Raw genomic sequence first — 72,089 nt, 5'->3', positions numbered from 1 at the left:
ATAGGGTGTTAAACTAAAAGCAAAAAAAAGAAAAAAAATTGCAAATATCCTAGTAAAAATGAGTTTTCTAGACTACACAAGTGGCCCCACGTAGGGTAGTCGCTAGCGCTCTCGCCTTCGGTGCGAACGGTTCCGGGTTCGATCCCGGGGGAGAACTCGGTCAAAAAGTATCAAAAGATTTTAAGTCCAGCCATCCTGAATGAGGTTTCCTTGGGTTTTCCTCATTCACAGCAGGCAAATGCCGGAGTGGTACCTAACATATAGGTCCCAGGCCGTTTTCTTCCTTCCCCAATCCTTTCTTCCCTTCCTTTCCCCGGATAGTGTACTCGCCGAGGAAAGTCATCCCTCATATGGGGTAACAAGGCCATTGATGCCGAAAGCCCAGAAATCTAAATCCTAAATCTTCACTACACAAGGAAATTTCCGCGCTGAAAACGGTTTATTAGCAATTATGTTAAGCAGTCCTGTAGTAAATCTGCACCAAGTAATAAATCGTCACATATAAAATGGAATGAATAAACACATAACATTCATTTTGCTACCTTGAAACATAATATGTTTCAAAACATTAATATTCAAAGTTTTTTCAAAATTCAGATTCACCCATTCCATTCTCCTCAATCATTTACAAGTTACAATAGTAAGAATTGTAGTCATAAACTACATTACTTACTTAGTACTATATTAAAGCAAGTTACACTAAAAGAATATATAATTAATGGAATATTTAACTAAAGTAATAGTTAACTATTGTACTTACCCAGGCTTTTGTTTCCTTCCTCTCTTCTGTTCCGTTTGTAAACAACCTCGTTTCGCAAGCAAAAGACGGTAGTTCAATGACGTCAGCCATGGCGAAAGAAAGAGTGTCTATAGGCGGTCTGGATCTTACACACAGATGGACGTATATAACGTATAGCTGAAGTATTTAACATACGTATACGTATGTAAAATACGGAAAATTGTTAGATGTCAGACATCCTGCAGCGACATGATGTAACATCTAAGCGGGTAAAAGGCTGTACCTCTGTAGTATATGGATAAAGTACGCTCCGTACAGATTTCCTTAGTAAACATAACGAATCCTTGTATTTGTACAATATACCGCTGTCCGGATAATGGATTTTTCTCAGTGTAAGTCGAGAATAAGGCAAAAAATAAGAAGCAGAAACGACATACTTTACAATAATAATACTTTTTAGAATTTTAATTTCACCTATTTATTTCGAGACTTTCGAGACGAGACCGAGACGAGACCGAGATTTGGCCCTCGAGACCGAGACCGAGATCGAGACAAGCATTTGTTGACCGAGACGAGACCGAGACCGAGATGGCGATTTTTGACTCGAGACGAGACCGAGACCGAGACAGTTATTTTTAAACCGAGACGAGACCGAGACTGTTCAAAGTCTCGTCTCGTCTCGTCTCGATACCATCCCTACTTGAAGCCATACGTCACAGTTTCACCACCCCTACTCTGCCCACTCCGCCCAATAGGATCGCAATGTTTTGAGCCAACAATCATGGCAGAAATGAAAGTAACCAATCAAACGATGGAGGAAACGAGAGTAGCCAATCAGACGTGCCGATGCTCGGTTGTTTTTTGGCTTCATCGATTTAATAGGATGACGATACATATGGGCAGATCCTCTATTTATAACACCCTTGCCTAATATATAATAGTTGTTAACGCATCTGCCTTCTATTATGTAAACGTTGCTTCAGAACGAAAATAATTGAAAGTGATAAATTCCCATTTTTAAAAAACCATATTCTAGCTTACCTATGTGTGTCAAAGGATACCCGTTGCTGAAGGTACTTTATATGAAATTTTCTTATCTATAAGCTGAAATCAAGTATATACCATTATAAGAATACTTACACGAAGCTTAAACGGGATTTTTTTTTGTTTGTTTACTTATCCCGTATATAAATCCACTCCACTGGCTTGATATACGTCTACTTATGGCATACGGATAGGTAAATGTAGAAAAGAGACCACAGACTCATAAAAATTAGCTGAAATGCTTGTTCTTCGCACCAGAAAATTATGTTTATGGAAAATATTTGAATCCTTTTACCCCTTGTGATATATATTTCAAAGAAAGTATATTGATAAAAATACAGAAGATACTCTGCCGTAATAAATTTCGAAACATCCTATCCCAACAGAATACGCCCTGTAATTAATCTGATATGATTTAAAAATTTAGCTTCAGGCGGGTACTATGTTCCAAAAAGAATTTCAAATGTCTTCAGACGATTTCCCGGCTCCGAAAACTTATGAATTCAACAGGAATATTAATAATATTTGATAACTGGCCTTTTAACTTGTCCCTTTTCCCATCTGAAAATGGACTTAACAGGTTTTGTTAGCTTCACTATTTAATTCAGAAACCCCAAAAGATTTAGATTGCACACTAATCACTAATATTGGTCGACTACTTCTACATGTCACCTTTCTAAATTCCATCCTTTGGGGTGGAAACAATTATAGACTCTACATTAATGATTAGATTATAAACTAGACCGTTTTCGATTATTTTTGCATTTTACCCCCTTCTTACCCTTAGGAGATCCAACTGGAGTTCAATGTGGACTTAATCGGTATCAAAAGTATTACTATTCGTCTCACTGACCTGGACCTCGGAAACCATGAATTCGATAACAATATAGATCATTTTTAATTATTTTTACATCCTAGGGGTTCTAATGAGGGCTGAACTTGGATGTAAATGATATTGAGGGTGTCACTACCCATCTCATCGACCCTGAAAACTATGGATTCGACACTAATATCGATTATTTTAGTCATTTTTATAATTCACCCCTTCTAACCACGCACTAGGTGTGCCAGAGATCTTGTTCCAAACAGACCATTTCCAGGACTGTAAGTGATATGCGTACCAAGTTTGGTTAAAACTATTCCAGGTGTTCGAGAGTTATGCTGGAACCAGTGGTGCTATTCAGCCGGTTCGCACCGGTTCGCTCCAATGGGTTGTTATAATATTTCGAGTTAGCAGAACCGTTTGTTATATCCAGACATAACAGTAAATGTTTACCCAGTTATACCCAGCAACAGTAAATTTTAGTTTAATTATCTTTATTTTTTTTTAGAAATTCTTACAGCTACAGATTAAATAGGCCTACATGATTTCTCAGAACAAGGTATAAGCGTTTATTTGTTAAGCTCAAGTGCTCAGATATCAAGAACGAGAACTTGGACCACATGAGTGTAGTGGTGAGGGTTATTTACATATGGAACGAATATATACCATTAACAACAATTGAGATCCATTGCTGGATTAAGGCCTTCCCAATACTTTTTGACAACCATCTACCTTGGATAATTCTTTTCCAAGATATTCGCAGTGCTATCTAATTTCGTCACACCCTCTTGTATTAAGATGGTGTGTAGGTCTCTACTTGTCACTCGTAGTAACCAATAAAAAATTTGCTTTTGTCTATCTTGTATGTTCCGTTTCCTAAGAGAGTTATATCTATGCATCTCTCTCTCTCTCTCTCTCTCTATATATATATATATATATATATAACCGGTTGTTAAAAAATTAGAATACCACCACTGGCTAGAACTTACACATACTCATCCATTTATATATATCTCGTTGTCTTGTTTTATAATAATGATCAAGAATTTTTTAAATATATTTTCGCCCAGATATTTATATAATCGGTAACTTTTAAGTGTTTTGAGGTTTTGATAATAGCGTGACTGACAGACTTGCTACTATAACAAATATAAGTAAAGAAACTCTATACACTGTATATTGTCCATAAATAATGGATCGTGTTTCCTGTGTGGTAGTGAAACCAAACATTCCTCCTACAATTTCATACAATCCAAATAGTGCTATGCAAATATATATTTGTACAGATGCGTGGCGTTTCAAATATTTACATGTCACCTTTCTAATTTTCATCCCTTGGGGTGGAAATCAATTATAGACTCTACATTAATAATTAGATTATAAATTAGACCGTTTTCGATAATTTTTACATTTTACCCCCTTCTTACCCCTAGGAGATCTAACTGGAGTTAAATGTGGACTTAATCGGCATCAAAAGTATTACTATTCGTCTCACTGACCTGGACCTCGAAAACCATGTATTCTATAACAATATAGATCATTTTGAATTATTTTTACATCCTAGGGGTTCTAATGAGGGCTGAACTTGGATGTAAATGATATTAAGAGTGTCACTATTCACCTCATCGACCCCAAAAACTATAGATTCGACACTAATATAGATTATTTTGGTCATTTTTATAAGTACTAGGTGTGCCAGAGGTCTTGTTCCAAACAGACCATTTCCAGGACTGTGATATGCGTACCAAGTTTGGTTAAAACTATTCCAGGTGTTCGAGAGTTATGCTGGAACCAGTGGTGCTATTACCACTGGCTGGAACCAGTGGCGATATGACTGTCCTGAAAATTGCACAGGAGTAATAACAATTGCAGAAGAATGACTACGAACTGTTAGTAATTTAAAGGATATGAATGGAGTAAACTGCACAGTAGATTTCTATTACTGAAGGTTTTAGTTGAGAGACTAGAGTGAAGATTTTTGGGCCGCTTAATTTATTGCAATAACATATTTTATCTATCTCTACAGCGATCAACTTTAAAATTCTTTATCTATAGAATCTTTACGCTACAGTAATCAAGGAAGGCACGGTGCCTCAGTAGTAGAGCGTTCACCTCTGGTGCATAGAATCTTTGGTTCTATCCCAGCTCGCGCCAAGTGAACTTTGTGGTGGACAAACATCATATTTCCTCTCACTTTTCTTCATTTCACCATTTCATTCATTTCTCATCGTCATTGTCTCTTTGAGCCTAGCCGGCATAAACGTGGGACGTAAAACTTAAAGATTTCATTTTCATTTTTTCCAAATTCCTTAAAAACATTTAATTTGTAAATTTTCGTTTTCCAAGTATAAGTATATATACTACTCTTTTCGTCATACAAAAAATTTCTGCCCTAAATGATTCTTTTTTCTCCGCTTGGCACTTTACAAGAAATAAAAGATGGTGCAGTCACTGTTAAGAATCCTTCTTTAAATTCATGTATCAATTTCTTCTGAACTTAAAGTAATTTTCACTGAATGCTTTACAGGTTAAGAAATAATTATAATTATTGTAACTCAATGAAGCAGTCTATACAAGATACTTCAGTAGTGTTGACTATGACTACGTATGTTTTTATATAATTGATCTTAAAACACCTGGCAAAATTCAGTACATCGTAATGTAAAATGCGTTAATACGAAGGGCGCCCTGTAAATATCCTCACATAGACTAGACGTTATCAATATGAATTGAAGCAACCTGCACTATTTCACGACGCAGTCTCTATCCCTATATGCTTTTGTCATTTGGCTATGAGCTTCTTACTTTAGCATAGTGGAATTGTGTTTACCCGTGTCTTTACTATTAGAAAACTATCTAAATCACTTTGTTATCCATAATAGGACTAATGATGCTTAAGGCTCGTAAATAGAGTCTGTTTTGTATTTTTATATGCTATTCATTCATTTTGCATTTTCTTACAATTCATCAAGAACACTAGGCACTTCTTGCTTCTTAAGCTTTTGAACACTAAGATCCTCCCCTTTTGCTACCTCCATAGACCCTTCTTTCTTACAAACAAGAAAGACATAAAATGTAGATCCACGGACAATCTGTACGCGATCCTGGAAAGACGCTCTCCACCAGTTGAGGATAAATGACCTGAAAAACGTAATTACCATTTCGGGACGAAGAAATCTACGAATTTCATACTTTGAGTGTCGGTACTTCTCTGTAGTATATTGATTTATCACACGCGGTATTTACTTGATCGATACACATAGTATTTAATTGATCGATACCGAAACTTCTAGTTCTTCATCCAAAGTGGGGGCACAGTAGTTCATAGAGCGCTCATTTCTGATGCAAGGGGTCCTTCGTTTGATTTCTGACCACCATGAGAGTTTGTGGTGGACAACCACGTGTCGAGTTTTCTTAGGGATTTCTTGTTTTATCCTATACTTTCATTTCAATAATTACTTTACAATATTTAGCTTTCATTAATCATTCATGTAAATTAGCCTAAACGACATAATGATAAGAGTCTTCGTTTCATTTCAATTTTACCTTAATATCCCAAAGGCATGTCCATTAGGCTAAATGAGACGGATAATTAAAGAAAGTGAATGATTGTTAAATTAATGTTTTTTGTTGTTCTACCAGGATTCGAATCATGTAGTGACCTACACTACAATTCAACATGTCTGGAGGGGAGAAGTCGTCAGTGAATGCCCCATCCTGTGCCATCTTCTACAGTTGCCAGTGATTCTTAACTTTTCATAATTCAGGGCACTGCGAGAGTAACGTGCCTATTAAACTAGAACCAGGAAAGCTTCAATAGTAAGAGAAGAAATGACATTGAGTTAATAGTGAAGGAAGAAATGGCTGGTTCCAGTGAATAACCGTCTAAGTCGACTTTTAAAAAAAAATTGAAATTTTACAAGTATTAGCTTCTTTTGGTGAGTTCTACATTGTTTAGAAGCGGCTAAGACGAATTCATAAAATTGAGGAAGTTACAGCATTTGGTTGTCAAAATTAGCCTGGTAACTATTGTAAAATTTACCTTTAAACTGCTCTCCTGTAAAATTTGATTTTCCCGACTTAGCCAGTTATTTACTGCAACCAGCCAAATGTCTTGTAATAGGAAATTCAATAGCGTAATAGTTCAGAAATGTAAACACCCCAAGGATATATTCTACATTACATATTTCAATATTTTTCGTAAATGATATTCATTCCAGGCTTTCCAATGCTAATGAAAAGTATATATATAGAAAAAATGAAATGAAATCTTTAAGTTTTACGTCCCACGATTATGCCGGTTAGGCTAAAGGAGACGGTGATGATGAGAGATGAGTGAAATGGTGGAATGAAGAAAGTCGGAGGAAGCGGGAGAATCCCGAGAAAACCCACGAGCACGATGTTTGTTCACCACAAAGTCTACACGGCGCGAGCTGGGATCGAACCAGGGACCCCAAGCACCGGAGGTGAACGCTCTACTACTGAGCCTGGGCTACTTATGTAATTCTTTTCTGAAATCAAATAATAAATTTCTTCCGTAGATTTTACAAATTTATGGGACCTTAACTGTGATAGCACCTAATTTACTATTTGATAAAGACCCTACTAGTTTGTAAGCTTTTATTTTAAAAAATAAAAGTATTGTTGATTTTAAATAAATAGAATTAAAAATATTAATAGAATCAAAATTAATAGAATCAAAAATAGTCTTCTGAGAACCTGAAATTGGTAGTTTCTGGAGATGATTGCAACAACAAAGATTTCATTATACCTGCCATGAAAAGAGTTAATTATTAACTTATGGCTTGGAATCAAGACTGTAATTTTCAACCAACAATTCCATCTCCAATTGAACATGGATGAACTACAGAAAATAAGAAAATAATTCCAGTTACATGTGAAATGTCATACGCTCCAGATTACATTCTTCAATTGGTGGAATGTTCTTGCTGAAGAAACAAATGCGCCCCATCATGCTCCTCATGTAGATTGCTCTGTACTGAAATGTGTGAGTGTGGAATCAGTGAGGAATTTTGTGAAAAGCTGCCGCATAATAATCCAATGGAACAGGAGCTTGACTCAGAAATTGATGATGATACAGACTAGAGATGACGTGCAAGGAAGTAATCAATCTCATTAATGTAACTACTCATGTCAATTTTTCTTATCTATCATATTATAACGTAAAACCTATAGTTAAATTCGCTTTTGTCTAAAGAAGTATGATTCTTTCATTTTCCATTTGTATAATATATAGGTCTATACATGTGCTGTTTCTTCCAGTAACTCATTTTACAAATAATATTCTAACTTCACTCCAAAATAACTATTCATTTTTCAAAAAAAAAAAAAAAAAAACAGTATGGAACTATTCATAGGAAATTTATTAAACTTGCAAATAAGGTATTAAGAAAAAAGATTAAGCTGATAAACAACAAAGATAATGTTTATTTGGCTATCACTGTCACTATCAGTGACCGAGTTTCCATCATACAAACACATTACACATCATATCTCAGGTATTTCTCTGCGATTTCCTTTTGATATAACTCATAACATATTTAATAAATAATTGCTCTGTAATTCATCAAATTATTCAATAACTCCAGTACTTTAATTTTAGAGGAAATACTTACATATAGTATTACTCAGAATTTAATGATAAAATGAGCTGTGAAAATGAGCTATGAAATGAGCTATGAAAAATAAAAATCCATCCATAAACAACGGAGATATTGCTTATACGAGTTGTCCATCATTTTGATTACGTTATCATGTCTACACGTCACGCACCAGTGAGTGACACCATCGAAATTATTCATCAGAATGCTTCTCTAAATCAAAAAATAACTTTCCCGTCTTATCTTCACGAAAGCTGCCACGGGATGACATACACTATGTGATCAAAAATATCCGGACACCTGTCTAGAAATGACTTACAAATTCGTGGCGCCCTCCATCGGTACTGTTGGAATTCAATATGGTGTTAGCCCACCCTTAGTCTTGATGACAGCTTCCACTCTCGCAGGCATATTTTCAATCACATGCTAGAAGGTTTCTTGGGGAATTGCAGCCCATTCTTCACGGAGTGCTAAACTGAGGAGAGGTATCGATGTAGGTCGGTGAGGCCTGGCACGAAGTCGGCGTTCTAAATTATCCCATAGGTGTTCTATAGGATTCGACTCTGTGGATGTCAGTCCATTACAGGGATGTTATGATCGCGTAACCACTCCTTCACAGGCCGTGCAGTATGAACAGGTACTCAATCGTGTTGAAAGATGTAATCGCCATCCCCGAATTGCTCTTCAACAGTGGGAAGCAAGAAGGTGTTTAAAACATCAATGTAGGCTTGCGTAGTGAGAATGACACGCAAAACAACAAGGGGTGCAAGCCCCCTCCAAGAAAACATGACCACACTATAACACCACCACCTCCGAATTTTACTGTTGGCACTACACACGCTGACAGATGACGTTCACCGGGCATTCGCCATACCCACACCCTACTATCGGATCGCCACATTATGTACCGTGATTCGTCACTCCACACAACGTTTTTCCACTGTTCAATCGTCCAATGTTTACACTCCTTACATCAAGCGAGGAGTCGTTTGGCATTTACCTGCGTGATGTGTGGCTTATGAGCAGCCGCTCGACCATGAAATCCAAGTTTTCTCACCTCACGACTGTCATAGTACTTGGAGTGGATCCTGATGCAGTTTGGAATTCCTGTGTGATGGTTTGCATAGATGTCTGCCTATTATACTTTACAACTCTCTTCAACTGTCGGTGGTCTCTGTCAGTCAACAGACGATGTCTGCCTGTACGCTTTTGCACTGAGAAAAATCCATTATCCGGACAGCGGTATATTGTACAAATACAAGGATTCGTTATGTTTACTAAGGAAATCTGTACGGAGCGTACTTTATCCATATGCTACACAGCTACTGCCTTTAACGCGCTTGGATGTTATATCATGTCGCTGCAGGATGTCTGACATCTAACAATCTTCCGTATTTTATATACGTATACGTATGTTAAATACTTCAGCTATATGTTATATACGTCCATCTGTGTGTGAGGTCCTGACCGCCTATAGACACCTCTTTCTTGCACCATAGATGACGTCATGAAACAACTGTCGTATGCTTGCGAGCTGGTTTATAAACGAGGTTATTTACAAACGGAAAAGAAGAGCGGAAGGAAACAAAAGCCTGGGTAAGTGCAATAGTAAATTATCACTTTAGTTAAATATTCCATTAATTATATATTCCTTTAGTATAACTTGCTTTAATATAGTACTAAACAAGTAATGTGATTTATGACTACAATTCTTACTATTGTAACTCGTTAATGGTTGAGGAGAAAGAAATGGGTTAATCTGAATTTTGAGAAATCTTTGAATATTAATGTTTTGTAACTTTTTACATTTCAAGGTACGCAAAATGAATGTTATGTGTTTATTCTTTCCTTTTTATATGTGACGGTTTATTACTTGATGGAGATTTACTACAGGACTGCTTAACATAATTGCTAAGAAACCGTTTTCAGCGCGAACATTTTCTTGTGTAGTGAAGATTTAGGAATTAGATTTCTGGGCTTTCGGCATCAATGACCTTGTTAGCCCGTCACATGTGAGTTATGACGTCCCTCGGTGAGCACACTATCCGGGGAAAGGGAAGGAAGCAAACGGCCTGGGACCTATATGTTGGGTACCACCCGGCATTTGCCTGGTGTGAAATGAGGAAAACCCAAGAAAGCCTCATTCAGGATGTCTGGGCTTTCGATACTTTTTCGACCGAGTGCCCCTACCGGAATCGAACCTGGGTCCGCTCGTACCGAAGGCGAGAGCGTTAGCAACTACGCGGAGCCACTTGTGTCTAGGAAACCTATTTTTACTAGGATATTTGCAACAAAATTTATTTCCTTTCTTTCTTTATTTTTCTTTTTCTTTTTGTTTTTTAACAATAAAACAAAACATATTTTACAGCCTCACTGAAATTTAAAAACAGCAGTCAGGGAGAGCTCACGTTTAAGGTTCTTTTTGTTTTGTTTTGTTTTGTTTTGTTTTGTTTTGTTTTGCTTGTTATGTTCTCTAGTTAACTAATGTTTGAGTTTCTGAGAATTACATTATTATTATTATTGTTTCATAATTTTCGAACCAAAAATTAGATGTTTTTCTTTTTTTCCTTGTGTTGACGTCATTGTGGCAAGTTGGGGTGTTTGTATCGTACCTTGGCACTAATTTGGTTACTAGCACATAGTTTCAAGGTCATAAGTTGTAGGCCGCTTGAAACAGCTATTACACAGTATGAAGAGTTAGGAGTGTCAGGCGTTTGACTTGCAGCTTTCGTTACAGCGTCTAAATTGCAGTATTGGATTGCGTCCAGCTTCTATGGCTGGTAAAGAAGTTATATCGCTTTCGTAATATGGTAAGAAATACAATGTAACAGTTAGGTATAGTATATATGACTAGTTTAATTAGTCGGAAATTACTCTGTTTCCTTGTCTTATTCTTTCGATTATGTTTAAGTACTGTGTCTTCATAGTATTGTTTCACTATTTCTAGAAGGAATTAAGTATTAACGAAGTAAAGAATAAGCAGAAGCCCACTTTGATTGACGTTTACTATTTCTCATACTTCATTGAGAATGTTTTGATCCCCAATTGCGCAAACTTCTAGTATGTGTGTGTGTTTCTTTTTGTTGTTGTTGCTTACACTGCTTTAGATATGAGCTCCTTCACCGCTAAGCGGTTAGCATACGCGCCTTTGGTGTGGGTGACCCGCGTTCGATTCCCGGCGGGAGTGGTTCGGAGTCCATGTTAATCAGTAAGTCCCCGTCTCATACAGCCTCGTTGCAGAAAAGGATATTAAAATCAACTCAGCACTGCTTTACAGATGGAGTTGTTTGATTCAGGGTTCGAATGAAGCTTTTTACGGGAAGCAGGCACGCAGCCCCCCAGTCCAGACCCCCCCCCGCTTCGGAACCAGAAATGAAAAATATTAAGGAAAGATGAAACAGAAAGAAACAGATGAATCAGCCTCAAAAATATAAAGCTACAATAAGCGTTTTGGTTACTCTTTCTTACGAGGAGCTTTGTGTGGAGGAAACGGGAGCGGATCAAGTTGAAATTGGATATTATTGTAACGGAACATTCCGAATTCCATCTAGCTCCATGTTAACCGTATGCAGCGGCGCAAATCTGTCTTCAACATTGGGAGGGACGGGTAAGACAGTTCTCATAATTTTTTTAAGGATGTTCAAAATATTTATGAAGTTGAAAAACAATGCTGCGGAGGATCAGGGGAGCAGAGTTGTCTTCAAAATTGTGAGGCGGGCAGATTTAAGGCTTATTCTGGGGTGGGGACATCAATTTCATCTTACTTTCCTTTGTGGCAATCGGACACAAATCATCACATTTCTCTCCAAAAAACGCATTTCAAATCGGATTATTGAGGGGAAAGTCCCCCCAGTTCTAAGATTGGAGGGGACATGTCCTCATCCCCCCGGGATTTGCGCCAGTAACCCTATGGACTACAAATGACGATCGATAAACCGGTTCTTTCAGATAGCCTGTCAAAACTTAAGCAATGCCCAGAATTACCAATAATATGAACCATTTTGAATTTCGCGGCAACACTAATCCATTTTATAGGATGTCTTTACTCCCGAAAGAGATCTCGTTGCTATCCTTGACGGCATTGAACTAAGATAAGAGAAATAGAAAGAACACGAGAAGAACCGAGTTCGAATGACCTCGGAAGACTATGTCTTTGTCAATACTTTTTTCTATTCTTTTACGCAAGATTTCTTCATAATTCTTTAATTAAAATACTTACTAACATATCCTCATTTTATTGTCCTAACAAATCAATATGGATATGTTGTCAGTAAAATAGTTTAGATTGATCGAACCCCTGGTGTGATAACCACAGTATTTCGTCACGGACCTCCCGTATTGCGAAATCGTGGCTACGTGCCTGCAGGGAGGGGGCGACTTTTCAGATATACAATCCAAGCATTTTATTTCTCAGTGATGCAAGATATAATATATAGTATATAATATGTAAAATATGAAATGAGGGAAAATATTTTCCCGGCAAGGGAGAAATTCTTTGGCGAGTTGGGGAAATTACTTGACGAGAGGGAAAATCTTCATCCTCCCGTTGATTCAAATCTTGATTGAAGATCATGCGAGTAGGATTCCATATTATGCTGTAGGTGTAGGTAGTACACAGTCTTGGCGCTGAATAGGACGCTAAGCTTCAAGCCAACCACATGTCTGTAATAACCTATTGCGATTGAATGGTAATGTAACGTAATGTGCGATATGTGCATTTTCTAGATGCCATAAAATTATAATTTTAATTAAACATTCCACGATTATGTACTTCAGGTTAAAGGAGTTTGATGATTAATTGAAGTGAATAATCGAGGCAGTGATTCTCAATCTTCTTGACTTACAACACACTTTACTAAACCCCAGTGACATCGATATATTTGTTTATATTTTGGATTGCTTTCCAACAAGTCGAGCTGCGCCAAAGCTGTGTAGGCTTACTAAGTTAAGTGAACTAATCCTAATCTAAATCCATTGTTTTCGGGGGCGCAGAAATGGACAGTGACACTTCCGATACTATTTAAATCAAAATTCAGCCAAGCAACTTGGGGAGGGAAAGAGGGGAGACGGATCTTACAAATGATCGAAAATAACCGATATGAGAGAGCGTTTCGTAATAGTAAAAAAAGTGACTGACTAACGTAACATATTACTGATTTTCTTATTTTCACCCAACAAAGCAGGTAATTAACGCTAGTACTAGGTATGTGTAGACTAAATGAGGTGATTTGCTTCGTGACCCTTCGAACAATGTACGAAGCGGATGCAAGCAGTTAGTACATGGAGTTAGCTTACCTAAATTTAGATTTCGCTTTCCGAAATCTTAATGGATGTGTTAAGTGATTTCGTTACTTACATTCTCAATCTCTAAATACAAGGATTCAAAACACATTTTCGATTCCAAACTATGACTCTGCTAGACAAAGAAAGCATAGGCCAGTGTATGTTTTACTTCATTTTCATATACGTGCTCGTAGGTGTTCTCGGGGACTTGGTTTCCTCCCACTTTCTCATTTCACCAAATATTCCATAATCATTAACTTGCTTTAATCACCGACTCCCTTAGCCTAACAGCATAATCGTGGGACATTAAACTCAAAGACTTTATTTTTATTTTCAAGTAATTACTTTTCTCTCCCTTATTTATTTTGAATTTAATTTCTCTTTCAATTTCCCTCTTTTAGGAACATGAACATAATTTGCAATTCTTTCTCATTATAATAACACTATTAAAAGTCCCATATGCAGCTCACCACGTTGGAACCCAGCGGAAACAGATGAACAACGAATATTGTCGAAAATATGTATTGCTTACAGCGGCGTAGCGAGCATTACAAGATTGGGAGGGGGATGAAACTTGAAATTGCCAAGTCTTGATTTTTTTCTTAAAAAAATGTCAAGTCTTGATAAAAAAAATTGCCAAGTGTTTCGAAAATCTTACAAACCCTATGAAAAACTATTATAGCAACCTTATTTTCATATTCGTTCCATTCCATGCCTCGTCTGAGACACGAATAAGATCAGCCCTTGTTCCGCTCTCGAGTCCAATTTAACATCTAACCTCAGGATCATTATCATCACCCACGAAGCACAACTGTTAATTTGATGGCTCATGGCTATGTTAGGTAACCTCCGCCAGCTAATCTTCACGAGAACCTTTAAAGTTACAATCAGTTGTAGAAATGCATTTAAAAACGTAGAATAAGGTAGGTTATATTTACTGTTTGTGATGTAGAAGTGCCTAATTTACATATTAAACATTCAATTGAGGGGTTCAGTGAGAGACCAGGCTAACTTACACCCAGGTCAAGATTGAGATTTTGACGGAACAGCATACTAATGTCATTAATTGACTTTTGCCTCAACCACTTGTCTGTGTGGCTTGTCCTGAGACAAGGGCGGATCCAGGGAGGGTCTATCTCCCCCAAGAAGAGGAAACTTTGTGTATTTTAATATAAAATAAAACCCACCCAGAGTTGAATCTCTTAAAAGTAGCTCTATCTTGTAAGTAGTGGCATTACAACCCACCGCCCCCCAGTAGTCCATCCTGAATCCACCCCTGTTGTATACTAAGCCAAACTATGAATATCAGTCGTATCCTTTGTAACGTGCTGTTTTCATTTGTTTCCTTTTCTTTCAGAAAGTTAAAATTGTCAGTTAGCCTAGTCTCTCGCTAAACTGTCAATTGTGACAAAACACACCAATAATTGTTGATGCCAACTAAAACATACATATCCAAAGCCTACAAAATATATCACATTATTTAAGTTTTTTTCTTTCTTTTTTTTTCAAAATTGCTTGCAATGTTTTTCTTCGTGCCAAGCATCCGAATGTCATCTTGAATTCTGACCTTCTCATTTCACTACAATTCTTTGAAGTGTAAGACTGCGCAGCTTTTTTTTTTCCTCTCTCTCGCTCTCTTCAGTCCTTCAGTCTCCCCCACTTTGATTTCATGATTTCGCACTGTGATGAAAAGTATTAAACACCAAAATGGAAAAGTACTAATATATAACCTCTCTTTTAGTAGCCCCTCCAACCACACGCCCGGGGCACGTGCCTTGCTTGCTCGCCCATAGCTCTGTGAGCTATATAAGTAAAATACAATGCACGCGCATATGTAAACTTGGTGCCAGCTTTGATTCTCGCTGAGAGAGTATACATATAATGTTGGTTCGAATTCCATCAAAACCATAGGCTCATTTTTGTGTAACCTTGGTACTGAAGAAGACAGTAGACTTCAACAAATATTTCTGTCGGGCCTCGATGGCTCAGTGGTAGAGCGTTCACCTCTGGTGTTTGGGGTCTTTGGTTTGATCCCAGCTCGCGCCAAGTAAACTTTTGGTGGACAAACACCGCGTGAGTGGGTTTTCTCGGGGTTCTCCCGTTTCCTCCCACTTTCTTCATTCCACCATTTCATTCATTATATCATCATCAGCGTCTCCTTTAGCCTAGCCGGTATACCCGTCATTATTGATACAACTATTATATACAGGATGCATCAGAAGTCCCTTGTCATCCTTTCTGAAAACTACAGGGATGTAGTTTCATTGATTGCGAGATAAGAGATACACATTAGGCCCAGAGGGATACTTTCGGATTACATCACGCGGACGGTCGCCATCTTAGATTCGAAATTGTAATACGGACGATAAGTGGGTAGTGTGATACATGGTCATGCACTAAAATGTTCTGATGATGTCAAATATGCAATCAGATATCATGTAACTTATTCTGGTGAAATGTTATTGGCAGTGAACCAAGTGAGACTATATGTAGTGGTATGTCATACCCTTCTGTTTTTTTCCAGTGATAGAGACATACCGTTTCTGCTTTTTAGTGATCAAGATATACCTTCACGGAAGAATAAATGCTAAATACCATTAATAAATCCATTTTTTATACGTATTGACGAATAGCTTTGCACATAAAAAGATTTTATTTCTTATGTAGATTCTAAGTTGACAATACTGACATTTTTACCTTTTTCTACCTTTTGTTTGTAAAATGAGGTGTTTTCAAAGAAGTTCATCTAGTTTATATTTTGATGTGCCGTATTGAATTGTTTCTTTCGTATGTATGTATGTGTCGTCTTGTCTGAATTCTTATAAGCGTCGTGTTTTGAGCATGGGCGGACTTAGGGGATTGCTGTGGGGGCAGATCTTACGGGAGTTTGAAATACCCCTCATTCGAGTGTGTGGTCCAGGAGTTTTCCCGCTGGAAATTGTTAATATTAAAAGTCGGTTTTTGAGCACTTTCGTGTATAATTCTCTGATACAAGGTAAGGGCTATTTTTGTTTATTTTTTTCCAGAAAGTTGTTCACGATGGATGGATCAGTCTCTCCGTTTTTTCTCCGTAACTAAAAGAAGCTTTCCAGTGGTTTTCAGACAGTATGTAAATAGAAATGCAATCTTGTAGGTTTCACACCTCACTGCATTTGAACATTTAGATAGCCGATATGTCGAGTCAAAATCGTAATAAAACACACCGCCTCTGATTTTTCCCACTTCGAACACATTTCCCTGTTATAGTCAGGGGTAAAAGCGAGGGGGAACGCGGGGGACGCAGTTCCCCACCTCGAAAAATATGTAGGGCGTCCCCCAGATCCTAAAATGGTACAATGGGCAGAGATAGGCAGGAGGAACGGCGTGGAGTGATGCCGCTACCTACCGTCCCCCCACCTTTTCAAGTCCACTTTTACCCCTGGTTATAGTATATGTTCCACATGTTCCTACTGAGCAATAAACATTTGCAGAAGCTTCTTCCAATTGCTGTGGACACAAAGTAGGATATAGGGTCAAATTTGTGCACAGACGATGGCGATACTTTGTTCTAGATGATAAAAATTATGAATATTTACTGCACAAACCATAGCCTTAACTTTTCCACTTAGCTAGAAATTGAACAGCGTTAGGTCCGGTGATCGAGCAGCCATTCAACTGCCTCTCGTCGATCAACCCATGTTCTAGAGAATTGTTCAAGTAGTGACGCAATACGAATCCATAATGAAGAAAGCGCCATGGTGTTGAAAAACTGCGAGAATGTACCATCCTCGGGCATCGCAGCTCGCAATATCTATCCCTGTACGAGCGTGAGGTATTATTCCGCAGTTATTTTTATGGAATGAAAAAGTGACTGATTAGACGTATTCCTCATTTGTCTGCCAACACCATAATTAATTTTCTTTGCGCTGGTCATGTTGGAGGGGTCTTGCACGCGGGGTTGTCAGGTGACCAATTGTGCATGTTCTGCCTATTAACCTTCCCATTTACGTAGAGGTCAGCTTCATCTGAAAAGAGTATTTGCATAAAAATGTTAACCATAATTATTCACTGCACTTGGCGATCAACATCGTCCTTGTGGAGATGTTGCTTCATTTGCACCTTGTACGGATGCACTTATACACGCGCAGACCCTATGACTCAACCCACATTGCATTAATAAATGACGTGTGCTCCTCTGGGGCCACATCGAGAAAGAAGTCAGCACTGCCGTAGGCGTTGCTTCATCTGTAGCTGTCTACGATCGTCCGCTACGACGTATGTCCACGAATGTGCCCGTCTCCTCAAATTTAGTTAATTACTGTGACACTGCAACATGTAACACAGTCACATTGTGGATGATTCTGTTTGCAATCGGTAACCACTGCACAGGCACTCCTCCCGCTCCACAGTTTGAATATTTCGATGCATTCCTCACGTGCTAACGGTATGGTTCTACATCTAGAAGAAAGAGGTAAATACAACGTTCAATTGGCAATAACTTTTCACCAAATTAAGCTCCATGGAATCTGATTGCATATTTGACATACTGAGAAAATTCTAGCCCGTGGCCATATATATATCACATTACCCACCAGTTTATAACAAACAAATTTAATCCAAAATGGCGGCCGTCTGTGAGAGTATTCCCAAACGGCTTAATGTGTATTACCCATCTCACATTCAATTAAACTACACCCGTGTAGAATTTAGAAAGGAACTTCGTATGATGTATACAGGGTGTTTCGAAAGTCCTCTGACAGTTAGAGTTACAACAAAACGTAAGAGGAAAAACCATTTCTAAATATGTTGTTTTCAATCTAAAGTGAACACAATTTAAAAATCGGAGGAGCCGTCTGGACTGTACTCTTTATGCACCCAATGTGGAATGAAAATGCAATGTTACCATTTACCTGGACCCACAACATATGTGAATGAAGTTACTGTTTGAAATGGGGGCTAGCCATCGACATGATAGCGTAAAAATCAGTAACTTCATTCACTTATGTTGTGGGTCCAGGTAAATGGCAACGTTGCATTTTCATTTAACATTGGACGCATAAAGAGTATACAGCCAAACGGCTCATCCGATTTTGAAAATTCCTTCAACTTACATTGGAAACATCATATTTGGAGACGGTTTCCCAATTACATTTTGTTGTAACTCTGATAATAATCGAGTCAGGGGACTTTTGAGACACCCTATATATCTTATGGAATATATGTTTGATGTCCCTATAACTGTAGTATAATTTAGTTTGTTTAAATTTACAAGTTATTACAAGTAGATTCTGACTTACATGCGTAAGAATTTGTATGTAACTAACTAATGAATTCTATTTCATGAAATTTACATTGAAATATTTAACACAAAATCTTTTATATTCATGCTTAACTTAGTGACTTTGCTTTGGACTGCAACTGATTATTGTACCCCATTATAGCTTGAGAAGAAAACCGATGTCCGAATCTTCATTTGGAGAAACCAAAGAACTATTGGAATGCTGAGGATTGCAATCATTAATTTCTACACTTCAAGGTGCGTAAATTATATCTAGGTATATTCTGTGTTTATTGTTATAATTACTATTACTATTATTGGGTTTAGAATCAATCAAGTACTTCATGATATTTTAGAGGGATCAAGATGGCTGCCAGATAGATAAATATTTGAGCGTCAGGCCCTTATTTCTTTTCAATTTTATATTTAATCAATGTCTATCCCCCCCCCCTCAATATTCCACCAAATCGTATTCCAAGATCATCAATTTTCAATACTCATTTGTGACTGTCAGCATACATAGCATAACCGTAGGACGTAAAACAAAGATTTCTTTTTATTTTTCGTTTTCATGTCTTTTCTCCATAGCTGTGAAAAATAACGCCTTCAACATCATAAATTTGTATGCTACTTGCCTGCTTTCGAGCACAGTAATCAACTATTTGGACATTACGAAGCAAAGCAGGTCTACGTTGCAGTTAGCATAGTTTTGAAAGGATGTGACATAATGATATTGGTGTTGCGATGTTGAGCCTAAACAGTGCAAGTAAATAAATCTGTAACAATTGTATTGGTGTTTAGCTTACATGTCCTCCAGACGGGCTTTTTTTTTTTTTTTACATCTTGTTACTTCTACTCTATATGAGGGGTCGCGGTGGCTCAGTGGTGGAGCGTTCACCTCTCCTGCGTGGAGTTCCTGGATCGATCCCAGCACGTGCCAAATGGGCTTTGTGTTGGACGAACACTGTGTGTGGTTTCCTCGGGGTTTTCCCGTTTTCTCTCACAGTTTTCATTCTACTATTTCATTCATTCTCATGATTATAGTCTCCTTTACCATACCCGGCAAAAGCGTGGAACGTAAAACTCAAAGATTTCATTTCATATAAACTTTGGTGCAAAGTAACCCCATAGATGAAGATATTTTGCACCACATACAAAAAAGTATGTTCAACATACTAACATAATGTTTGTTTGCAATGTTTTCTCTCCTGTATTTATACATTTCACTTTTTACACAAAACTGCATGTGTAACGAATTTTTGTTACGAAATTCGAGACGAGACATAGCTCTTCCAATAGAAACAGATACAGTTTTCGAGACGAGACAACTTTCGCGACACCTTTGCGAGAGGTGACAGTCTCAAATCATTTCTCGTGCGTCCCCTAGCCCATATCGTGCGTTATCAAAAAGCATGTTAATGAGAAATAACAACATGTAAATACAATATAGGTAGTTAAAAACATTTTTGTTTTCATTCTTCAGTAATGCATTATTATTAACCTCAGTATTTTATAGTCCATTCTTAATCTTAAGGTGATATATAATTAAGTTTTGAATTCGGTTAACTTATTTTGTTTCTCAAATTGTATTAAAAATGTATGTACAAACATGTTTATTTTCATTCTTGAGTGCTTAAAGTCACTATAGTTATTAAACATAGTAATTAATATTGTACTCTTAACGTTAAAATAATATACAGTTAACTTTTGTATTCAGTTAACATTTTTCTTACTGAAATTGCTTTAAAAAGTATGTAAAAACTTTTTTATTTTCTTTCTTGAGTGCCAAAAGTGATGCACAGTTATTAAGATTAGTACTTTATACTCTATTCTTAATTTTAAACTGATAAACAGTGCGTTTCTGAATAAATTATGTCAAGTTATTTGAGTGACGAACACTGGTACAAAACCCTAACTACCACTGGAACATTTCGATTTTGAGATGACTACTACCGGTGCAATACAAGGGATTTTAAAATATTGTTTTTCCTTCAACGGCTATTCGATTTTGAATTCTGACTACATGGTCATATATAGGAAGGATCAGTGTCTCTTTCCAACTATGGTACAGCTCCGACCGATTCACGGTGCTCACAGAAGAGACAAAAGAGTATGTTTTCAACCTTAAAGTAACGACCACTGGTGTTTTTGCCCTGGTATGCAAAAGTAAGTGGGTACCCCAATGGGGTAGAGGGGTACTATGCGGTACCTAATTTCTGCATTTTAGATATATGGAAATACATGTGTCTAAAATGTAAAGAACTGATATTTGTTTACCGAAAACTGCAACTCGGTAAGCCTTACGGATACCGAGATATGGGAAAATAAAGAGCGACACGATATGTATGTGGGGCTTGCATACTTGAAGGTACAATTTGGAAAATGAATTCAAATATGACTAACGGCTATCAAGATATTGTCAAATAAAGAGAGGACCAATACAGGTATGGGATTTTCGTATTAGATGATAAAATTTCCGAAACCGGTCATGGAAAGTTAATAAACACCAGTAGCAATTCCATCTTCAAGTAATTAGATATTTCCATGGGGTGTTAGAACATCTTACAGTCTACCAAGATTAAATTTTAAAAGCTTTTGAAAATATAACTTGACATTTGTAAAGAGTATTAGAAATATGTATTTACCTAAAACTTGCAGCTAGTACATCTAACATATAGAGAAACACCGTGAAATAAAAGAGTATGACATGTTGAAACTTCGGAAAAATTATTGGTCCCAACAAAATTAAATAAGATGGTATTTCTATGGGTTAAGTGAGTACCTCAGTACAATTTCGATGGAAAGATTAGTTCTAGGTTTTCTTCAGGCAGTTCCAAAGGTTCATCGAGCTGTGTAAAAGAGTGAAAATTCCCTGTGAATATCTAATATAGTAACCAAAATATAACGAGTCATTTATTTTATGACGTAAAAATAGAGATCTTTAAGGATTTGTACTTCTGGGTCTTTGCTATAAGAAAGAAATTCAAAAACCTACTCTATATACCTTAATAGACAATTAAATCAGTGAGGACACAGTAACTTAGTGGTGGGGTGTGTACCTAGTATGTTTTGCAGAAACTACACTGGAGTATTCTCTTAATCCACAGAGATACGATCACACTTAACTGCCCATTTAATTTTAAAATGAAATTAAGGCAAGTGAATGTTGATGATAGAATTGATGGAGTGTAAAGGTGGGAGGAAACGGGAGTACCCCGAGAATACCCACGAATACAATGTCGACTACAAACTGACTTGGACACGGATCAAACCAGGGACCCAATACACCAAAGGTACGCACTCTACCACTAAGCCACCGTGCCTCCACCCATTTAATTGTCTATTAAGGTATATACGGTAGTTTTCTGAAATTTCTTCTTCTTACAGCAAAGACTCAACAGTACAAATCCATGTGGGTCTAAATTTTTACGACGTCGTAAAATACATAATTACTTATATCTCGGTCGCTATATTAGATATTGACAAAGAATTTTCATTCTTTTTGTACGCTAGGAATTATCACGCTTGGATTTACCCGAAGAAAACTTCGAGCTGAATTAATCTTTCGATCGGAATTGCCCTGACGAGTGTGAGGTACTCACTTCACCCATATAAGTACCATCTTATTTAACTTTTATTAAGATCAAAAGTTGTTTTATGAAATTTCAAGATCTAAAACTCTTTTATTTCACGGTCTCTCTCTAGCTGTAAGATGTACTGGCTGGAAGTTTTGGGTAACTCTATTCTCTTTTCTAATACTCTTTACAAATGTCAAATTATATTTTCCAAAGCTTTTAAAACTTAATCTTTTTAGACCCATGATGTTCTAAAACCCCATGAAAATACCCAGTTACTTTAGGATGAAATTGCTACTGGTGCTTATTCAGATTTCATGATCGGTTTCGGAAATTTTACCACCTAACACGAAAGCCCCATAACTGTGTGGGTCCTCCCTTTATTTGACAATATCTTGATAGCCATTAGTCATATTTTCATTAATTTTCTAAACTACTGTCAAGTATGGAAGCCCCACATACCTATGGTGTTCCTATTTATTTCACCATATTTCGGTAACTGTTAAACGTACCGACTTGCGGTTTCGGTAAACACACACCTGTAACGTTCTTTAAAAGTTTATTAAGATATATTTTAGAATGTTTAGAAATGGGAGGTCTGCGAATGCCATAGTACCCGAAAACCCCCATAAGGACGTGTGTGTAGTGTATTGAATTGAAACTACTTTTGAGGTTGTTGTTAGCCCTCAGTAATTACGTTTTCGAAACTGCACAATCTAGTACGCAAAACTCACACTTCTATGGTGTTATCCTTTATTTTCCCATACCTCGGTATCCATAAGGCTTACCGAGTTGCGGTTTTCTGTACTAAACAGATATCAGTTCTTTACATTTTAGAGACATATATTTCCACATATCTAAAAATGCAGACATATTAGGTACCCCATGGTACCTCGAACGCCAGTGGGTACCCACTTACTTTTGCATAGTAATACATTTCGAGTTGTTCAGCATCAACAAACACTTTTTTTTTAAATTCATCATTTTTCTACCAGAAACCCAAAAGTCCATACCTGACCGAACAGATTTTGTCCATTTAATCTAAAAAATGTTAAATATTTTAAAATGTAACATTTTAAATATTTTTGGATTTTTGTTTCAGGTATTTCATGCATCAAAACAAAACCAGGATTCTGCATGAAAGACAGCGAAAAGAAGCAGTGTAATTTGTGGCTAAAAGCACGTCCTTTCTGAAGACAGACCCGATTGTATTTACATTCTTTTGTACAAATATGTAACCTTAATAAATATACTGCTCCGCAAATTATTTCTTTCTTCCATAAATTAGAATAAATGTATGTCTGTTTAAAGAAATTGTTTGTTAGCGTTAAGTCCTTTCAACTCTTTTTCTCTGTAAATAAGAACATTATACCTTGCAACATTTTTTTTTATCATTGTGCAATTCCGATTGGATAAAGTAAATCTGCACGAAGCACTATTATTTCAGTCATACATTAATAACTAATGTATTGTTCTGTGAATAAGGCAATGGTATAGTGAATATGTTTTAACATAAAATCTGTAACTCAGCTTTTCAGTAGTCAACTTTATTGAGAATCTGAAGAAAGAAAGAAAAAATGTTGGACTTAACGAATTTCAAAATTATTTTTGCTCGAATTCTGTACTAATCCAAATTATCCAGAGAAATCATTTATGTTGCTCTCTACAGATGTATCCTTTCTCCAAATCGTATGAAAAGGAGACTTCATACATCGCTATATTTTGTATGTACTATGTTTCGTATTTATTTAATCACTTTGTACCTTTCTCTAGTGTTGACAAGGCCACAAGTGTCAATCGAATAATTTAGTGTTTCACTCATGTAACCTTGTGACTAACGTACGTCCTGTCGGTATATATGTTACTGGGTTCGATTAGCGACAAACAATTTTTAGTGTTAAACAAATACAAAAATCTACACGCAATGAGATACGATGATCTTTGCCTCATAGACAATACCAAGCAACTAACGGTACTGAGTGTGGTTGAGTTTACTAGTGGTATTATCTGGCTAAAATCAATGTTCCGAGAGCTATACTTCTTTTTGTGCTCTGAATGCAAACTTTGATATAACCGTTTTAAATTATTGTACACCTATCTATCTATCTATATATGTATATAATTGTAAACTAGAAACTTCCGAGTAATTCTGAGAATCATCGCTCTTTCTTTAAATAATGTTTGAGACTATTACACTGCTCGTTACTTAAAATGTTGAACTAAGAAGGATACATCCAGGAAAGTCCAAATTTGCAGAATGTGTAGAGCAGGGAAGGATAAATATGTTTGGTCGATGGCTGCACAGCTTCTTATACCTGTGAACTCCGCCAGCTACAGTTGATGAGCTGTGGCATTGGATCGTAAGACGCATGGCTTACCATACCAGAAGAGAACATCCTCTCGATGTCTCGCTGTGTTACAGTCGTTCTGGTTGTCAATGTTGGGTCAGTTCTGCTCTGCTATCACCACGTTGTCACACAGCGAATACAGCGGTAAGTTTAACCCTTAACGTACCAAGCCTAAGTCGTCAAAGTTGTTTACCAAGCTGGAGTCTTCTGGGGACCCCAAGTATTATTTTAATTTCTCAACATAGTATTGCAGAGGGTACTCCAACTATTATTTTTTGGGTGTCTAGAAGCATACTTAAGTTAAATGAACATTGTTGACGTCAAATATAATGTATATTTGAACACTATTCAGTTCTTCATACAATTTCATACTTTTGTGTTCGTAAATCTGAAACACAGGTTTAACAATGGAGTTTTTACATTTTGAAGTGTGTTTTTATTTTTTGTATTTTTTAAAGAAACGCATCGTTGATCTAATCATGTAATTGATATCTCAAAGGGTTGCAGAATACATATAAAAATCGAGAATAAATTGATTCTTATAATTGCGGCAGTATCACCAAATATTACTCTCTGGGGTCCCTAGAGTACCCCGCTTGGTATGTTAAGGGTTAAGCATATTCGACACTTACTATTAGATATCGGCTTGGGAACTTTGGCGTAGCTACCCTGTCTCCTTGAAGTTGCATTTTTAATGGCGAGTACTGTTTAGGAATCATCTTGTGAGGGAAAACTTTTTCAGCTGACACCATGTTTTTAATTATAGCGTCATTTAAAAAATAACTTATCTGTTAATTAAAATGTGCAGAGAAGTTATTTCTGGAAAATCCTATTCACGCCTCTTGTGGTAACAACTTCTGCATTTTGGAAGAAGATATTATTAAGGAAAAGAATGAGGTAAAGTCGTCTTTATATAGTACACACGGAAAAGAAAGTATTTGACAGTTGACAAATTTTCTTTTGCCAATAGCTCGGCAACAAATTAATTAATTTGGATCTTTTTGTTGTTATTCTTCGAATAGTTATAACTTGACAACCTGCCAAAGTCGGTACTCTGATAGGTTAATTTATTGTTGAGTTTTTAGGAAAACAAATTTTGTCAACTGAAGAATATTTTCTTTCGTGACTGTACAAGCAATGGATGATAACGGCTTAATAAATGACTGTACGTAAGTCTTTTTTGAGTTTGAACATAGGATTGTACATGGTTGTGCATTTTGCATTATTATTGAAGTGCTGCAACTAAGTTATTGCAAAAGGTATGATAAATTCTTACAGTAATATTGTCACATATTGATTTACTCTGTATGAAAACTAAAATAGTTTTACATGTGGTTACCCTCCTTTGTGCCAATAATTTTAAAATTAACTCTTGTGCCACTTCTCAACACTTGGCTTTGCAGTAGCTTTCCAAAGAATTAGCAGGAAGTCCAAACTTACACCCTGCAGATAAATACATTTCTCTGGACAGTTTCACTGCTCCAAACTAAGATTGAAAAGTGTAGTATTTTTAATTTTATTATTATTGGCACAAAGGAGATCAACCATATTTTAAGCTATTTTTGTTTCCATACAGAGAAAAACAATATGTGGCAACATTACAGTAAGAATGTATCATGCATTTCTCAGTATGTTGCAGCACTTCAATAATGGTGCACTATACGTACAATGTAGATCCTGAATATGTCCAATTCATATATTACAACAAGGCAATACGTATGCGATACAGGTAAAATCCGTATATTTCATATGGACAATCTATAAGCTACATACATCCAATCCATACATTACATATGGCCAGCCTGTACGCGACATACGTGTAATCTATATGCCGCATGCAGCCAGTCTGTAAGCTGCATATGTGCACTCTGTATGGTGCATACGGATATTCTGTATGCTGTATCGGGACAAGCTGTGTGCGACATAAGGAAAATCTGTATAATACATAGGTACAATACGTACACTGTATCTAGTCGTACGTACGGGGCACAAGTACAATATAGATGCTGTCTCGGGGTTGAACGCAAGAAACACACGTACAGAACGTATATTGCATACTTCTTGAAATTATGCTCCGTCCTGATAGTCAGTGAGTGTCGTCATTATTAACCCACATGCTACATACGATCCTGACGTCACAAAGCTAGATATTACCTCCGTATATACTTGTTACTGTAGATGACGTCACGCGAATGACGTCACGCGAATGACGTCACGCGAATGACGTCATTGCACTTATGTAGACAGTACGTATAATACATACTTTTTCAGCTATACGTTTGCTGCAGGATGCTATATACGGTTGTACGTTAAGTCCAGAAACTACAGGAATTACGAATGTAACCTACGTTTTTAAGTATGCCACCTACATTTTTTTTTTCTCAGTGTGTGCTGTACGTGTCCCTTCACGTTTCCACTTCACTATCACATCAGACACAGTGGACCTAGGGATGTTTAGAAGTGTGGAAATCTCGCGTACAGACCTCTGACACAAGTGACACCCAATCACTTGACCACGTTCGAAGTCCGCGAGTTCCGCGGAGCGCCCCTTCTGCTTTCTCACGATATCTAATGACTACTGAGGTCGCTGATAATGAATACCTGGCAGTAGGTGGCAGCACAATGCACCTAATATGAAAAACATCGAATTCTTTTGATCACATAGTGTATGCTCCCATACTAATAATACTTTTATTTTTTACAATTTTAAACTTCTCATTTAAAAAAAGCAATTGTAATTAGTATTACATGGGAAATTCAAGAGCATAATGGGAATTTCTGCCTCTAGAAGGAGATTGTGTAACAATTCAGGTGGGCATCACTGTTTTGTAAGTAAAATCAAATTCTGTGAAAAATTACAGATGTGACCAAGTCCAAACATTTTCACTGTTCATATTCACAATCAAAGCAGTGTTTCTTTGAGAAAATAAATGTTCTAGGGGGCACACTTAGTATTCGAAGGGTCAAATATTATTTTCACACGGTACTATTCTATATATTATTACGTTATAGACGTATTATTTTGGTCTCGTCCTGGGGCCAGTGCCTCCAAAACATGTCTGGAGGAAACATTGAATCAAAGTTCTCCAAAATAATGAAATTATGAATGTAGTTTCCTTGTGCACACTCTCTGTTCTAAAGTTTTTCATTCAACGTTAGTTTAGAAGATATTTCATTTAAGAAACAAATAGACGAAATCTGATTTAAGAACTATGAAATGATTAGCCCTAATCTTAGGGTTCTAAATTATGCTAGATGTATGTTCAGTCATATAAAACATCCATTTCCGTCTGTCTGTGAGGGGAAATTATGTAATGAAACCTAATCGTTTCTAAATAAGAATATCCCTAACATTTCTCTTTACTTTAAATTTAAATTGCAAACTATAAGTCTGTAAACGTATTTAAAGAGAAAAATAAAAGTAAAAATTCAATTGCAGAAATCGTTGCGCAATTGCCATAGCATGAATCACTGCTTTTTTAAGATAAAATAAACTGCTTGAATTGAATAAATGTAAAATTACTAGATAGTATGTCCAATCAAAGTTTTAAAAAATCGCGTAAAAATGTAAAAATAACTCCATTAATTGGTAGTCAAATGCAAAATAACAGTGTAAAGTAATTGAATTTATTAAAATGTCAAACGTACAATACAAAACTACTTTTAAACTAGAAAAAAAACTTTTGAACTAGAAAAAAGTCTATGGATATAATGTGGAGACTTGTGTGTTTTACAAAAGATAGTAGCAATAAGAAAATAAATACAGAGATACGATAGTGAAGCAAGAAGACGTGCGCTTTTTCGCTCTCGCGTTCCGTGTGATACTTAGTGGAAATAAAGACAATCTTTCCCAGGATTTATTACAAACACTTCCATAAACACTCAAAGTCACTCTGTGAACTCTCTATAGTGTTGCTATGCTGTGATTTAGCTGTGCTGTGATTTAGCTAGCTATTTTGTAGAGTAGTGTGTGCACGTGCATGCTTGGTCGAACAAAGCACTGCACACACTCCTGCCGCTAAAGACACGCCAGAAAACTAGTCGTTCAGAAGCGCGGACCGGGTAGAAAGCACCCGCGAGTGATTGGCCGAATCCGCTTGGAGACCTCGCTTCTGATTGGCTGTTTTAAACAAGCTATCTGCCAGCCCTTAAAAGGCAGAACCCAGGAGCTCCACGTTGGAAATTAGCTTGCGTATGGGCTAATTGTTAATTTGTTTTCTCCGGTTTTTGGAATTATCGTCATTTAACTTGGACTATCGGCTTTGCCGGCCTTTCTTAAGGCCAGACATCGACTGACTAGAATTCCTAGGTGAATTCGGCTCTTATTAGGGCCAGAGCTAAATTAATTTCCTCCCTCCCCGACTGTATTGACGAGTGACACACCGGCCGGAGTGGTTAAGATCATACGTTTTCCTGGCCCTCTAGAGCTCCTGAGCATAGAGTAAGGACTTTAGATTGTACAGGCTTTGCCGACAGCCGGGGAACGATTGGCCTTAATCAATCCCAACGGGACTGTTGTGATAGGGACAATAATTCATTTACATTTACACCTTTTTCATACGATACAACACAGGGACCTGGCTACCCTGCGGTGTTAACTAAAGGTTTGCTAATACACCAACACTCTTAATACACAATCACACACTACACGTTCTACATATTCCCACTTGGCCCTTTTTAGTCCCAGAGTCCTACTTTTTTCTTTCGGCCCTTTTAGTCCCATTCTCTAATCCACCCTAGCTATTCTTACACCTACTAATCTGTGGTGTTCTTTAGTATATCAGCCAGAAAACATCATCAAGAAGACCTCAGAAAGGAAACCCAAGGACTACACCGCTCCTCGGAAACCTGTGCAAATTCCATCTGAGAAGAAAGAAGCAGAAACAGAACAGGCTACCACCACTCGCCAACTACGAAGTGATTCTCTACGTAACCGTGACTACATCTGGGGTTCATCAGAGGAAACTCCACAAATTTCTGCCATGCACTCATCATCCTCGCCATTTCTATCCAGAGATAGCCCATTCAAGGAATCCGACTTTCCGGACACCATCACTAAAACAAGAAGTGAAAACTATCAAGACAACTACAGTCGCACCAGCAGTTGCACCAGATCTTCTGATCCTGACTCTCCTCCACCAAGACCCTTACATCAGGGCGACTTCAGCAAACACGCTACATTCGAGACAGAAAGCATCAATTCACAAGAAGCCGAAAATGATGATAGCAATTCCATCGATCCCCATCAAGAGGACACTGAAGAGGTTCCTGCTGTAACCAAAAAGAGTCAAACAGCGCCATCTACAGTTCAACCTACTAATGCATCCACCATCCAAGGATCAGACGATCTCTGCGTAACCATTAGTAACCTCCGTTCAGAACTACAGGAGAAGAAGACACTGAATAAAAGAATCACCGAGAGACAGCCAAATATCAAATACACCATATATTATGTTAAGAATATTAGTGGGATCCGCATCAAGTTCAACACCATGGATGAGAAACGACGATTCCTGGAACTTCACCCACCTTCTGAGTTCTCTTACGACAAGACATGGCACTCCAATGAAGGACGCAAACGAAATACTCAACCACCAAAAGCTACGTTCACCTGCGTCATCACTGGTGTTGACCTCAATTATTCTCTGGATGAAATAAGGGACGAACTTAAACAACAATCCATCGACTTTTATAACATCATTAGAATTAAATCTGATAGAGGACCACTACCACTCCTAAGACTTTTCTCTTATAGCCCAGAACAAATAAGTAACTTAATCACAAATGGAATAGTCATTGACAACTACTACCATCGGGTGGAAGCTTCCAAGAGTCAAGGTAGACCACTCCCTTGCTCTAAATGTTTCCAGTATGGACATCTTGCAGCAACCTGTACTGCTATGCAACACTGTTATAAATGTGGAGTACATCGCACCTCTAACCATAAATGCCGCATCACTGGTAACACACAATTCTGTGCCACCTGCAAAATAAACGGCCACAAAACTGGGGGTAGTAATTGCCCGAAACGACCCACTACAGCCAGCAATGAAGACTCCACCATACCACTCAAGATATATCCTATCAACAAACCGAAGGTTGCAACACAGAAGATTTCTGAAGAAACTCCCTCATCTAACGAACAGCCACCATTACAAGAAGAAACTTCAGCTACCCAACAAACAACTTCTCTTCCGGCTCCTCCAATTAACGAAGCTATTAAAGCAGCAATTGAAGAAATAACACACAACATTATACAATGGGTCACCGCCGTGCTAACTCTTGCAACAAAACCATCCGAGACTCAGTCATTGAATAGCTCCATTAAAAAAGCCACTGCTGCTACCTTCAATGAGAAAATTAACATCTTAAATTCTACACAAGGATATGCCTATATAAACATACCCAAACAATACTCAAGAAAACAAGATGTGTAAGACAGGGCTTCGTGTGGGAAAGGTTGCATCTCCATCTACTACAACTAAAATTCTATATATTAATATACAAGGACTACGCAGTAAAATGGCAGAACTCCTTACATACCTCGAAGACAACTCCATAGACATCGCCATCATCAACGAGACTCATTTCACAAAATCCTTCAGAACCACATCACAAGGCTACCATATTATCAGACATGACCGGATAACAGCATCAGGAGGCACGGCAATCCTACTTCGAAAAGGCATAAAATATTCGACCACCCCCATTCCTACAAACCTCTATGATCAAACAACCACACCTCTACTCATCAAAGTCGAACTTCAATCCTTCATCCACATAGCTACGTTTTATAACAATCCTAGTACTGACATCGCAAACTCCTTTCCATTATTAGATCACCTTGCAACCTTCCCAAACCTTCTCATTGCCCTTGACATGAACTCACAACATGAGTTATTAGGCGATCCCACTACAAATAACAATGGCAAGAAATTATTACAATATACAATAGATAGCTCGCTAATGCAGCTGAAAATTCCTGGACCAACACGTCTCGCACAACGGCCTGAGGAAATAGATACCAAACCTGACAAAATTCTTTGCACCACTGGATTGTTGAAGTTCAAACCCGACATTCATACTGAACAAGATCTTCCATCAGATCACCTGGCTACGCACCTCACCTTACAAAATCCAAAATCTCCATACAGTTAAGGACTTCAAAAATGCAGACTGGGACAGCTATAAAGCAAGCCTAGAAGCAAACCTACAGAAGATCAACATCACCCATACGCCACAATCCATTGAAGATGCTGCAACCGAAATAACTAACTTCATTCAAGATGCAGACAAATCATTCATACCTACTATTAAGATCATCCCAGGAATGGATCGCCTGCCACCAGAAATAGTCAATAACATTCGTCATAAACGCTATCTCCAAAAAATGTATAATAAACATCGCTCACCAATCACTAAAATGGAACTTAACAATATTAACCACATCATCAAGATCATGATCAAAGCACACAGGGAAGAAAAATTTCATACATTTTGCTTGAAACTCAATGCACTACAAAAGGATGAAAACTCCAAATTTTTGCAAGAAATTAGAAAACTTCATAAAACCACAACCAAATTGCAACTGCTAGATACTATTGATAATATCCATCGACCCACAGACCGAGAAAAACTTCATCATTTAGCTGACGTCTTCACAGCCAAGTTCCAAGATCCACCAGCAAGCACACCAGAACAGCACCAAATTGAAGAAATTGCACTCACAATCAAGACAATAATAGCCAACTTCGAAGACCTCACAGACGCAGATCTAGCTGATCAACATCCACCATCTATTACAGCAGTCCTGGAACCTATCCATCCACTAGAAATCGATGATGCCATAAAACGAAGGAAGAACTCCGCGCCAGGCCCGGATAAGATAACCACTCAGCATTTGAAAGCTGCTCCACCTATACTTCATACGAAACTTGCAGAACTGTATACAGCCAGTCTCTACATTGGGTATGTTCCGACAGCTTGGAAAACATCTCACACCATTCTTCTTCATAAACCAGGTAAACCAGCAAACCTATCAAGTAATCTTCGACCTATAGCACTAACAAACATTTTCTCCAAACTCATGGAGAAAATTTTGGTTATCACACTGCACCAATATCTCCTTGACATCAATCTACTCATTCCACAGCAAGCCGGATTTCGACCTCAGCACAGCACCATCGACCAATAGTAAGAATTTGCCACGACATTCAAAAAGCTTTTGCAAAAGGACACAACACAGGTGCTGCAATCCTGGATCTCACAGGCGCGTTTGATTCAGTATGGCATGATGGTCTCCTATGCAAGCTCACCAACTATAATATGCCCACAACAATCATACGATGGATCCATAATTTCCTCACAGGAAGAACTACCAAGATCAAAATAAATAATCAATACTCCAATGATATTGACATCCAACGAGGCGTAGCACAAGGCTTAACCATAGCACCTTTAATATACCTACTATATGTCAATGACACTCCCGTTAATCACAAATTTAAAACACAACTTGGTTTATTTGCTGACGACACAGCCTATTGGACTTCCACCCTGCTTACGCACAATATACTTAACCGACTACATAAACAAATTGCAGAATTTGCGTTCTGGTGTCAAAAATGGAAACTGCAGCTTAATCCTAAAAATACGCAACCGATCCTCTTTATTCCACCACGCAGACGCCGACATTCCATAAAGGACACCCGTAACAATATCACCATCCAAAACCAAAAGATTGCTGTGACCACTACAGCGAAATATTTAGGAGTGTTACTCGATAAGAGACTCAATCTCAACGCCCATATTCAAGATTGCAGAATACGTGCTATCCGCACCATCATAGCGCTTAGCGGTATATGTATGAACCCCTCATTGAGTATCAAAAATAAAACATATCTGTACAAAATGGCAATTCGCCCTATACTCCTTTATGGTCATCCACTATTCAATAGATACAACATCGCAGACATCTCTCGCGCAGAGCGCTATTGGCTACGGAGAATAACGAAAAACTACCAAGACGACATCAGACCATACTACGACCGATTCAAGCTACAACCCATTAAAGATGTGATCATAAAACTAAACAGAAGATACAAAGAAAGAATCCTAGACAGAAGGTTTTTCAACGAAAACTTCACTCACGAAGATAGAACTCCCACAGACCCCCCTTTAACCACTTTGCATTCCCTCCTTGCAATGTAAAAAAAAAGCTACAATCCACTTAAAATCCCTACCTAGGCACGTTCCCCACCCCAAAATCAAGCCTACTACTAAACATTAAGCACCAATACAAAAATCATAATGACTTCAATAACAACAGCAAAACCACACACAAACAACGACAAACATATTCAAACTTGAGCCACAACAGAGCCACAGACCAAGCAAAATACCATCATTTCGGCAACACACAATTTCGGCATTACACACTAATACACACTAAAACACTATCACCATCACAGCGACTTGTTGGGAAACCCATGCCATTCAATCTTTCATTGCTCTGGGTAAAATAGCATCCTGCTAGAAGCCCATCTCTGCCAACCGCAGAGTAAAGTTATTAATTCGTTTCGTTTCGCTCCACTTCATTCCGCCACAGTGAGTGGAGGGAACAGCACCTAGAGACCAAATATCCCAGAATATACAGTGCACCAGTAAAACTCTGTACAAGTGTATACTCCTATATGAATAAACTCTCATCCTACTAAGAACAATATCAAGTGTAACAAGTAGTAATACATTGATAGGCAAAAAGAAAAATTGGCCGGTCGGGAGCACGCCCAAAAAGCTTCCGGCGCTTTCGCCACCCCCCCCAGGAAGCGAATAGTAGTGATTTCACGGCAAAGCGGCCCTTCCAAGAGCCACTCCCGTAATAGCACTGTTAGGTAATACCATGAACCAGGGGAACACTCCAGCCCCCGCCCCTCGCAAGAGCAAGACATCATCCGCAAAGGGCCCCCGCCCCCGGAAAGCCCCCCAGCAATCTTAATTCCGTTACGAAGCAACTCCAGGGCCTAAAGTTCACTGCCTTAGGCCCAGTCAGGAAACGCAGGGTTAGAATCAAAACCAAGAAGCCAGCTAGAAACCTACAAGAGCCCCCCCGGTGAAAATGCAGGAGGATCCAGCACCAGCCCCAGAGTCACCGGAGCACTTCCCCCCACTGGAGCAGAATGAAGAAAAGCCTCCAACTCAGACAGAAATTGAAAGAGCAACAGCACTCCCGCCCCCACGGAAGACGAAACTAACTCCGATGAAGGATTTCTTCAACCCCCCAGGAAGTCACTGAAACGGACTCCGTCCGGGCCAGTCAGCTCCCTGGTGGAATTCCGCACTGAATGCCGAAACAGATTCACCGCCCTAACCCAAGGGGACCAGCACCAGACAACCCCCCTCCAGATGGACCAACAATGACTGAAGTGGATATGGGAGAAGAGGAAGAGGCGCCCAGAGCCCCCCCTGACCTTCGCCCCAAACAAGTTCCCCCCATATTCATATATGGAGTGAAAAAGCAAAACACACTTATGAAGACACTAGCGGCCACGCTGGATGTTCCCCCCAAAGTGCTGTTCAATTCGGACTACATTAAAATCCATTGCACCAACATGAGAGATCACGCAAAAGTGGAAACGTTCTGTAAACAACAGAATTACCCCCTACTCGACAGAGCTACCGAAGACCTCCCGCCCCATCAAGGTGGTAGTACGGAAACTCCTCATCGACACGGAGCCGGAGGACATTAGGACTGAACTACAATCTCTGGGATTTCCTGTCCAAACAGTGCACCAGATGCGTGGCAGACCGGACGCTCAGGGCGCACGGCCCCTCTTCCCTCTCTACCTTGTTTCTCTTGAACGTGCCACAGGCATGAAAAACATATATGAACTAGAAAGACTTTTCTGGTATAAAGCGGTCGTTGAACCATATAAAGGTAATGACATCCTGCAGTGTCATCGCTGCCAACGCGTTGGCCACTCGCAGCTAACCTGCCATGCCGTAGCCGTGTGCGTGAAGTGTGGGGAACAACACGTGACTCAGGAGTGCCCCAAGAAGAGTCGCGACAAGCCTGCGAAGTGTGCAAATTGTCAAGGAGCACACCCTGCCAACTATCAGGGATGATCCTACATCCAGGCAGAGAAGAAGAAGAGGACGAGCAACAAGCAGCAGTACCCAGCTCCCGCTGCCGACCCGCCCAACCCTGCCCCAAGGAACGCTCAAAGCAAGACTCCACACCAAGCAGGACCATCCAAGAGCAAGGAGCCCAGAAAACCCACAACGCCAGAAGTTCAGCCTCCCGAGCCTACTGCCCCACCCGCCACAGAGCAGCCTCCAGCAGCAGCACCAGCAACAAGACCAGAAACTAGGCAACCACGGACCCAGAATGCGCAGGAGCCCCAACCTGCAACTGACGCCGCAGCACCAATCACGGACCCAGCAGTGACAGCCACAGACTCCACACCTCCAGCCACTAACGCCCCACCATCAACCGCCGACACACCAGCGTAAGCCACAGACACACCAGCGTCGGACTCCAGCCTGGCATCCTCCATCCAGGAAATCCTCAGCCTGCTGTCCGGCCTGAATGTCAAGAGTTTCCTCCAGAAGTTCAAGGAGGGCATCCGGAAGATCGCAGCAGCCAAGGATCCAATCACGAAGATGACCACGCTCCTCGACGTCGCCGCTTCGCTCATCGATGATGGCACACAGTAGGATAGTTGTACACCGAACGGTTCGCATGGTCTGCTGGAACGCGGAAGGTATCAGCGGAGTTCAAGGACTTCCTGGTCCGAGAAGACGTCGACGTAGCCCTGCTATCAGAGACTTATCTGAAACCTCATCTGTCCCTCAGGGTTCGCAACTACACCACTTACAGGAACGACCGTCAGGGCAGAAAAGGAGGCACGGCAGTCCTGATCAAGTCACAAATACCGCATGATCACCTTCCACTTCCGGCCATGCAGTCCATCGAAGCGACCGGAGTCACGCTGCACTCACCAGATGGGCCCCTGCACATCGTCTCAGTGTACAGAGCTCCAGACAACAGACTACACCCTCCAGACCTTCACATGCTTCGTCGTCTGGGCCACCGAGTGTTGCTTGCGGGAGATTTCAACTGCAAGCACCCGGCGTGGCACTCGAGAGTGTCCAACGAGAACGGCAGAGCGCTTCACCGCGCACTCAGGCAAATTGACCTCATCCCATCGGTACCGAGGGAACCCACCCACTTCCCACGGAACGGAGGACAACCCGATGTGCTGGACATCACCCTTTCGTCAAACACCGCAATCCTAGACGGACCAGTTGTGTTGCATGACCTACAGTCGGACCACGTACCTGTGTTCTTCACGGTCGCAGTGCATCATCATCTCCCAGCGTACAGCCTGCCGAAGCAAACATCCACCGATTGGGACGAATATACCCGTCAGCTGACGCACATGATCGACACACGACTTCCAGTGAACACCCCGGAAGATATCGATACCGCTGTTCAAACACTGACCACAGCCATCCGGTCAGCGTACAGACTGTCGTCAACTACGCAGCAGCAACAAGACCATCAAAAACCAGAAGACCTCCGCACAACAGCGTTGATCGCGATCAAACGATGGTCCAGACGCCGTTGGCAGAAGACCCGCCACCCTCAATACAAAGCATTGTGGAATGCGATGACGAAACGGGTGAAGAACCGCCTCCAGCGACAGTCATACGCCGCCTGGAATGAGAAACTTCGAGCCATTGAGCCGTCGCGGGATTTTTGGCAACTCCTCAGGACAGTGTCACGCCCACCGGGACCTCCACGCACCCAACCACTCAGAGGTCAGCACGGACTTGTATACAGCCCAGCGGATCAAGCAACCGTTCTTGCCGACCACCTGCAAGAAACGTTCCGGCTAAACCCCACTCCTCCTGACCCCCCACGGAAGCAGCAGTACAGGAAAGCCTCCGAACCCTGCAACAAGACTACGAGTTTCCGCCAGCAGCTCTGACGACTCCGAGGGAACTGACACACATCATCAAACGGCTTCACAGCAACAAGGCAGCAGGATCTGACGCCATACCAACACTCGCCCTGAAACGTGCACCTAGAAAGGCAGTGGTACTCCTGACACGAATCACCAACGGGATCATGACGACTGGCCACTTCCCGCCATCATGGAAGGAAGCTCGTGTCATCATGATTCCCAAGGCCACGGGTCACAGGACAGAGCCGAAGAACTACAGACCCATCAGTCTCCTCTCCCACCTGGGGAAGATAGTAGAAAGAGTCGTCCACAGGAGAATGTTGGACCATGCAGAGCAGAACAACCTCATCTCGAAACATCAGTTCGGATTCAGGCCGGGCCACAGCACCACCCACCAGCTGGTCCGTGTTGTGGACAAGATGAAATTACAGTATAATGAAGGAGGTCACACCCTGGGTCTTTTTCTGGACATTGAGAAACCTTTTGACAGGGTGTGGCACGACGGACTTGTCCACAAACTGCTCCAGACGGGACTCCCTCAATACCAGGTGAAACTCATCCAGAGCTACCTCCACAATCGTAGCTTCAAGGTTTTCCGAGAAGGGCATCTCACGGACAGCAGACCGATCCAGGCAGGAGTACCACAGAGATCTTGCCTTTCTCCACTCCTGTATTCACTCTACACGGCTGACATCCCGACGGGCCATGGCACCTTTCTTGCTACCTACGCGGACGACACAGCTGTCTTCGCGCAGAACCGCAACGTCAGATATGTCGAAATGGCAATGCAACGCCACATCACGAAACTGGAAGAGTGGACACAAGTGGAAAATCAAAATCAATCCAAAAAAAACACACTTGTCGACTTCACTTGGGCACACAGGGTCAGAGCCTACAACCTGATGATGCACGGCAACATCCTCCAAGTCTCCAACGAAGCTAAGTACCTCGGAGTCATCCTGGACCACCGGCTGACCTTCCGACGCCACCTGTCAGACACAGCAACCAAGGCAACAAGAGGACTCGGCGCACTGATGGCAATCCTGTTTAGTGCCAGCTTCTCACATGAAGCAAGGATGAACATCTACACCACGTGCCTACGACCAATCCTACTATACGCACACCCGGCCTGGGAGCACGCTGCACCTTCCCATCACAGACAACTACAGATCGTCCAGAACAAAGCGGCAATAGCTATCACTCGACACGAAATCGGCACAACAACCGCCCAAACACACGAGGACCTGGAACTTCCATTCCTCCAAGAAGTCAGGGAACAGCTATCCGCCAGATTCTGGGCAACAGTCCACAATCACGTCAACGACGACATTGCAACCATAGGAACAATCGCTCCCCGAAGAGCAACATTTCGAATGCCACGACCTCCGTAGGAATGTGTTAGCCTACAACGCCACCAAGGAGGGCTCGCGACAGTCGCAGCCCCAAAAACACAAATAGGAAGAAAAACACAAGCCAGAAGAACACTTAACATGGAAGGCAAGAGCAAAAGCTCGAAACTTAGAAAACTAAAACCCACCAAGACAAACGAACGAAAGAAAATAAAGAAGAGTATTTTAATTGTCTACACTTCTATGTATCAACTTCAGTCTTTTCTTTATTTCGATATTGAAATTATATTTTTCGTTTAATTCAAGACAATTATTAAAGGTCTGTTAAAAATATGGACATTCGAACGATATATCTTTATTAACGAATACATTGTTTGGATACCAACTTCTGAAAAACGGACTAATACCTTTATTCACTTCTATGCATGAGTAACTTTTTAAAATTATTTTGTAAACAGAAAATTATAAAATCGGAAACTCCATAACTATTTTTTGATTGTCAGGATAACAGAAATATGAATTGCTCATGCCATTTGAACTTCAAATTTCACCACTGCTATATTTCATTTTTAGAGTCAGGACACTTGATATCTAAGTGGCATAAATGTTGCTGTAAAGATTATTTCAACCATTATTCATACCTTTATTCATGAGGCGAGGTTCAGCCGTAAGCTGCATTATCAGCATTATAAAATTTTTTTTTCCTTTCAAAATTCTGTTTTTAGTTCTTAAAAAAGAAATTAAATGAATTATCTATTGATTTTTAGCTATTCTACCATAGATATGCCTAATAATAATTTCATGCCCACGTTGATCTTTATAAGTGCATAATCTTAATAAAAATTGACAAACTTGTTATGTGAGCATGTGTTAAAATATTTCTACTTCCATTGCATAGCATATGTGGAATTTTTAGTACAATGTGTCTGTAAACTTGCGCAACCCAAAGTTTGATTGCGAATATCTTTTGAACCAAGAACGATAAAGACCTGAGACTTGAAACAAATGTAAGCGTGTGCTATGTAGGTACTTTCGAGATCATGACCAATGTTGAAATTTGTAACGTTCTTGTGTAGTAACGAAAGTGTATTATAAAAAATGTACAAAATGAAGAAAATCAATATTCAGTCGCAGAAAACTAATTTCCTGCGGATGATTCCCTGTGTATATGTGAAGTATGCCATTGGTGCGAAAATATGACAATGTTAATGCAGTGTCCATGTGAAGAGACTGTTTAATGCAAGTCCATAAAATAGGTGTTTTTTGACAGACACGCGGCCCCTGACGACACTGTTGTCGTAGAATTCCTGGAACAGGCCGGTTTTACGTTAATTAATGATAAACAATGAGAATTTGCACAAAAAATCAATCACCTACAGCTGACAACGCTGGAATCCCCGTGGAAAGAAACAGGCGCTGGTGATAGATTGAAAGTGTTGCTGGTGATTTATTGAATTTCTGTTTTAATGTTCGTCTTCAGTTCCTTAATTGTCCTGGGGTTATTCTTGTACACCACATTTTTCAGGTAATCCTATAAGAAAAAGTCAGGTGGTTTTAAGTCCGGAGAACGGGAGGGCCACAAATTTTTGAAGATGATGTGGTCATCAAAAAATTCCCATAACATTTCTAATGTTTCGTTGGAAGTGTTGCCAGGGTTGCCAGCTATAGGTGAGTAAATTTTCTCACTTTACGGACATACTGTATAACTTGTTAATCACATTCAGATATCAAGTTTCATTTTCAAAAATTACTTTTAACGATGTAATTGAATTATATATAGGCCAACATTAAAAATTAAATATTACGTCACGGAAGATTACTATCTGAGGAGATATTGGTGGATGTCTCATACCTCTGAACCAAGTAAAAAGGGAGAATTAAAAATTATATAAAATACACTTCCATACAATTCTTTATAAGGGAAATGTTAAATATTGAAAGGAAATCTTGACCAAACATCTACGAACTATTTTACTGACTGTCTTCTAAAAATCTACAAACATTTTCCTATAAAATATAACTTCTGCGACTCCAACACAAATAATTTTATACAAAGGTGTTAGAAAAGTTATGAGACTGGAAACAGTGTGCATGAATCAACAACGCTTCTACCTTCTCCGTTATAGAGCAGTTAACCCTTGTCATTGACACAGTTCAAGTTTATACATGTTCCTGTTGCTACATGATTTTTGAGAGCGTCTGAAGTTGGAACAATAAATTATTCCATTGCATATAGAAGTGTTACGTTTTCATATATACAGTTTATTTACTTTTAACACACAAATATATTAACTAGAATAGGTTCACGTAACACCATTAAACTACCTGGTTCAATATGTAATAAGACAAGTCACTATAATTATTTGCTTTTATATCATTTAATTATTAAAACTTACGAATAATTTTATTCGTTGACTGATTCATTACACAACATGTCGGATATTATCACTTATTACATTACACATCACCATAACAACGGTATAAAAAAATGACAATCGAAAAAAAGATTAACACATATTTCTTTCAATTACAAATAACTGCTCACACAGTTCGCCTCTGATCCATATTCATAATAGCTGGTGCAGGTATATTTTAAGGTATATTTTAAGCACATTTACAAATAAATTATAAATTAATTACAATTGCAACGTTATCGTTGTAAATGGTGCTCGAAGGCGGAATTCCGTAGTAGTATAACTACGTAGTAAAGAACCCTGGATATAAAATCAAAGTTGACTTACTTTTCGAATAGCCCTTAAATATTTGACATCACATCAATATAAATATTTTATATTATATTACATTATAACAACACATTTTATTTTCCATATTTTCACATCATATTAATATAATAAAAGTGTCAATTTAACATTAATATTAATGTGGCTATTCAGATTTTAAAATTATATAACAATTTTCTTCAGGGTACTAAGAAACCTTTTGTAAGCACCACTAAGTATAAATCAAGATCTTTATAACTAACATAAGTAGGATATAGAAGCAATGAAATATATTTTATTTCTTTTTTTTGACAAGAAATATAAATTAACAAATTCTTAATTAACATTATAAAAAGAAACTTACAGCAAATCTGATAATAATAAATTCTCGAATTATTGAAGTAACCAAATGGAAATCTTAAAGACAAAATAACACAGAGTCACATTCAATGAATTACATTATATATCAACAAAATACGACATTCTTCCTTTTTGTTTTTGAGGAAGGAATTCTCATTGTTAGAAAGTCTCTACATTAGCTTGAGTCATAATCTTTGAGGGAACTAAAGTTCGGACTAAATCCAACCACCGTTTTCTAGTACCTTCCGTGGGTTTCCATAACTTGATTTCATCGATATTTCGTAGTCCTAAAATTTTGCCTGTTTTTATATCCATAAGTCCGAATACTTTAGCATTAATTTGCTTGGTACATAGAAATACTTTCTTTTTATGTTTTCCCGTATAATCTACTAGTAACAAGTTATCTATTTTCTGTAATCTGGGATTTGAATAATCTTTAGTGATTTCTCGCCAAAAAGTATAAGATAAAAATGACACTGTAGCTCCTGTATTTATTAAAGCGGAAATACTAACATCATTAACTGTTATATTAATTCTCGCTGTACAGAATGATTTTAAAAAGACAAAATCTTTTTAATCTGGGTTTAATTCCCATCATCGTCAAATCTCCATGAGCTATTGGCCACGGGTATGTATTGGTAAGAGACATTTTTATCAAAAAACTTTAAACCAGTTTCATAATCTGAAAGTTGATGAGAAGTACACGATGCTGATATGGTTTCAACCCCTCCCATATCAGCATATCCTAGTTTAAATTATGTTGTCTTATATCTTCGTTTAAATCACATTGTATCCCGCAATCTGTAGTACTACCTTGCCGAATAGGCATAGTTACATTATTTGGATTTCTGCTTACAAAACTCCTGCCATATACAAAGCGATTAGGTGAAAATCTACAATAATTATTATTTCTGTTGAAATTCCGGTTGCCATTCCTCAAATTTCTAAGGATTCCAGCTTGATTTCTGTAATTAGATTGAGTCTGATTACCGGTACTATTACAACCATTTCTCCTTTTATTGAAACTACGTACATTAACATTATTATCAGGTTGCACACTGATATTACGAACTGCTGCATACTGAATTGGATTACGTCGAGAATTGTTCTGCCCTCTATTTTGAATTCTATTGTTACAATTATGCATTACAGATTGACTTTCGTAATTTTGAACTAGCATGATCAGATGGTTGAAATTGATACATTGTGCTGACATCAACAGTTGCTGTAATCTAAAAGGAAGCAAAATCCTAATAGAAGCTATTATACGTGATTAGGGATAAGTTGGGTTTAAGGATCTTAATTCATTATAAGTAGAAACTACAAATTCAGTAATGCTACCATGAATTTTTGGAGAATAATTTTTCGTTCTTAAAACGGCATCTCTATTTGCAATCATAAAATCATTCTCATATTTCGACAAGAGAGCATTTTTAGTCAGAATAAGTACTTAAATTACCCCTAATAGCTTTGACCCAAATTGAACAAGGCGGTAACAACTCATGAGGCAGTAATTTTAAATATTGTGACTTATCTACACCAATAAGTTCACATTCATCTTCGAATTTTTCGAGAAATGATCTTGCAGGAATATCTTCAGGCACACCACTAAATTTACTAAGGGACTTAACCTCACGGAATGTTATAAATTTATCCTGTGACTGTTTTCGCCTGCCTATTGAAATTACGTGTAGATGGCGGTCTCACTCTTCTCTCAAAATCAGTTCTATCCTCTTCACCACTGGTAGAGTTGTTGTTTTCCAACACTTGGCGACGCTGGTGATTAGGATGACGATTATTAGACACCGGGTGTATTATATGACTAGGTCCATCTTCTTGGGACGTGCTTTCTGGAACGCATTTCTCTTTGATAATGTTGACTTCTTCTTGTAGTCGCTTGATGTGAGTTTCATTCACGCATACCATAGATTCTAATCCATTTATGGAATCTTGAAATTCATCGATCTTATGTTCAACTTCTTCCAGTTTTTCATCATATTTTTCAAATTTAGTCACAATACTCTGATTCATACGCACAAATTCTTGTTGAATTAGCTTTCAGTTTATTTTCATGACAATGTTGTAACTGTTCAAACTTCTCTTCAAAGTCTAAAGTTTGCTGATTTAACCTATTTTTAAGGTCTTCCTTGAGATCGCTAATTTGTTGAGTTTGATCGTTCTTAAGATCATTGATTTGTTGCGTTTGACTTTGCTGAAAATGTTCAAACTTCTGTGTTTGATCTTGCTTAAGATCATTGATTTGTTGTGTTAATTGCTTAAACATTTGCAAAATTTGATTATTATCCACAGATTGAGACATGGATTCTTGAGTATTGTCTGACAGTACTTGATCATTATTTTGTTCACTTGCCATATTTACTTTACGTTCGATTTTTCGACCACTGCGTAAATATGTAAACTGAAGATTCATACGTCTTATTACAAATTTTCAATACCCCGTATTTACTTAACTTCAAGACATACACAAGGTCCCGCGGTTGAAAGGCACCATTATTTATGGAACAATAAATTATTCCATTGCATATAGAAGTGTTACGTTTTCATATATACAGTTTATTTACTTTTAACACACTAATATATTAACTAGAATAGGTTCACGTAACACCATTAAACTACCTGGTTCAATATGTAATAAGACAAGTCACTATAATTATTTGCTTTTATATTATTTAATTATTAAAACTTACGAATAATTCTATTCGTTGACTGATTCATTACACAACATGTCGGATATTACCACTTATTACATTACACATCACCATAGCAACGGTATAAAAAATGACAAGCGAAAAAAAGATTAACACATATTTCTTTCAATTAGAAATAACTGCTCACACAGTTCGCCTCTGATCCATATTCATAATAGCTTGTGCAGGTATATTTTAAGCACATTTACAAATAAATTATAAATTAATTACAATTGCAACGTTATCGTTGTAAAGTGAAGTTGCCTTTGAAAGATGTGGTACGAAAATGGACTAGCAATGGCGTTTGAGAAATGTTCTGCCAAATTTTGTATAAAACTTGACGAATCCGCTACTGTAACTTACGAAAAGTTACGAAGAAATTATGGAAAGCATTACCTATCCAGGTGGAAGTGTGCAGATGGTAGAAATCTTTTTTAGAATGGCGAAAACACGGATAAGGCGAATCTCTTGCGGAAAGGTCTTCAACATGAATAACGGATGACAATATAGAAAGAGTAAAGTCTCTTGTGAGATCTTATCGTTGATTAACGGTACTTTGGACAATATCCGGAAGAGCATAACGGACAAGCTGAAAAATAATCCAAAAGAAGCCTTCCAGCACCGCTACAAAGAACAGAAATAACGTCTCCATCGTTGTGCAGCTGCCCAAATGGACTATTTTGAAGGTGAGATCCTTGATTTGTAAAACCAATAAAATTATCGTTTAAAGAAAATCAATCTCATTATTTTATACTACACTTATATATCAAAATAGTCAGCAAAACTCCTACAATCTGTAACAAGTAAATCATTCCATGTGCTTCCTTTAGTAAGCATCATTTGCACCAAAAAGATAACAAGAGAATAGTAAACTAGAATGCGTTCTCCACAACATTACAGTTTCAGCCGAAAATATGTTATGTCCATTTCCTAATGATTTCGTTTCTTTAAAAAAAGATAAAGAAAGAAAGAACACTTTCCTTTCTATTAAGCAAGCAATTTCTGGCATTTCATCTGTGCCCTCGGCACCTCTCCGAGCTTCACCGTCGACTTCGTAGTTCATCATCGACCTCATAGTCGTTCTTCTCGGAAACCGACGACCCCAATCGAACCTTTCTTCGAATTCCTTAACCAAAAGTGGCATCCTTGCTGCTCTTCTCTGCTACCATCAGCTTTTCTGTTGATCCCCTTTTGATAGTCTCGGCCACCATCGGCTCCTCAGTTGATCCCCTTTTGGTAGTCTCGGCCACCATCGGCTTCTCTGTTGATCCCCTTTTGGTAGTCCCTGCCACCATCGGCTCCTCTGTTGATCACCTTTTGGTAGTCTCGGCCACCATCGGCTTCTCTGTAGATCCCCTTTCGGTAGTCTCGGCCACCATCGGCTCCTCTGTTGATCCCCTTTTGGTAGTCTCGGCGACCATCGGCTTCTCTGAAAGTCCCCTTTTGATATCCTCAGCCACCATCGGCTTCTTTGCTGACGTGCTTGTGCTCTAGACTTCCAAGTCTCCCACACTCATTATTTTGGAAAGATGACAATTTCTGTTTCAGAAATGAGGAACAGAGACAAATGGTTTAAGAGCACGGCTCATATTCGCCACGATTTAGTTGAGAAAGTCCTAGATTTACATTACTTGTTCTCCCATAAATTCTTCAAAACTCCAAATGTCCCAGTTTTTTTTTTTTTTTCAAAATATGAGTTGATATTATTGGTGTTATGTTTTAAAAATGCTGCTTTCGTTATTCACCGGTACTCAACTAATAGGAACCTACTCTCTGTCACTCTCTCATGTTGAGTATTGACCTACTATTTAATTAATTTTTATCTTTCAACAAAAACCATGTGCATAACTGTGACTATGTAAGTTAATTGCTAATAATGTCCCAGTTTTTAGTGTAAATTTTCGTGGATGTCAAGATTTTTATTCTAAACATTCTTGAGTCCTATTTAACGGTAAACAGATAGTGCAATATAATGGTAAATTATGGAATACGCATGGATCCAGAAATAATGTAAGAGGTGAAATAATGGAACAACTCAAGTTCAATCATACGGTAATATGTTTTCATATAGTAAGTTTAGCAGAATACATTTCCTTACTCATTTTGGGAGGTTATGGTTAAATTGTCTGACACCGAACTGCTCAAAAGAGAAATAGTTAAATTTGTTTAACAAATAATGGTTAATCAGTTGTTATAAAATAAGTGTATATATAATCAGCAATATTTTATATCAATATGATGTAACGTGGGTTCCTGTCACCACAACATGGCCCGTCCTCAGGTTGCAGATAGAGGAGGAGGCCTCCAGATTTAGAAGTTAGTTGCGAATATATTGAATAAATAGTCGCGGACAAACGACAAAGTGTGGTTCTCCAGCTTGGGGATTTCACTTGAGGCTAACAATATCATCCTGGAAAAAGAAAGATTCTTGTTCAAAAATATTCTCAGAATCCTCGGTCCAAGATTGATAAATTGACACGTCCTCTGCATAATAAAATTGATTTGAAATTTGGAACATTCAGTATAAGAAGATTTTCTAGGCCAGGCGCATTAAAATCCCTAACAAGTGAATTAGGGAAATATATGATGCACCTGGTACGAGTATAGGAGGGTAGATGGAAAGGAAAGGGAGAAATGCGAACACTAAATTTTACGTTTTATTCAATGTGAAAGGAAAAAGTATCACAACTAGAAACAGTGTTTTTTGTTCATGAACGAATAGTATCAGCAATTAGATATGTTGGATTTATTAGTGATATGCTATTTTCTTATTCTTCAGATTCAGTGATGCGATATTATTATTCTAAATTTATATGCCCAAATAGAAGATAAGGATGACGTTATATAGGACCATTTTTACGAGGAAGTAGAACATGTATTTGACCGACTACCGCGTTATCATTTGAAAATTCTTTTAGGAGAACTCAATGCGAAGGTAGATCGAGAGAATATTTTCAAACCGATCGTAGGGAATGAAAATATTAATAGCTAAAATAATTACAACGGTGTTAGACTCGTGAACTTTGCCACATCCAGAAACCTTATGATAAAGAATACAATATTATAACGTAACTCGTTATACAAGGTCCTCAGTCATATTTTTATCTATATTATATCACTAAACTTTCTCAAAACAGTTTATGTTGCGTTTGGGTTTCCTAGCTTTTATGGTGGCACACAATTATTGAAATAAAATACACTTTCATTTACGCATACATACTTTATATGATAGTTCGTGAACTATTATATCATTTGATTCTATTTCTTTTTTTTCGTATCTTCTTCTTCTTCTAACTAGTTAGTGCATAATTTAAAATCACACATTGCCCAGAAGTATAATAAAAGATATTTAGAATTACACTAAAAATACAAAGATATCGTTACAGTATTCACACATCGTGATATTTATACTTGGACCTCATCAGATGGAAAAACACATAATCAAATTGATGACGATAAAAAAAAGATAAAAGAAGACAGTTCAGTGGAAAGATAAAAGAAGACGGCCTAACATAATTGATGTCCGGTCATTTAGAGAAACTGACTGTGACACTGCCCACTAGCTGGTAGCAGCGCCTATAAGAGAGAGATTATTGTCCAAAAGATGAAATCTTCAGCATCTGGAACGGAGATTTTTAATTTAAAGCAAGTAGAAGAGTGTTAGGTTTGAGGAGAATACCAGATTGAAATGTCGAATAGATTTCCGGTGTTAGAAGGTTAGGAATAAACTAACATTGGGTAAACCTAGTTTAAAATTAGGAATAGTATTAAAATTGCAGCAAAAGAAAAATTAGGGCGCACAGCAATATATTGGAATAAACTATGTTCCGATCAGGAATGCACTAAACTAGCAGAGAAGAGGAAACAGGTAAAACTGCGTTGGCTACAAAATCCAAACTATAGAACTGCACAAAATGTCGTTGATATCAGGCGGGAAACTTCAAAAACATCTAGAACAAAGAAACATGTTTTTATAGGCTAAAATGAATTAACTGAAGATAGTAGTAAAAACAAAAATACTTGGGACAGGTAGAACATCAAAGAAATTAAGTAAGGATATCCAAACCGCGCTTATATATTAAAGAAAGCGGAGGAAATAATTATCATGAACAAGGATAGTATTTTTAATAAATGGAAATATTACTTTGACAGGGCTCAACACACAGCTAAAAATATTATACTCCAGTATATTAATTATTTACTGATTTCAGAAACGCCTACGACTCTGTTAGAAAGGAAAGATTTTATAACATTCTTCACGAATTTTTTAATATCGAAAATACTAGTTAGATAAATTTGAATGTATTTAACTGAACCCCAAAGTAAAATCCGAGTACTAAAATACGGTAGTTGCCTACGAACTTTTACATTGAGATTGGTCTGAAATAAAGAGAAGCGTTTTCTTCATTATTATTCGATTTTGTTCTAAAACACACTATAGACCCTGTACAATATGAATGTATGTATTTGTTACTTCACTAAAGTACAATAACAATGCTAAAAACAATATTCATACTAGTGGACTGTAAGGCTTGATTCGTACACCACATGAATGCAACCAAATATAAATTCACTGTATTTAATGATTACACCTTCAGTTTGCACACAAAAATAATACACGAGAATAAACATGTTCACAAGGTCTTTAGTTGTAAATGTTTATGATACGATGGCTTATTGTTTGTGATATGTTGTATGATTTCGACCATGATATATGGTCCACCAAAACTGCATGTTCTTGCTGCCTCCACATTCACACACTATTCCCCAAACAATAGAAAAACGTTAAGCAACTTGAACACTGTTGCCAGCTAAAGGCACACACACTGTTAAATACACAAATAATCCCAAACATACTCCCCCCTGTTGGTCAGCTAAGGTCTGACCAAATAAAACAAAATGATACATATAAAAAACGAAACGAACACAAAACTTGAAGCAATGTTACAACTGTACTTATTTTTTATTACTCAAATCTCAATTCTAATCCTTGTTATATGGTAATGCAACTAGTTTCTTGATGGAACGTTTATATGTTCCAGTTGTAGTACGAACCGTCACTACACGAACTAAGAAATCCTTTCCTGGGAACACTTTTTCAATGATGCCCAATTTCCACTGCAATGCAGGAACGTTGTCTTCAATCAGCAAAACTACATCTCCGACCTTGAGATTGTGTTGCGGTGAAGTTGTCTTAGAGCGTTGTTGAAGACCATGTAAATAATCTCGGGACCATCTCTTCCAAATGTGTTGTTTTAGTTGTTGTATCTTCTGCCAACGAGATAAGCGGTTGTATGGTAGGTCGGTGAGGTTAGGCTCTGGTAAAGCTGTAAGTGCTTCTCCAATTAAACAATGTCCAGGGGTGAGAACACTGATGTCGTTAGGCTCACTTGATAGCACTGTAAGTGGTCGAGAGTTGAGACAGGCCTCAATCTGTGTGAGTAATGTTGCAAACTCTTCATATGTTAACACTGCACCTTTTGTAATACGAAGTAGATGGTATTTCATTGATTTTATACCGGCTTCCCATAGTCCTCCAAAATGCGGCGAATTTGGTGGTATGAAGTGCCACTGAATTCCTTCGGTCGATGTAAAATCATGAACTTGAGAACTAAAAGGATCTGATGAAAACAGCTGATACAATTCTTTCAATTCGTTGTTGGCTCCAACGAAATTTGTGCCATTGTCGCTGTATATATTGAGACATCTTCCTCGTATGGCTATGAATCTGCGTAAAGCTGCTATGAATGACTGCGCACTAAGATCTGTTACCAATTCCAGATGTATTGCCTTGGTGGATAAACAAACAAATAATGCAACATATGCCTTACGTACAGATCTATTTCTAACTGCTCCTGATTTTATGTAAAACGCTCCAGCGTAGTCCACGCCTACGTTTAGGAATGGTCTGGCTTGCTGCACACGAGCTGCTGGCAACTGTCCCATAAGTTGTTTTGAACCACTGGCCTTTAACTTGAAACACGTGAAGCAATGATGGATCACTTGTTTTACTACCTGTTTGCACCTGATGATCCAATATTTCTGGCGTAGTGATGATATTAATAATTGGGGTCCAGCATGAAGTAATCTTAAGTGTTCTGCTTCAACTATAAGTTTTGTTAAGTGTTGGTTTGAAGGCAGAACTATTTGATGTTTGGCGTCAAACGGAAGTTGACTATTCTCCAATCTTCCTCCAACTCGGATCACGCCTTCACTATCTAAGAATGGATGTAAGTTGTTCAATTTACTTCTTGGCGGAACAATGTTTCCATCACGAAGATGCTGTAATTCGCTGTGAAATTCAATTTCTTGTGTCCATTTGATGCAAACATGGAGCGCTGTATGAAGTTCTTGTACTGAAAGACCTTCTGTTAGTTTGTTTTGCTTGTGTCTGATGTTATGAACAAAACGTCTACAATATGCTATTGTTCTAACTAACCTTGACAATTTTGAGAATCTTGTTATGGTTTCATTGCACCAATTGTCTAAAGTGACTGTCAATGTTATGGTTCCCTTACTCTCTGGAACTTGATCTGGTTGCAGTGAATCCTTACTTATGACTGACCAATTAGATTCTAAACTAGAAAGCCATTGTGGACCGTGCCACCATAATGAATTGTCCTTTATGGAAACTGCATCTATTCCTCTTGAAATCAAGTCTCCAGGGTTGTCTGAAGAAGTTACATGTTTCCAACAGCTAACGTCAGTTAAGTCTTGAATTTGAGCTACTCTGTTGGCCACGAAAGGTTTCCATTTGTTGCACGGAGAAGCTAGCCATGCTAACACAATTTGGGAGTCGGTCCATAGATGGACGCTACTTATGTTCAATTTTAAAATTGGTAAAATCTTGTGAACTAACTTTGCCAAAACAACTGCTGCGCATAACTCCAGACGTGGGAGAGTGATTTTCTTGACTGGGGCCACACGTGATTTAGCACACAATAACTTAACTGATATTTCTCCTTGTTGATTGATCGATCGCATATAAATGCAAGCTCCATATGCTCTTTGAGAAGCATCTGAAAAACCATGGATCTGAATCTCCGCTATGTCTCCTTGAACAAGTACATATCTATCGAATTTAATCTGATTGATTAATGGAAGTTGCTTGTATAATTGAGTCCATTTCTTTGCTAATTCCATTGGTATACTGTTGTCCCATTGAACCTTTTGCCGCCACAATTCTTGCAAAAATATTTTGTATGAAATGACAACTGGTGAAATTACTCCTAATGGATCGAATATAGTGGCAATGATTGAAGCAATCTGGCGTTTAGTAATGCACTCTTGAACCTTCACTGGTGTCGTCTTGCTTTCAACGAGAAACATATCCTTGTCTGGATGCCATGACAATCCTAATGCCTTGACGCCTTGGCCCTCATGGAACTGGATTGGACGCTGCACTTCTCGAAGCTCTGGCGAGATGGATTCCAATAACCTTGGATCATTCGAACTCCATTTCCTAAGTATAAAACCTCCCTTTCCCAGTAACTCTATCAATTGCTTCTGGACCTCTAGAGCTTGCTGTATGTTGCTCATGCCACTACAAACATCGTCAATATAGAAGTCTCGACGTAATATTTCTGCTGCTACAGGGTAATTATGCTCTTCTTCATCTGCTAATTGCTGTAGGCATCTTGTGGCCACAAATGAAGCACATACCGTACCATACGTTAGTGTTTTCAACTCAAAAACTTGAATCGGTTCATTTCTAGATCTTCTCCACAATATACGTTGTAATGGCGTGTCTTCTGGATGAACATTGACCATGCGATACATCTTAGCGATATCTGCAGTGAATACCACCGAATGAGTTCTGAAGCGCAAAATGATAGAAAACAAATCTTGCTGTATTGTAGGACCAACTAAGAGAATGTCGTTGAGGCTTTTTCCGCTGTCAGATTTTGCTGAAGCATCAAACACCACACGGAGCTTCGTTGTAGAGCTTGTGGGCTTAAAAACTGCATGATGTGGCAAATAGTATGCAACGTTGAACGTCCTCCTTTTTACGCTCATCTATCCTTACCATGTGACCAAGATCTTCATATTCTTGCATGAATTCCGAATATTTAGCTTCAAAGTCCGGGTGTTGATCGAATCTTCTTTCCAATTGCTTTAATCTAACCAATGCCTGCTGATAAGAATCGCCTAAAACTGTACGGTCTTCAAGCAAAGGCAATCGTACAATGAAACGCCCTGTATTCTTGTTGTATTCTGAACGAAATGTCGCTCACATGCAAGCTCTTCGCTTGATCTAGGTGTAACAGTAATTTCTTCTAGTTCCCAGAATTTTTGAAGTTGTTGCTGTAGATCTATGTTTGTCTTTACAAAACATGTTGCTAATGGAATATGGGGGTCACGTTCTTGAGGAATGCGTCCTGCCACGATCCATCCCAATTCTGTCTCCTGAAGCACTGGAAAATCACCTGGCCGTGTTTTGTGTCCTGACTTCATAATTATGTAGAATACTTCCGCACCTAAAAGAATATCTATTACCCCAGGCGCATTAAAAGTAGGATCTGCTAGAACAGTGTCCTTGGGAATGTTCCAATCGTCATAATTAATTCTTTCTTCCGGTAGTTTACTTGTAATGTGAGGGAGAACTGAACAACTTATATTCAATGAAAATGTGTTAACACATGAATGGACACAAATATCTACAGAGTACTTTGTATTAGATATTGATTGATTTATACCTTGAATTGGAGTATACTGTCTATACCCTTTGATGTTCAATTGTTGCACCAAATTCTCTGTTACGAAATTGGTCTGACTAGCACTGTCTAGAAGCGCGCGACAAGGAACCAAATTTCCCTTGTTATCCCTTACTTTTACTATTGCAGTAGATAACAACACTCTTGCGTTAGGCCTAGCCTTTAATGCACAATATGACACTTGCCCTAAATTTTCACTGGAATCTGAGTTGTTACTACGCTCTTGCACCGCGGCACTGCTTACACTTGGAAACCGCACTGATTTGTCCTTTGTTACGTCTACATGCAATAATGTATTGTGCTTTTTGGAACACTTTTTACAACCTCTCGATTTACAATTCTTCAAAAAATGATCACTTTTCAAACAAATCATGCATAATTTATTTTTACGAATGCACTCTAATTTTTGGCTGTGTCCCGCATTCACAAAAGACGAACAAGAATATAAGGGATGCTGGCTATTACAAAATTCGCATGCATTTGAAAATGTTGATAAATAAGTCTTTGATGACTGAATACTTTTTGTTTGCTTGTTTTGTACGCTACTACCCTGCTTCACACCATCAATACTAGTTCTCATGTTCTCAAGCACCTGACAACGTTTCTCTAAAAACGAAAAGAATTCTGATAAAGCAGGAAAATTAGAATTCGTATTTTGAAGCTCCCATGACTTTCTAGTACTAGCGTCTAATTTTGATACAAAGTGTTGGGTCAAAATTACGTCTGTGAGGTTTACGTTTGGCTCAAGTGCTTGTAGCGCATTTATATTGCTGGTAGCTGTATTTATAAAAGCGCGAAGTTCACTTACATTTTCTTTATACACTGGCTTGATTTGTAGTATTTCGTGAATGTAAGAAGAAGCAATTAGCCTTTTATTTGAATACCTGTCAACGAGTAATTGCCATGCTACTGAATAATTTGTTTCGGTAATTGGTAAATTTTCAATTAGGTTTAACGCTTCGCCCTTAAGAGAAGTTCGGAGGTGCTGAAACTTCTGTACTGTGGAAATGTCTTTATTCTCGTGAATAAGAGATGTAAAAGTGTCCTTATATGATAACCAATGTTTACAGTTCCCGTCAAATGCAGGCAACTGTATGACCGGTAATTTAACTTGTGCGCTACTGCTAGTGTTATTATTAACAGCTGATTCTTTATTTCCATGCTTTACAACAAGTGCTTGCATTTGAGCCTCTAAAGAAAAATACACATTTTCAATTTCTGCACGAACGTTAACTGCTTCCGCTTCGGGTTCGATTTGATCAATTTCAATAGTATCTTGCACCTCCTGCAACTTTGACCAGACGTTATTTAGATGTTTTAAGCGTGCACGTATTTCTTCTATATTGCCTTCATTTGGATCAAAGGCCTGAACAAAAGTGTTTATTCTTGTTAATTGGCCTCTGTATGCAGATCTTTGCCTTAAAAGACGCTGGTGTGATTCACTCATGATTAAATGCTACGCAGAAATATGAAGAATAAAAAACTACTGACCTGATTATGATTTTTTTTTTTTTTTTTTTTTTACCTATGAAATATACTCCAGAAGCCTGGTCCTGGTACAACAGCTGTCCGCCTACACAAACGTGATTATTGTCCAACGTACGTGATAGCACCACATATAGGCCGACACAAACACATTTCTCTTCACAACAGCACAGAACAATTCTCAGAAATCTTCGCACTCATGTGGCCCGGATAGGACCAAATGTACAATATGAATGTATGTATTTGTTACTTCACTAAAGTACAATAACAATGCTAAAAACAATATTCATACTAGTGGACTGTAAGGCTTGATTCGTACACCACATGAATGCAACCAAATATAAATTCACTGTATTTAATGATTACACCTTCAGTTTGCACACAAAAATAATACACGAGAATAAACATGTTCACAAGGTCTTTAGTTGTAAATGTTTATGATACGATGGCTTATTGTTTGTGATATGTTGTATGATTTCGACCATGATATATGGTCCACCAAAACTGCATGTTCTTGCTGCCTCCACATTCACACACTATTCCCCAAACAATAGAAAAACGTTAAGCAACTTGAACACTGTTGCCAGCTAAAGGCACACACACTGTTAAATACACAAATAATCCCAAACAGACCCTAAGGCAAATCAGCTATAGCAACTAGGACTTAGAGGTGAATAGCACTCACCAGATTATGGCTTTTACTGATGATGTAAATATGAGCACAATAAAGTGAGATGGAGAGGTTTCATTAAACTCCTGTAGAGACATCAGTGTAGAAGTAAACGCAGTAACAACTAAATACTAATAGAATAGAACTAATGAAAGTTCGTCGTGACTGTGACACTGCAAATTATGGATACGTTAACACATTAAATAATAATTTCTACAAAGTGAATATTTTCAAATATGTAGGATCAATACTGGCCAAAACCATATAAACGAGTTAATTAAATATCGACTGAAAACAGGGAATTAGTATTAATATTCAGTCAAAAATCTTTTCTATTCGCGTATCCTTTCGAAGAACGCATATAAGTAGGTGGGGGGCACCTGACACCCGGTAGCTGAAAAATCGCCTTTTTTTCCATGGTCTCCTGAGAGCAAGGACTCAATTTTCCACTGTCTCACGATACGCTATGACCCACGCCCCGTCAACTCATGGTCTTTTACGACCTCCATGTTAGGGGTGAATTTGTTCCCTTTTATGAGCACTTTTAAGGGGGTGTACTCGTTCCCTTTTATGAGCACATTTTAGGGGGTGTACTCGTTCCCTTTAATGAGCATATTTTCCACCCCCTACGAACACATAGAAGAGCAGAGATAACACGTAACACATAACAAAGGTGTACTCGTTTTCAACCCCTACGAACACATAAAAGTGCACATAAGAGTACGTAACATAGCAGATAATACATAAGACTACATACTTTTTCCACCCCTTATTTTACCATAGCAGAGAATACATGGAGATTACAAACATAGCACAGATTACATAGTAGACAAACAGCTATGGTGTACTCGTTCAACCCCTAGCAGAGGTAATAAAAGAGTATGGCATATTTTTCAACCCCTATTTTAACATAGCAGGAGTGTACTCGTTATTTGAACATAGCAGATATTACATAAGATTCATTCCCTGTACCAGTTCAACCCCTAGCAGAGGTAAAAAAAAAAAAAAGAGTATGGCATATTTTCCAATCCCTATTTTAACATAGCAGATAATAAGGAAGCATTCAACACAGTAGGGCTCAGATGTGGTGGACAAGACTTGTTCTAGCAGAGACAAACATTTTGATTTCGAAAAAGTTGAAAGTTGCACGATGTTTGTCAAACTCGGGTAGATGATACATTTGATGATCCTAAATCGAATGCCGTTAAAATTTTATTTCTATCTCTCACCGTTTTCCAGATATAACGATTCGAATTTTTCAAAATTTCGACCCATCTGGTTTCTGAGTTTTTGAAACTCTGTATATGTGCACTCCACTGGAAAGACCGGTCAAAAATGTGGCTCTATCTCTTACCGCTTTCGAGATATGACGGTCTAGAGGCAAAAAATTTCGATTTTCGAAAAAGTTGAAAGTTGGGCGATGTTTGTTTACCAAACTTGGGTAGATTATACATTTGATGATCCTAAATCGTATGCCGTTAAAATTTTATTTCTATCTCTCACCGTTCTCGAGATATGACGATCCGAAGTTTTTTTTGGCAACTTGGCCCACCCTTGTCGTACAAGATTGAAACATGGTTCCTTGGGTTCTTCATGTGTAAAATCGGCAAGGGGATTTATAAAGGGGAGATTTTTTCGATTATTTTTTTGATATTTTTGACCGTTTTCGAGATATGGACCATTTTATGATTTTTGGACACCAAGTTTTTTCGGGGCCACCGTGGCCCCCCACACTTGTCGTACAAGATTGAAACATGGTTCCATGGGTTCCTCATGTCTAAAAACGACAAGGGGTGAGGTACGGGGGGATTTTTTTGATTATTTTTTCGATATTTTTGACCGTTTTCGAGATATGGGCCATTTTATGAATTTTGGCTACCCAAAATGGACTTAGAAAATATTAACCATGAAAGACGAGAAACAGCACTTCAATGTGTTATGGCTGCTCTATCTCTTACAGTTTTCAAGAGAAGTTTTTTTCGGGGCCACCGTGGCCCCCCACACTTGTCGTACAAGATTGAAACATGGTTCCATGGGTTCCTCATGTCTAAAAACGACAAGGGGTGAGGTACGGGGGGATTTTTTCGATTATTTTTTCGATATTTTTGACCGTTTTCGAGATATGGGCCATTTTATGAATTTTGGCTACCCAAAATGGACGTAGAAAATATTTAGCACATATCTTAGTCGTTTTTGTTCGGAGCCAATAGTAAATAGTTTTATTTTAGCCAATGAGATACTTGACTTGTAGATTTTGCTCCAATGAAAAAGAGTTTTATTTTAGCCAATCAGAGGAAAGCAGAACACTATATAAGGGGTGAGGTTCGAAGCAATTCTCAGTCAGTTATTCGTCGGCGTGCAAGAAGATAACATCGTGTGCAGTGTGTGAGAACAGTGAAGTGAATTTTAAGTGTGAATTAAGGGTAAGTATTTTTTGAACTTTGTCAAAATTTTCGGTGCAGATTTTAAGTGTTCCTCATAACCCCACCCGTGATAGATTATTTTTTGAAATATACGTTGTGTTGAGTACGTTCGTGAAAACCCGGTGTCACAGCGGCCAAAAATAAGCCGAATATAGATTTTTTTAAAAATAAGCTAGTTTTGAACTTTGTCAAAATTTTCGGTGCAGATTTTAAGTGTTCCTCATAACCCCACCCATGATAGATTATTTTTTGAAATATACGTTGTGTTGAGTACGTTCGTGAAAACCCGGTGTCACAGCGGCCAAAAATAAGCCGAATATAGATTTTTTTAAAAATAAGCTAGTTTTGAACTTTGTCAAAATTTTCGGTGTGGATTTGTAAGTGTTCCTCATAACCCCACCCATGATAGATTATTTTTTGAAGAATACGTTGTGTTGAGTACGTTCGTGAAAACCCGGTGTCACAGCGGCCAAAAATAAGCCGAATAAAGATTTTTTTAAAAATAAGCTAGTTTTGAACTTTGTCAAAATTTTCGGTGTGGATTTGTAAGTGTTCCTCATAACCCCACCCGTGATAGATTATTTTTTGAAATATACGTTGTGTTGAGTACGTTCGTGAAAACCCGGTGTCACAGCGGCCAAAAATAAGCCGAATATAGATTTTTTTTAAAATAAGCTAGTTTTGAACTTTGTCAAAATTTTCGGTGTGGATTTGTAAGTGTTCCTCATAACTTGCGCTATAGTTGGTTGGTTGATGAAATATTCGATGTTTTCAATCATGCTAATTATGAATATTATATCTTCTTTTCCATAAATATTAGTTTATGTGGGATACGCCTAATAAGCGATTTTTTTGGATGATTTTGCAATGTAAGAAATGTAATAATTTGCTTTTCTCTATTTTCAGTTTTAGAAAACATCACTAAACCGTTAGGAAGAATACGTTATTGGAAAAAACACTTCTTGGTGTACTATAGTGGGAACAGCCCAAATTACAGTAAAAGCATCAAACAGCGGAAATACGTGAGATATAGGTTTTCGTAAATAATTGCTATAGTTGGTAGAATACTATTTTCAGTTTTAGAAAATATCACTAAAACGTTATTGGAAAAAACACTTCTTGGTGTTCTATAGTGGGAACAGCCCCAATAATTGTTAGTTGATAGAATAAAGCAATAAAAAATGGAAAGTTCTAGTAAAATTACAATCATTAGCAAAATAACTAGAAAGTACAAAAAATTCCGAATGAATGGTACAATGATAACTGCACAACTTGCGAGAACCCCTGAAGGGGAAAACCCAATTACCTGGTTGCGAAGTGGAATTGCTCAACTATTGAATATGTTGATGGAGGATGTAGATTCCCACCATCAGGTAGGGCTGACATTATGGAATCAGAATAATCCAGATAGATCGTTTTGGTTTTCATTTCGAGAAGCAGCGAATGTCGGTGAAGACTTCGTCTGGGAGGCTCTGAATCGAGTCATTCAGTCAAATGCAAAATTTATGGAACAAGATCGTTTTGTTATTGATTTTCATCATGTGGCTTTACCTATAGGCGAAGGGAGGAAAAGTCAAAATTTTTCCTCTGATGAAGAATATATGAAAAAATGCAATGGTATAGTCGTTATTAAAAATAAAGATAGTAGTTGCCTTGCTCACGCCCTTGTAGTTGCTAAAGGGCTCATTGATAACAAAGGGAATAAAAATGCGTCTCAACCCTATTATAATCAAAAAAAGAACTTTATGACTTTAGAAGCTAAATTATTGTGTAAGAGTTCTGGCGTTAATTTGATGCATGGTGGTGGCATACCTGAATTAAAACTAATTCAATCATATTTAACTGATTATACGATTACAGTGTACGACGATTTGACGGGGGAGAAAACATTTTTCGAGGGCATCGGTGGTGAGAAGAAAATTAATTTACTCCTGATAAATAATCATTACAATGTTATTACCAATCTATGTGCTGCATTTAGTTGTTCATACTTTTGCGAAACATGCCATAAGAGATATAATATGAAAGAAAAGCATATAGGGCACTGTAAGGCATTATGCAATAAATGTAGAAAAAATCCTCCATGTAAGAAGACAGATGAAGTATTAAATTGTAATAATTGTAACAGATGTTTTTACGGTAACGAATGTATGGCGTATCATATAAAATCAGGTTTGTGCTCACAGTTAAAAGTATGTAAAATATGTCTTAAAGCGTATGTTATCAAGAAAAATAGAAATCCTCACCAGTGTGGGGAAACATTCTGTATAAACTGTGATAAAATGATGCCCCACCGTCATTTATGTTACATGCAATCACGAAAATATTCAAACGTAGGAAAATGGATGATGATATTATATGACATTGAGTGTAGGCAAGATGAAATATTCCGTGAACATGTGCCTAATTTGGTAATCACACAGCAAGTATGTTATCATTGTCTTGAGAATAGCGAGGGTAATTCATATACTATTTGCAACAGAAAGGAAAACATTTTTTATGGTGAAGAGTGTGTTACTGATTTTCTGGAGTATTTATGCAGTAAACCATCCAATATTAATAAAGTTATATGCATTGCATATAATGCAAAAGGATATGATGCACATTTTATCCTGCGTGCAATGATATCAGCGAAACGATGGACTCCAAGCGTCATAATGAAGGGGTGTAAAATAATGAGTATTGATTGTAAATATTTAAAATTCATTGATAGTATTAATTTCTTTCCGATGGCTCTATCAAAATTATCTGATGCATTTGACATAGAAGAAACAAAAGGTTATTTCCCACACTATTTTAATACGAAAGATAATCAAAGTTATGAAGGGCCTATGCCCGACCCTAAATGCTATGGTTTTCAGTATATGAAGGAAAAAGAACAAAAACAGTTTATGAAATGGTATGAAAAATCCTCAAATCAGACATTTAATTTTAAAGAAGAATTAATTCGTTATTGTCGCATGGATGTTAACCTTCTACGGAAGGCATGTATTAAATTCGAAGTAGAATTCCAGCAAATAACTGATGTTAATCCACTAGTCGAAGCAATTAGTATAGCCTCGGCTTGTAATCTGGTATTTCGACGCAAGTTTCTCAAAGAACAGACTATAGGTATTATTCCTCATAATGGTTATCGTTGTTTAGATCAACAGTCCATCGAAGCGATTCAATGGTTGGTTTACGAACAAGAAAGATTAGGTATTACAATCAAGCACGCAGCAAATGGAAAGGAAATGGTTCTAAATGGTGTTTTAAAAATAGATGGTCATGCACGTATAGATGAACAGATCCATGTATGGGAATATGAAGGTTGTTTCTATCACGGATGTGTTAAATGTTTTAAAGTAGGGCGTGATAAACCTATATATAATGATCCGCATACCACTCTTGAAATACGCTATGAAAACACCATTAGAAAAATTAATCATTTAAAAAACTTGGGCTACGTAGTTCATGAAATGTGGGGGTGTGAACGGAAGAATGAACTACGTAAAAATCCACAAATTGCAGAATTGGTGGCACATCACCCCCTATGTAGAAAAGATCCTATCAAACCTAGAGATGCTCTATATGGGGGTCGATGTTCCGCTGTTAAATATTACTATAAGACTGCCCCCGGGGAGGAGGTGCACTACGTGGACGTCATTTCGTTATACCCCTACTGTTGCAAGGTGAAAAAATATCCCATAGGGCACCCAAAAATCTATGTGGGTGCCGATTGTCCTGCAATAGATAAATTTGAGGGTATCGTAAAATGTACAGTACTTCCTCCCCGGGATTTGTATCACCCCGTCCTTCCGTATCGCAGCAATCATAAACTTCTGTTCCCTCTGTGTCGTAGATGCGCGGACACTCTAAATACAGAGGACTGTGAGCATAGTGATGCGGAGAGGGCCCTCACTGGGACGTGGGTGGTGGACGAAGTACGTAAAGCCCAAGAGAAAGGTTATAAAATATTAGAAATGCATGAGGTATGGGAATATAAAGTAGTGCAATATGATCCTGTTAAAAAAGAAGGTGGCTTATTTACAGATTATATAAATTTGTTCATGAAATTGAAAACAGAAGCTCATGGTTGGCCTAAATGGTGTAAAAGTGAAGAACAGAAAAATAAATATATTAAGGATTATTATGAAAGAGAGGGAGTACAACTAGACAAAGGGAAAATTGGTAATAAAAACAAAGCACGAAAAAGTATTTGCAAATTAGCACTGAATTGTTTATGGGGCAAATTTGCTCAGAATGATAATATGACGCACACACAAATTATTCGAGAACCTGCCATATTTTATGATAAATTAACCGACAGTAATACTGAGGTAACACAGGTAATTCCAATTGATGAAGATGCATTATTATTAAATTACAAGATTTTGGATGATGCAATTATTCCGTTAAAAAATACTAATGTAATATTGGCTGCGTATACTACTATGCATGGTCGCTTAGAATTATACAGTTATTTAGAGAAGCTAGATAAAGATGTGTTATATATGGATACGGATAGTCTCATTTATATAGTAAGAGCTGGAGGCATAAAATTACCTCTTGGGGATTATTTCGGCGAGTTAAAAAATGAAATAGATAATGTAGGTCCCAATGCATATATTAATGAATTTTGTAGCGGCGAGACCAAAAATTATGCGTACGAGGTATTCAGCGGAGATACAACAAAGACCTGTTGTAAGGTGAGGGGAATTACTCTAAATAGTGAAACAATGAAAATTGTGAATTTCGAACAAATTAGAAATATGGTTCTGAATGATGCCCCTCCTGTAAGTGTGTCAAACCCTTGCAAAATTGCTCGCACAAAAGACATCAAAATTATCAGCAAAGAGGAAACGAAAACCTATCAATTGGTACACACAAAACGCAAAAGAGTTGAAGGAAGTTATGATACAGTGCCTTATGGCTTTAAGAGAAATAGACTATTGTAAAAAAGAATAAGTTGTGTAAATAGATAATTATGGATAAAAAACAACTTTTAAGTTCTTTTTACTTCATTGATAATTCCACTGATCTTTGTGTATATTTGAAATATAGTAGTGATTATAAATTTTATGTGTTTGTAAAATTACGCATTGTTAATGAATGTATTGTGTTATCAATTAATGAATGGTCCAGGTTTTTATCATATTCCATGTATATAAATGATTATTTTAGAGAAGGTGAGAATGCAACTGAATACGCACTAAGTGAGAAAACGAAAGTAATACTTGACGCTAATAATGACGATGATAATTTAATGTATATTTGTGCAAATGATGATAATAGTAGAGTTGAAATAGATTTTTCTACATGGAAAAAAATATGTTACTATTTCCCATGTATTGATGAAGCAATTTCTTCATGTTCTACACTTGCTCCTCTAATAAGTAAATATCTATATGAATGTGTTGTGAAGGGTAAATTTTCTAAAGTTACTTTTGTTGAAGATACTGTCACAGCAAATCGTATTCAACTAGAATTAGTTTCTATGTTATTGGGTGATTGATAAATATTTTATTTTTTTTGAAGAAATATAAAAGAGAGAGAAAATGGAGTTTCGATATAAAAGAAATCGAATAGGGTAAATACAGTATTAGTAGAAACGATAGTTTTTAATTAAGTAGAGAGTAAAAAAAATGGATAATCAAATTTTAAATCGTTATTATTTTTATTTCGATGAAATCGAGGTATGTGTTGGTCTAGCATACGATGGTGGGGGAGAATTTTCTGTTATTATCATTTTACATAATTACTATGATCGTATTCGTCTTTCACCTGATGAGTGGTATACTTTTCTATCATATTATTCATTTATTGAAAACTACTTTAATGCTGATACAAATTCTTCATTGCCTACACAATTTTTCATTAGTGAAAATTATAAAATATCATTGTCAGATACTCTTAACGGTATTCGTCAGTGTTTTATTCAATCGTCAGATGACGATAGTAATGGTCAGGTAAATTTCAGTGATTGTACATGGCGAAAACTCCAGCTTCATTTGCCGTGCATTCAGTGGAGCATAATTACTAGTTCTCAATTATGTTAAGTTGTAAACAATTATGCCTGAATTTACTACTACTACTACTGCTACCAATCTACCGTCTGAATCGTAATAATAATATGTTATTATATCCATAATTATTTTGTGGTGTAACAGAATATGGAGTTTCAACACCCATTTACTTGTATTATAGCTGGTCCCACTGGGTGTGGTAAATCATATTTTGTAAAAGAGTTTTTAAAACATTATGCCGAAAAATGGAAAAATATAGTATGGTGTTATGGTGAGTGGCAACCTCTGTATGAAACTCTATCCTCAGGTTGTACATTTAAAGAAGGGCTCCCCAAAATAGATGATTTTCCGGCACAAGCTGGCCCCCATCTGGTAATTATTGACGATTTAATGCGAGAGTGTGATACACGAATTGTTGACTTTTTTACTAAAGGTAGCCACCACCGAGATTTAAGTGTTATTTTTATAACACAAAATTTGTTTCATCAAGCTAAAGGTATGCGAGACATATCATTAAATTGCCATTATATAATATGTTTTAAAAACCCCAGAGACCAGGCTCAAATTAATTATCTAGCACGCCAATTATATCCTGGTAACACAAAATTTGTACAGGAAGCCTATCAGGACGCAACACAAGATCCTCATAGTTATTTGGTTTTTGATTTAAAACAGGGCACTCCAGACGAACATCGTGTTCGAACAAAAATTTTCCCCTCAGATTCTTACAATTATGTTTATGTACCGGTAAAAAAAAATAATCTCAATAACTGATATGTTTTAATACTCAATTTTAATATAATAGCTACAAAAAAAATGATTAGCAAAGAGAGTGCACATTTACTAAAACTTTTAGCAAAGGCAAAACCCAAAGTACGCCAAGCAATTTTACAAAATGCTGATCCCGAATTAATTCGCTCTATTTGTGAATGTTCCTATAACGTATTACAAGGAAATGTTCCGTTAAATAAAAAAGAGAAAAATAGATTAAAAAGGTATAGAAAGGAATTGAGGTATTTAGCGAAAAAAGGTCCATCATTAAAACAGAAGAAAAAACGAATAATTGTACAAAAAGGTGGGTTTCTTACTGCTTTGCTTGCACCTATTATTGGAGGTATACTATCTACTTTAATTAAATAATTATGCAGCATGCACAAAAGCTTGTTTTAATTGCACCAGAAAAATTGCACCAATATCAAACTATATCTAATTTAGATGATGAGATGAAAAATATTTTAAATAATAAAAATATGAGTGTTGAAGAAAAATGGATACGCTATAAAGAGGTGTTACAAAAATATTTACACATTGTGCAAAAACCTACTGCAACAACATCAACTAGTGTTGGTACTAAGAAGGAGGAGGAGGAGGATGAGGACGATGAAATGCTATCTACTCTTCCCGAAAATTGTCTGCGTAAAGCAAGACCTTTATTACGTAGATTAAAACAAAATTCCAACATTCATTGGGATGACAGTGGTAATGTTAATATTTATAATAAATTAATTCCTGGAGCTAATATAGTAGATCTAATAGCAGATTTTGTCAGGTATCGCAAGAAAAATATTCCCCCTACAGGTTGGGAACCCTTTGCTGTACTGTTAGCAAAATCCAATATACCTTTAGAGTATATAGGCAACCCACAACGTATAGAATATATTCGTAAGCTGACATCATCTGCCGCTGATCCAAAACAGGAAGAAGAAGAGGAGGAGGAGGAGGAGGAGCCACCACGTAAACGTAAAGTTGTCAACAGATGGTGTGATTATAAAATATGAAGAAGCTGGCCGCTATTTATTATAACCCTTCACACCCTGCCTCGTTTTCAACTGCTACTGCATTATGGAGAGCTGTGAAGAAATCTATTCCTTTACACAAAGTGCAACAGTGGGTAAAAGAACAATCGACTTATACCCTGCATAAGCCTGTACGTAAAAAGTTTCCACGTAATCCCTATTTAGTGTTCAATATCGACGATCAGTGGCAAGCGGATTTAAACGATATGCACAGTCTGCAGAAGTATAATGATGGTAATAGGTATATTTTAACAGTGATTGATTTGTTTAGTCGTTATGCCTGGGCTGTGCCTGTACGTACAAAAACTGGTGAAAACATTATAAAAGCATTTAAGCAAATATTTGCATCTACACGTCGTAGACCCTTACGTCTACAAACAGATAAAGGTACAGAGTTTGTTAATAGACCATTTCAGTTATACTTAAAAAAACAAAATATTAAATTCTTCACAACACAAAACGCCGATATTAAAGCAAGTGTGGTGGAACGTTTTAATCGAACTCTTAAAGAACGAATGTGGAAATATTTTACAGCCAAGAAGACTTACCGATACATAGATGTGCTATCGAAACTTGTTCAGGCATATAATTCTAGGCCGCATAGAGCTCATCAATTACCACCCGCCAGTGTGAACCAGGACACTTTTCAACAAGTTTGGAATAAATTAATAAAACCAATGCCACATACTAACATTGCAAAATATAAAAAAGGTGATACTGTGCGCATTACTAAAGCAAAACGGCATTTTGAAAAAGGGTACAAAGAAAAGTGGACTGTAGAAATATTTAAAATAAAACAGGTGATACATAAGGAAAAGAAAGTGGTTTATATGTTGGAGGACTTAAATGGTGAAGTAATTGATGGTACATTTTACGAGGAGGAATTACAAGGAGTGCCTCTGCCTAAAGTTTATGAAATAGACGAAATTTTAGAAGTTAAAGGTAAACGTGTACTTGTTCGTTGGCGGGGATATCCCCCTTCCTTTAATTCATGGATTCCTGTGTCATATTTAAAAACATTTAACCACAATACAATATTATAAACAACTGTTATATTTGTGTATATAGGAAAAAATAATAATAATAATGAATGATCCATACTTTAAATACTATACTCACCAAGCAGGAGGTGGTTATAACGTGTATAGAGGTGCACCATATCAAGAAGGTTATGGTATTGGAAGTTTTTTAGGTGGTTTATTTCGAAGTGTATTTCCGTTAATTAAACAAGGAGCAAAAACTGTTGGTAAAGAATTGTTACGTACAGGAATTAATGTAGCTGGAGATGTATTAGGTGATAATAGACCTATTGACGAAGCTTTAACATCACGTTGGCAAGAAGCTAAAAATAATTTAAAAACTAAAGCTCAAAATAAAATAAATCAAGTGTTGGTAGGATCTGGAAGAAGAAAACGGAGAAAAGTTCATTTTGCAAAGACGACTGGTGGTACAAAGAAAAGGAAGAGTGATATTTTTGATTAATATGGAACAGACTAGCTTTTATCTTACACTACCGAGTAACAGTTCTATGGAGTATTTTCCACAAAATACTTTGTCATGTTATACTACCAAATTATATCATCCATTGGTGCTAGAGAAAGGTGAGTGGGAGACGGCAGTTGTTGAAGTACATTATACAAATTCATTTCAGAATGTTTCCAAATATACTAATAATATTTATTACCGCCTCATGAATACAGAAAGCTGGAACATAACTAAAATCTTACCAGGACACTATTATAATGTCGATGATATTCTATCTCAAATTAATCATAAAAGTGATATATTAAATTTACAATTAAAAGTTAAAGCATCAGTAAAACGAATTGAAGTCAGTAGAGTAATAAAAGACCAAGAGAGGCGTATAGAAGTACGTCTATCTCCTGAACTAGCCAGAATATTAGGTTTTGATCACATACAACAAGAAGATATTGCAGTTGTGCATCATGCTCGTTATCCACCTGATTTACAAAAATCGCTACCTACACTTATGTATATTTACAGTGATATTGTAGAACCACAAATGGTGGGTGACACAGTAGCTCCATTGTTACGTATTATAAATACAAATATTACAGAGTATGGTATTAATAATGTACATATTTTTGACAATCCTCACTATGTCTCCGTGCAACGTAAACAATTTGATCAAATTATTATTGATTTAAGAGATAGTACAGGTAATCCACTTCCTTTCCAACATGGCAGTGTATGTGTAAAATTACATTTTCGCAAACGTAATACGGTATTATAAATTTTACCATGTGTGTATATTAATAGAGAGAAAAAAATGAAGTGTGAGTGTATGAAATCAGAATTAGATTTATTTGCTGGTTTACCCACTCAAACCAGTATTATAGGTAATAAAATAGTTCCATATAAGCCTGTGGCTTCGATAGCTGATAATGCACCAATAGAATTTGTCGTCCCCGGTCATGGGGATGACTATATTGACTTATCGCACACAATGTTTTATATTAAAGGTAAAATTACTAAATCAGATGGTTCTAATTTAACTTCTGCCGATAAGAAAATCGGCCCTGTAAATGATTTTCTCAATGCAATGTTCAGTGAATTGCAATTATATTTAAATAATCAACTTATTTCCTACTCTTCACACACATATCCATATCGATCGTATATTGAAAAACTACTAAATTATAATGCTGAAGCTAAATCAACGCATCTTCAAACATCAATGTGGTTTAAAGATACTGCAGGACATATGGATAGTGTGGCCGATGCTAATGTAGGATTTAAACAACGTTTTCTTCTCACTACTTTAAGTCAGTCATTTGAACTATTGGGTTATATTCATGCTGATATATTTAATCAGGAGAAATTTTTACTGAATGGTGTACAACTACGCATTAAACTAATTCCAGCTAAACCTACATTCTGTCTAATGGGTGACGCAGATGCTGATGGAAAAGTTGTAATTACAGATGCAACATTGCTTGTGAAAAAGGTTGATGTATCACCAGCAGTTAAAATAGCGCATAATAAAGTATTACAAAATCCTAAATTTAGAGTAAAATATCCTATAACAAAAGTGCAAGTGAAGACTGAAACGCTGCCACAAGGAATTATGGATAGTACACTTCCAGATCTATTTTCAGGCCTAGTGCCTAAACGTATTATTATTGGTTTTGTTACTAATACTGCTTTTAATGGTACTTATCAGACAAATCCGTTCAATTTTCAGCATTTTAATATGTCATTTTTTACACTGTATGTTGATGGAACGCCTGTGCCTTCCAAACCATTACAACCTGATTTTGATAATAAGCTATATATACAAGCATATTCCACGTTATTTACAGGTTCAGGTATTTATTATTCTAATCAAGGTAATAATATTTCACTAGCCGAATATCCTAATGGTTATACTCTACTGGTGTTTGATTTAACTCCCGATTCTAGTGCTAGCGCTGGATTTCATACTAGCCCACAACGGCAAGGAAGTGTACGCCTAGAGGTTCATTTTAAAGAAGCACTGCCATCTCCTGTAACAGCAATTATTTATGCTGAATTCTCTTCAGAATTAGAAATTGATTTCCAGAGAAAAGTATATATTAATTAAAAATGTTAAATACAATTGAGCTTTATGAAGTATTACAACAAAATTTGCCTAAAGATCATTTTATTGGTGTGTATGCCGCCGATGAGTTACCTTTGTTTATTCATACATTTCCAGCAGCCATAATTATAAACACTGATTCTAGCGATAAGCCTGGTGAACATTGGGTTGCTGTTTATATAACTAATATGCGTGTGGGGGAGTATTTCGATAGCTATGGTATTCCACCTTATGTACATCATCATATAAGGTTTTTAAAACGAAACTGTCTGTATTATACATGGAATAAAAGACGAATTCAAGGTGATTTATCTCAATTTTGTGGACATTATTGTTTTTGTATCTAACATGCCGTGCGTCTGGTTATTCACTACGCAATTTCTTAAACAAATTTTCACTTACCACTATTGATGCTAATGATATTATGCTCTATTCATTTATGAGATGGTCACTGGCGCGAGATTAAGTTCTCCGTAAACCGAGTGTGTGATGGTCCCTGGCGCGAGATTAAGTTCTCCGTAAACCATGGTCACTGGCGCGAGATTAAGTTCTCCGTAAACCATGTATGTGTGATGGTCACTGGCGCGAGATTAAGTTCTCCGTAAACCATGTATGCGTGATGGTGGTTGACATGAGATTATACGTGTGTGAATAACCAGACGTCGTTATTTTTTTAAACTCTGCTAAAATGTCTACAAAATGAATAACCTAACCTTTTAACTCCGCCATTGCCGGTCCCAAGCCCTGGATGAGAAAGGAGGAGGGAAGGTTCTAACAGAACGAGTACTTATGTATTATATGCTATGTTCAAATAGGGGTGGAAAAAGACAACAAATCTGCTATGTTAAAATAAGGGGTGGAAAATATGCTCATAAAAGAGAATGAATACACCCTTATTATGTTACGTATTCTTATCTGTTATCTGCTCTGCTGTGTGTTACGTAGTCTGATGTTCGTAGGGGTTAAAAAGGGAATGAATCTTATGTTCAATTAGGGGTGGAGAAAATGAATACACCCCCCTGTGCTATGTCCGTCTCTGTTATAGTAAAATAAAGGTTGGAAAATAAGCCGTATTAGATCTGCTATGCAATCTGTGCTATATTATAATAGGGGTTGGAAAATATGCTCATAAAAGAGAACGAGTACACCCCTAAAATGTTGTGTGTTCATAGTCTCAGTGTAATTTTTGCTATGTTAAAATAGGGGTTGGAAAATATGCCATGCTCTTTTATTAGCTGTGCTATGTATTATCTGTTCTGCAGTGTGTTCATAATTTCTGCTATGTTAAAATAGGGGTTGGAAAATATGCTCATAAAAGGGAACGAGTACACCCCCTTAAAAGTGCTCATAAAAGGGAACAAATTCACCCCTAACATGGAGGTCGTAAAAGACCATGAGTTGACGGGGCGTGGGTCATAGCGTATCGTGAGACAGTGGAAAATTGAGTCCTTGCTCTCAGGAGACCATGGAAAAAAAGGCGATTTTTCAGCTACCGGGTGTCAGGTGCCCCCCACCTACTCATATACCTGGTGTTTCAAACTATTGTACTGTGCGGTTGCGAAACATGATCGCTTATTTGAACGCAGACTGAAAGTATTCGAAAATAAAATCCTAAGGCGAATATTCGGATCCAAGACTGATAGGAATGGCGGAAACTTCATAACGAGGAACTGCGTAATATAAACGGTTTACTTAATATGGTTAGAGTCGTGTGGCCAGCCTGGAAGAATGTAGAAACGATATCAAAATTTTAAGTGAAAACTCAATCAGAAAAAGACCAATAGGAAGACCTAGGCGGAGATGGGGGGCAATCTTAAAATAAATCTCGCAGAAATAGGAATTCAAAGTAGAAATTGGGTCCACTTGGCTAGAGACAAAGGTCAATGGGGAGCTTTTTGTAAATGTAGCATGAACCTCCAGGTTCCATAGACCATAAAGTTAGTTAGGCAGTTGATATCAAGAAACATCTATTGGTTATTGCGTACAAAACGAAGCTAAATTTATCATAACAGGAAAAGCTTGTAAAATCAAGTCAACAGATGGTACAGGTATCGGCGTACGAAGTGTTCTTTATATCTAAAACTCATACCATAAACTCAAACTATTATTTAGAATTTGTACACATTAGAAGTTTTTCAATAATTACCGTCGACATTTTAGTGCTATCACACGTTTGAAATTACTATTGTTTAAACTGCATTGCATTGCATAATAATCGGAGTTGAATTGACATATATATCCACAAGTTAAGTGGAAACTATTAACTACAATTGAGTTGCAAGATATGTAGAAATTGAATTCCAAAACGTTGAATTGTTATTTTGGGGGGGGGGGGATAACTACCACTCGCATATTCTTCATTCTGTACCATTGTCACTGTTATCACTGTCAGACTGATTTAATTATATATTGACGGAGAAAGAACTTGATATATGTATGTTATAAACACTAACCAGTTCCTTAACTCACTGCGAAGTTATTGATAAGAAAAAATGTGGGATAGGTAAATATGTTTTTTGGCTATTGTAATTGGTAATCTCGAGAGATTGTACAAGTAAAGAAATGTGTAACATATCTTGCTACATCGACGCGTATCATGTTGGTTAACAGAATAGAAAAGG

At 37.5% G+C, this 72,089-nt stretch overlaps 3 protein-coding genes across 3 annotated transcripts; 1 reads left to right on the top strand and 2 right to left on the bottom strand.

Moving 5' to 3' along the window:
* Nucleotides 1-49,778: 49,778 nt before the first annotated feature.
* On the bottom strand, nt 49,779-52,811 carry LOC145685487 (uncharacterized). The gene has a single exon (XM_081757883.1). The coding sequence runs from the start codon at nt 52,809-52,811 to the stop codon at nt 49,779-49,781; it is 3,033 nt and encodes a 1,010-aa protein (XP_081614009.1).
* A 132-nt stretch (nt 52,812-52,943) lies between these two features.
* LOC145685486 (uncharacterized) lies at nt 52,944-54,692 on the bottom strand. Its single transcript, XM_081757882.1, has 2 exons — nt 54,059-54,692; nt 52,944-53,788 (listed from the first exon to the last, which is right to left on the bottom strand). The coding sequence occupies exons 1-2, from the start codon at nt 54,690-54,692 to the stop codon at nt 52,944-52,946; spliced, it is 1,479 nt and encodes a 492-aa protein (XP_081614008.1).
* Nucleotides 54,693-60,816: 6,124 nt separating this feature from the next.
* LOC145685485 (uncharacterized) lies at nt 60,817-63,024 on the top strand. The gene has a single exon (XM_081757881.1). The coding sequence runs from the start codon at nt 60,817-60,819 to the stop codon at nt 63,022-63,024; it is 2,208 nt and encodes a 735-aa protein (XP_081614007.1).
* Nucleotides 63,025-72,089: the final 9,065 nt, after the last annotated feature.

Source organism: Thermobia domestica, chromosome 5 (assembly GCF_964235325.1).
Source record: "Thermobia domestica chromosome 5, izTheDome1.hap1.1, whole genome shotgun sequence".
NCBI classification, from domain to species: Eukaryota; Metazoa; Arthropoda; class Insecta; order Zygentoma; family Lepismatidae; genus Thermobia; species Thermobia domestica.
This window is presented reverse-complemented; position numbering and strand designations above follow the sequence as displayed.

Excerpts from the sequence above, each read along its gene's own strand:
- LOC145685487 (XM_081757883.1), bottom strand. The coding sequence starts at position 52,811 with ATGAGCGTAAAAAGGAGGACGTTCAACGTTGCATACTATTTGCCACAT.
- LOC145685486 (XM_081757882.1), bottom strand. The coding sequence starts at position 54,692 with ATGCAAGCACTTGTTGTAAAGCATGGAAATAAAGAATCAGCTGTTAAT. Across the intron at positions 53,789-54,058 it reads TATTGATGGTGTGAAGCAGG|ACGTAACAAAGGACAAATCA; the intron begins GTAGTAGCGTAC and ends TATTGCATGTAG.
- LOC145685485 (XM_081757881.1), top strand. The coding sequence starts at position 60,817 with ATGGCTCTATCAAAATTATCTGATGCATTTGACATAGAAGAAACAAAA.